General features: G+C 36.8%; 1 protein-coding gene across 1 annotated transcript; it reads left to right on the top strand.

Moving 5' to 3' along the window:
* Positions 1 to 7,179: 7,179 nt before the first annotated feature.
* Positions 7,180 to 32,722, top strand: PPARG (peroxisome proliferator activated receptor gamma). Its single transcript, XM_074914023.1, has 6 exons — positions 7,180 to 7,399; positions 9,238 to 9,407; positions 11,149 to 11,287; positions 20,391 to 20,590; positions 24,818 to 25,268; positions 32,301 to 32,722. The coding sequence occupies exons 1-6, from the start codon at positions 7,180 to 7,182 to the stop codon at positions 32,546 to 32,548; spliced, it is 1,428 nt and encodes a 475-aa protein (XP_074770124.1). The 3' UTR covers positions 32,549 to 32,722.
* Positions 32,723 to 68,897: the final 36,175 nt, after the last annotated feature.

Consider the following 68,897-nt stretch of genomic DNA (forward strand, 5'->3'; position numbering starts at 1 on the left):
AGCTTTTTGCTGTTACATTGTTTTTCTTGCTGCAGCATACTGATTTTGTCAAACACTGAATTGGGGGTATCAGCCAACAAGTCTCTTTTTATGTACTTTTTTGCTTGTTTGTTTGTTTAAGAGCATCACGGATTGTGTCAGCAGAGTTCTTGGAAAGAGGTTTTTTTAGTTATGTTGTGCTCCCTCTGCTGACTCCGCAGCAACAGAACACGAAGTAGTACAGGTCCTACGTTATGGAGTGGTTGTTAGATTTAAGAACCTGCAGGCCATACAGCAGTTGTTTTAATGTATGAAATGGACTATGTCCAAAAGCTTTGAGTCATTGTCTGAAATACAGAAAAAGTGCACGTACATTGGTTTGTCCAAAACCAAATTACTTTTATTTTATGCAAATATTGCCTATTAGGTAAAGTCCGCTATAATGACAGATACTATGAATGAAAAATATATATTATTTTCAGGATTGAAGATGGTATCTCCTAAAAGCTTAAACTAAGCTTAAAGCCTCATTGTATTCAGACATAATCAGGAATATTAAAAATTTGTAGAGTTATACCATCCCTGCTGAAGAAGGTTGCTGTTTCAGTGGTAACACAGAGAATAGGCAGGGAGAGAAAGATAATATTCTTTCACTGGACAAGTGGAGAACTGAGACAAAAGTCTAACTAGCAGCATCTCTTCTCCCCCCCCCCCCCCCCCCCCGAAAAAGTAAATGCAGTAAGATGATGCTATTTTCTCTAAATAACCAGAAGAACAATGAATAGGACAAAGTGATACCATTTTCCCAAGTCTTACTAGAGCTGGTGACCATTTCCACCCTCCAGAGACATTAGTTATTCACTTTCCGAACACAGTGTATCACCAGACCCTATGCGTCACATTTAGGACCTGAAAGCAGCGCTGGTGAAAATGTTGGCTTGAACTACTTGTCCATTGCCACATAAAATTTCTGTGTCAGAGGCAACGAAAAAACTGAGTTATTGAAAGGGGAATGCAATTGTTCTATCACGAGACTGTCCTTTTGCAGCATTCTTTTCTAAAAGATCAATGAAGGTCTTCAATTCAGTGGATGTGGTGCCATCATTTAGGGTAGATATGTGTGCCTTGCAAATACACAAAACATTTCACTGTTCCTCTTAAGTAGAGAAATAAATTTAATATATGGGGATATCAATCTGACCTTCACCATCTCTAAAGCTAGGAATGGTTGTGTGATCTTAACCAACGTATATATGACATCATTTCAGAGATGGTCTGAACCTGCTTTAATTACATTATTTGGCAAAAGTCACATTAAGTTCTGCAGCACTTGCATATGAGTTTATCTGACAAACTCTGACACATTTACACATGAGATGAAATTCAAACTATTTCATGAAATATGCTTTAAGTAAAAAAAAAAAAAAAGTCAAAACCAAACCCAACAAAACCCAGTATTTATATCACAAATATATTTGTCCATATTTATGTTCATGTAGTATAATTATACCATTGCCTTGATTTTGATAATGTTTCAAAGCCGAGAGGCTTGAGCTATTTCTTTTTCCTTCTGATTTTCTGTAACTCATATGAGGCTAGGATGTTCTGGTTGCTTCATTAAATACCTCTAGGGTCATATTTTGGTAGTTTTGTCTGGAAATAGCGTGTCTAGAATGTAGTGCAACAGGCCTTTCAGGTTAACTGAGCACAGGTAGTGTTTATGGTAAAGAGTAGCTTGTGATCCAAGATGTTTTTCATACCATGGTAATCTCTTAATGTACTATTCTATGTTTTCCTAATATATAAAAGTTCACTGAATAACCTTCTCTGGAATTGGAAATCAATTCAGTTTGCAATGGCTACTGAATGGAGTAACTTGATGATTATGATAGTTTTCACAGTCAGCACCAGATTAGCTAACTGTAAGCTGCCACTACGGCTGACAGTTAACACAGACATGTATCAGATGAGTTCAGGTGCCTTCTTTTACTTTGTAGATAATAGCAGTTGGCTACATGAGATTAAATGCAAGGAAGTTAAAACAACTAATATCCTATCTCTGTGTTTAATGTTATCTCGACAGCACTCTCGCTTCTGGTCTTTTGCTGGCAAAGAATGATTTTTGCACATGAAAATCTTCTTAGCCAATTAGCTACGTTTTTATTACCATTACTCATGTGTGAGTTTTAAGAAAGAATCCTGGAGTAGTCTCTTGATTGGACTTATGCTTTGGATGTTTTAGTGGGTTTTTTAAAAAAAGCCATGAGAAGACTGCAGAGGTAAATGTTGGCATTAGTCTTTTATGGGGAAGAGAAAAGACAAAATACACAGCAGAAATCAAGTAAAGGTACATGCAAAATAGATCTGTAACTAATATACATAAGAACAGCTTTCATGTTTTAGTTTTCAATAATGCAACAGTAAAACTAGCACATAAAAGGTCTTCTTCATTCTAGTATTTGTAATATAAATTAAAAGTGAACAGTAAAATCCATTTTGTTTCCAGTGTAATAGCAAATTTTATTAAATTGAACGGGATATCCATAAATTGACTAAGACCTAGCAGTTGTTTGAAGATTCCAACTCTAAAACTGTAATGAAAGGCTTTGATTTTTATATCCAAAACCTGATCAAACATGAAAATCCTCAGAATTCAGAAATGTTTATGAATAATATTAATGTGAAATCATTGATGGCTAGCTGTTTTGTTGTATAAAAAAAAAGTACAAAACTGCTGTTTGTGATTGATCTGATCTTAGATACTCTTACATACAGAATTTATTACATTGACATCTTCAATATTCCTTTAGCAACTTTGAATTTACTGACATCTTTGAAAAATAGCTATCGATTGGTACATTTGTATACTGGGTCACACTGCTGCTCCTTTTTTTTTTTTTTTTTTTAACCAGAAAAATCAGAAATATGTGCATAGTGAGAGAAAGTAAAAAATTTTAGTCATTTTGTTGTCATAAAATACAGTAAAAAAGCAATCCTTTACCACTTCTGTTCACAGACATCACAGTAAGTAGCAGAAATATAGTCCCTACAGCTGGGAGAGCACAGACTTTGCTTTATACAGCAATGAGGAAAGCCAAGATTAGGTAGAAGCCACACATTCTCCATTTCTCCTCACATAGACATGCATGTGTATAAACACACATCTTGTCCTGTCTTGTGATGTTGTTGTCAGAGAATGTTACATCCCTCAGAAGAGATGTATTTCCTTAACTGTGAGGCCTGAGAAGCAAAACATTTCTCAGCTGTGGTCAGATTAAATGTTCTATGTTCATGAGCCCTCCTAGGTACATGCTAGACTGGGGGTTGAAATTAAAATCCGTGTATATGGTACAAAGCTAAGAGCTTGTCAATTTAGATTTACAATATAGCCAAACTTAAATGTTTTCAACGGAAGGAAAGCAGTTAAGAATGTACATGAAAACCTTTTTTTTTTGTATTCAGCAAATCCTATCTACTTAAGGCATTTTACCATGCTAGAACCTGTTATTTTAACAGAAAACAACAGATACACACACAGATATGTGTATGTATATATGTGTAGTATCGTTGCTAGGTACCTTTCTGGACATCTTAGACTAAATTATAGACAACATAACAATTTTTCAAAATTTACAGGTGACATTTTTTTGTAGTGGAATGATTGAACAAAGCCTTTTTAGTTACCTGAAGATCAGAAGAACTGATATTGCTAGTCATGGCATATTAACCTCTGGAAGGGGTGGAGTTTATAGGCTTTTGCTCAAAGAATTGTAAATGGTTGCTGATTCCTGATTTTTATTACCTTAGAGCAGAAATATGAGTAGCATAAAATGGAATTACTTTGTGACCCATAGTAGCTGATAGGTGCACCCACAATTCTCTGTTCTTCTCTTTGGTGTAATCTTGGCATTTTTATTTCCTCTATTCACAGCATAGAGAATTCATGTGATGTGAACAGGTGCACAGAAAAAACCCCAAACTATTAGTATGGAAAAAACAGCACACATGAAAGACAGTCCCTCATATTAAGTGATTGTTAAAATAACAGATTGCTTTTATTTACTTATTTATTTTGTCTTTTCTACAACTTAATAAAAATATAAACCATCATAGTTCTAGGCTAGAAATACTTTTACAATGGAGGTGCTCTGGCATTATTGGTAGACTTGGCTGAAACAAGTTAGCTGTGCTGACTGTGAAAACAGAAAATTCCTGCGAAGGAATTGCTACTGTACCCTCTTAGCTTCTGGAGTTTGTCCCTGGCAAGCCAGACCTCTGGATTTACAGGCTTATCTGAGTCTTTCTAATCTGTACTATATCTGTACATAGTGAATTTCATGCACACACTGTGTTATAATGACTCAGGAATTTCGAAGAATTAATCATGTTCTATATAATCAAATACTCCAAAACATCACAGCCATTCACTCTTATAAAGTGAAGCATAGACTAGCTTTACCTTGCTGTTTAGCTCTCAGTGGTTTGCAAACTGGTCTTTTAAAGTGAAAATACAAAGTGATAACACCTCAAGATTGTGAGATATTTTTATAGAGTTTTTATGGATGATGTTGGAAAACTGTTTAATTTTAACATCTGCTTTGTATGTAATACACAAACTGAGATCAGTGGCAAGCGATTGTGTGTTTCTATTTAGCGAGTGACTTAAGCTTGCACTTCTCTTTAAGCATGTACTCAAACCTCTTCAGCCGCTTCTCTAGTGCAGGGGAGGTGTCTACGTGTGCGAGGGCAGCCATCAGTGAGTCCTCCTGCCTCCTGATGACAGGGTTTCCTGTAGTTGTTTCTTGGCCACGCAGTAACCTTACAGGCACACTTGTGCATCTCGAGTCCTGTGGATAGGGTGAACTTGTTCACAGGGTGAACTTGGGCTCTAAGGGGAACCATGCTTGGAGGCATCCCTCTCCTTCACCCCTGAGGCAGCCCACGGGATATGAAGTGGACATAACTCTCATTGTCGTTGATTAAAGGAGTATAAGCCAATGTTTAAATTTGAGGTAACTGTTGATTTTGTGTTTTTTAAAAAGTGTCTGGTTAATTACAAAAATGGACTCTTAAGAAGAAGTCTATTCTATTTTATTGATTTGTTTGGAAATCTGTTAAAGGAAGACAGTTCCCAATGTTGATGGCCAGGGATTTGCACTTCATGCTTACAGAAAAACTGACTAATGGAACTAATTGGACCGAGGGACTCTGACGATGTATAACGTACTTTCACCAGAAAACTTTCACTTGTGGCAGTTAGAAATTCTGCTGTTTACCCATAGGCAGATCTTACTTTCATTAAGGATAACATGAGACTGTACATCCCATCCAATGGCTGAAGCCTTTGGGAAGGCAGACAGCTGGCTGGCCATTAGGCTAACCTTGCCAACAGTTCACCCTTAAGCACTGTTTGCATTACAGAACTCTATCAGTCACGTAGTAACAGGAGTGGCAGTATGAAGGAGCTATGAGTTCCCCTTTTGCTCTACTAGGGGCAACATGTATGTTGTGCAGCACGAGATATGGTAGCATCTCTCTTGTTACCACTGAGTGAGAATTTCTTATCTGAAATTTAAGAAAGATATTTTACAACCTTTGTTGTTGATCTTCAAAGTAGAAGAACTAAAGGATTGTGCTGTGAGTTCTAGAAGGTGGAAGAATGATGGTGACATTCCTGAGGAAAGGTTAAGAGAACTGTAACCATTTCTATCCATTACTACCTTAGCACTTCAGCATAGTTGATGGGGTGGGTGGAGACAGTCTCTCTTTTACTTACTGTAGGTCTGTCAAGGCAAAGGATGATCTCAAAATTCAAGACCAGGTCTGTTCCATTATATTGATTTTTGCAACAACAGTTTTCTCAGTGTGACAGTAGTTTTGGTTCAAAATAGATCAAATCAAAGTTCCTGTTATCTAGAGGTTAAAGGCTACTTACTTGATTGGGTCTAAAGTTCAAATTAAACAGCCAAAGTGACCAAGTTATTTTAGTTTCATAACATCTATTTTTAGATTAGAATGTTCTTTTTATACATCATGGAAAACTAAAGACAGATCCTAGTTATATTAAGTGCTTTGCACTTGCTGTTACTTACAGACTTTGTCATAGTTGAAATATATCTAAATCAAGGATTTTGGTTCAGCTCCCAGAAGAGGACTTGGAGAAACATTTTATATCTCAATCTAAATTCACTTGATTTGATGAAGATTTTTGCAGATTGAAGCTTTTTAGTTGTTTACTACTTTCAAGATCTGCAGAAATACATATGGAATTTGGAAAGCCATAAATTAGATTTCCTTGAGCCTTGGGTTTAAGACTCTGGGGTAAAACTTCTAGCATACTTGAATGATTTGACTACAAATTTCAGATATTTTTTGTTATTTGGAGGGGAAACACCACTACTTAATACCAACTACTTTTTGTTTTTTTCCCTTAATATGAAAAAACTTAAGATTTTTAGGCATTTGGGAAGAATCATGATTAGAATTTGAAAAACTGAAAATTAATTGTGGAAGCCTTCTAATTCTATTCACATGCATGTTATTGAGAGATGCAGTTAAAGTCAGTGTTATCTGTCTGCTAAAAAAAAGTGAAATTTTTTTTCTAGTTATGCCTCTTTAATTTCACCTCATTGGGTTTTTTTAATGACTTGGTGCTTACTAGAGCACATAAACTTTCTATAAAATATACTATTAAAATGCAGTTGTATTTCATCAGGCCATTCATAATTATTTAGACTGTTATTTTTCCCATATATATTTTTGTCATTTGTCTAGCTGAACCATTGTTCTGTGAGCCCACTAGTTGTCTCAGCTGCCTTTTGAAGGACATTATCAGACCAGTTCAGTCGAGTAGCATACCTATGACAGCCATTCTGTTCTAAGGTTATCCTGAGCCTGGATGCGAGCAAATCTCATTTGCTCTTATGAGATGAGACATTAGAGATTTCCTAAGAACTTCAAAGCTGCATTAACTGCCCAGTGTTAGCCATGCAATGCTACTAATGCACTGTATGGTGATAAACTCAAGCCTGATGGTAGATGGGGCCTAAACATTCCCCTAAAACCTACACCTGATTCAGAGTTTGCATCTCAGCGTTTTGGACATGAGAGAATTGGACCTCAGCTGGGACTCAAACTCATTACAGAGATAACTAGCTTCTTTTAAAATGTCTGTTTCTTTTTTTGTTTCCAGGGTTTACAATGGTTGACACAGAAATGCCGTTTTGGCCCATTAATTTTGGAATTAGTCCAGTGGATCTGTCTGCGATGGATGATCATACACATTCCTTTGACATAAAGCCATTTACCACTGTTGATTTTTCGAGTATTTCTTCACCGCACTATGAAGATATTCCTTTTGCAAGAACTGATCAGACAAGCATTGATTATAAATATGATATCAAGCTCCAGGACTGCCAAAGTATGCTTTTAATTATTTTAGTATTTCCTTCATGTTCACATTTGCTTCATTCTCTGGAAAGCGTACTATCAGCAAAAGGATTTAGAAGTATTCACGTGCCTAAATGCCGGTATCCTGTCTCATTGGAGATGTTCACAAGATACTCTTGCGGGGCAGATAGAAAAGATAGAATACATATAGCAGACCTTCACCCTTCCAGAGCAGCAGATAGAGATTAAGCAATGTCCATAAAGTATCTAAAATGACATTAAGCACTTTTTACTAGACACATGAACCCCACTGTTTGTTTCTGAAACCTCCAGTCTCCTATTCATGTGTCTTGTGTATAAAGTGTTCTTTGAAGCTCTATGCACACAATGCAGAATAAATATAATGAATGTTAAAAAATGCCCCAGCATACATAGCGTATTAATTGTTAATATGTGTAGCTTTTAAATTACAAATGGACTAAGAAACTGATGGAGTAGAAATACTGGCTACATCTGAGTCAAAATCTTGGCGTAACTTTTATCAGTGTTCCTAATGCAGGCATAACCTTGGAGCTCCGTGTGCTAGTATTATTAATATACTATGAAAAATGCTGGGGTTTCACAAGTTACAGTAAAAAAAGAAATTACACGGAACTCTTCTTTTAAGAAAGGAAGTGACCTATTCTTAACAAGTTGTTACTGCATTCTTGCTCAAAGTAGGAATGTGAGGGTGCTGTACCTAAAACTTTTTTAAAGATCCAGTTAGTCTGTTAAGATCGGACATCACTTTTGTTTGTAGTAATCTGTACAGGAATTCTTGCTAGGAAAATTGTGGAATTTAATTTTGGTTGTACAGTGAAGCAGGTGCTGTGTATCTCTGGGTTATTTATCTAATAAATCAAAAGACATTTTTCCAGCTAATAACTTTTGTTTGTTTGTTTGTTTAATTAAAAATGTCCATAACACTTTAATAACAAGCTAAGGAGTGCAGTAGAGTGCAATCCTTTTCTTCTTTACTTAGAGAGTTTTCCACTTTTTTTTTCTTCCTATTTTACATAGGAAAGAAAACTTTCTAGTTTATATAAAGTAGCCAGTCTGGAAAAAAAAAAAAAAAATCACTTTATCGCAATGCTATGTCCGTTACATCACTCCTGCCATGTGATCTGATGTTATGTTATAGTGTATATGTCACAGCTTTCTTCTATGACCAGTAATGATTGCTTTAAAGGTATCGTCTTTGTTTCAGCTTGTTCAATATTACAAATTGCTCTCTTAATTAGAAACTTTCAGAAGAGAAAATTTATCTCTAAACTGCATCCAGAGTGGAACAGTGTTCCCTAGGAGAGAGTTAAATTTCTTTAAATATTCAATATTATATTATCAAATATATATATGATCCAATAATACACTATTCAATATATAAGTCTATTAGATACTTAAATATTTTTTTTAGACTAGATTAGAAAATCCCAGTCCATCTCCCTGCAGTAGTCCTGAACACCTGAAAGTAATACAACCAGATTAGGGACTGAGAAAAGTAAGGCCTTTCAAGTATGGGGTCTCCAACATGTAAATTTTTAATATCTCTATGTTCAAATCCTTCAATGTTACAGAGCCAAGAACTGAATCCGTAATACACTTTCTACACCAGAATCTGCTTCATCAAGGTTTTTCAGCCTATACACTGCCAGTAAAATAGCATCTTAAGCTTATATCCCTTTACATCCTTCGTTTACTACCTATTTAGTATTATGAAGCAAACCTTTGAATCTGTCTGTTTACTGTGATTGCTTGTGATTATTCCTTTCTGCTGCTTCTTTATATTTAATTATACCTCGAGTTTACTATTTAAATCTTCTTTATACACAGGTGCAATCAAAATGGAGCCTCCTTCCCCACCCTACTTTTCAGAAAAAGTTCAGTTGTACAATAAACCTCACGAGGAGTCTTCCAACTCCCTCATGGCTATTGAATGCCGTGTGTGTGGGGACAAGGCCTCGGGATTTCATTACGGTGTGCATGCATGTGAGGGTTGTAAGGTAAGTTGTCACAAATGTTTTTTTTCTGAAATAAGATTTGATACTATTTTCATCTGAATAATCACTTGGTAAAATCAGAGATCAGTGCTTTTTAAAAAAAGTTTTAGCTCTTTAAGTAAATTGTTTCACATATACTGTGTATATTTATGGCTTAATAAGTGGGAGTTTTTAAAAATATGTTTTGCTTTTTTTATGATGTTGCTGATCTATGTGAATTTTTTGTACAATTCTTCTACATTTGTCAATTATGCAATTAAATTTCATTCCTGCTGTCTTGGAGGTCACTTGTAGAATCTGAATTCATATAACTCAGCAAAAGCAGGCTCATGCCCAACTCCAAAGCTCAATACACTGAGACTCTGTTATTCTGACTGATTAGAGTTTCTTTACCCAGTTTACACATTTCCAGGTGACTACAGAAAAGTCTAATGGTATTGAAGAATGTGGCTTTCTGCTTTAAAACTCCACCAGCTTTTTTTTATATATTAATGGTATAAAAATTTACCGACCTCAAGAGCAAGAAAGGAAATGCCAGAGAAATAAATTAATAATAATTCATTGAGTTAAAAAAAATATAGACCTTAACGTGAAATTCTTATCTTCTCTATTTTCAATATCTTGAGGAAGATAACTACTAGTAAAGATCCAATGCAGAGCTTAAATAAAATTTGTAGCACTGAATTAGGAACACACATAAATCAGTAAGAATGCTGTTGATTACTTAAATTACAGTGAATTTTATAAATAAGACTTGGCATTATGCTTTCATTGTTAATGTTCACTATGAGGAAAAATTAATAGTTACAAAGAACAAATGGTGATAAATTTTGATAAAATTTATTTAATTGGTTATGAGTAATCTGAGAAAGTATCTTTAAACTGTAAAAAGACAGAATTGTGAATTTTCGTAATGATTTCTGTCTTCATAGAACTTCCGTGCAATAATTTCTGTGAGTTTGGCACCAAGTTTTTGGATTTTTCATGTGCCAAACTTGTAATACCCAAACAATGGAGATAAACTAGAAAATAAAACAACCTGGAAAACAGAACCCAGAAATAAATATTGCAAAATTAGTTCAGCACTGTGAAAAAACAAACAAACAAAAAAACCCAATAGGTGAAATAATATAAATTACCTTTAAGCTTTCAGGCTCAAAAGGGAAAAGAAATATTTGAAATAGAATTAAAAAAAAATACTTAGTTGGGCAAGAAAATCTAAACAAGCAGATAACCCATAACTTTTTTTAGTTATGGGTTTGAACTTTGAGATCAAACTGCTCTTGGCAGAATTTTTAGTTTGTTGTGATTTATTAAAAATTTTCTACATTGGTAGTGAACTTTAAATTTTGAAAATTTAATGTTCACTTTTAACAAATTTTCCCATGAGCAGTGGAACAAACGGAATTTCACTTCCTTTGGCAGAGCATTTCTCATGCTCAGCAAATCTGTAGAGCTCCCAACGTCCCTAAAGCCCACTGATTCTCATAAGCTTCCCCTGAAAGGCTTCCCCTCAAAAATTTGAGATTTTTTTCCCCCTCTGTCACACTAGTTTGGAAATGTCTAATAAGATCAGCACAGGGCCATGCTGACAGACAGACAGTGCGATTACATCAAGGAAATGTGCCTAAACCAAAGTTAGATTCAGTGTGTATACAGAAAGGTGCTTTGCATGTACAGAGAAGTGAGACAATGACACTGGCAATTTCTTGCATCCTTTTACATGCTTTTATGTTTACTCCAGGGCTTTTTTCGAAGAACAATCAGATTAAAGCTAATTTATGACAGGTGTGATCTTAATTGCCGCATCCATAAGAAAAGCAGAAATAAATGTCAATACTGCAGATTTCAGAAATGCCTTGCCGTTGGAATGTCACATAATGGTAAGTGTGCGTAGCATATTTTAAAACAATAATTTTCATCTGAAAAATAACATGAAACATTAATATGATTACCGAATTTGCTACTTTAACATCTAGAGTCTTCTGTCACTTTAGGCCGTTTAGAAATGTGTATCAGAGACATGGCCTCTGAGTTTAGGAGACTACGTGTGACTGGAGATTACTTTCAACATAAAAATCAGATAAGCGGAGATCAGCATTTATCAATGTAATACATAATATGAGTTTGTTTTACTCTCCATCATTCTTGCTCATTACACTGTTGGTTGGTCTTCCCGAACATACTCCTAGTGTGATTGTTATTTTTCAGTTCATTGTGGTCTTTTCTGGCAAGACTGTTTTGCATATTGTAGTTTAATATCACTTTCCTGGAAGTGGAAAATTTAATTATGAAAAATGGATTAGAGAATTCACTGAAAGTTTGTGAATAACAACAACTTGAATTTGATGCATAGAACACCTATTGAGGACTGTTAGCACCACTAAGTTAACATTTCCTCATGCTAGAACACAACATACTTGAAATGAATGGGTCAGACCCTGTACTGTTTTAAAAAAACCCTGTCCTCCTCCTTCCCAGCATACCCACATCTGGGCATAGATTCCTATGTGTGGTGAGTAGGAGTGCAGTGTTTCTTAGCATGCTCATTCAGGTGTCGGCCTCTCATCATATAGTGTGTATAGCTGTGATTCCTGCGTGATATGCTCTGTCTGACCTCTCCACCCCCCAGAGGTGAATATCCCCTTCCATCTGGGAACTGTAAGCAGTGTTTGCATTTCGAATGTTGTAGTCTTCAGTTTGGAAAGGTGTTTGCAATGTGTATGGTTCTGTGGTTGCCTTCTTTACAGTAAGTAAGCAGATAGAATTAGGCATATTGTGATACTGTTCTCTTGCACAGAATTTAGAAGACAGTTCCTCTGAACTTTAAAATTAACAAATCAATTCATGTGGAAATACTTATGAATGTTTGGACAGAAGGACATAATGAAGATTCTTTGCTGCCTTGCTTTGGCAAAGCTGAGTAAAAACAGGAATTAAATGTCATAACATAGAGACTTATGTAATTCTAAGGGTAAAGAATTGCAAACATGACTGGGAAAATAATTTCTCTGTGGTTTTTTTAGAACTTTCATTATTTTCAATATAAAAAAATGAGCGTACTGTCCCCAAGAGGAAAGCTTAACTGTGGTTTGTGAAGCTAATACATGCACTGAATGTAAATTGGTATGGGAAATGTTTTGCTAATAGAAAATAAGGTTTTCAAGTTCCTGGGATGCAACAGTAACACTTAAAAATAAATCTAATTTTGAAATGCTACTGTGGGTATTTTTATAGTAATTCAGGAGGTTTTATTATTAATTTCAAGGTGCATGCCAATTTCTCTCATAACCTAGCGACACAGCTTCCAATTATGTCAATGGGAACCATGTGCAGTTCTATCAAGAAGGGGAAGGCCAAGACCATTCTCTTTGACTTAGTAACATAAAGGGCTCAAGAAATATTTTTAAAATTAATATTTCACCTGCCATTTTTTCCTGTTCAGCCACTGCCAAGGCAGAAGCTGTAGCCCCAGCAGGGGCCATGGTTATGGGAGTCCAAGGAGGCACAGAGAGGAGGGGCAAAGGGCAAGGCCATTTGTCCCAGGGCTTGAAGGAACACTTTCATTTGTTCTCACCATGTGCTCAACTAATAGAGAGTTAGTAGTGTTTGTGTTCAAGCATTGGCTTCTACATTTGCCTTTTTTGCCCACTCTAGTTACATTACATTACATGAAACAATACCCTCGTTCCTCCATCATTTATAAACACACGAGAAAAATTAAAACCCAACTAAATTTCACCTTTGAAGACACAGGCCTATATGAATAAGCATGCAGAAATGCACACTGGATGTTGTCAATGACACTGAGACATATGTTGAATCTACAGATTAAAGTTCATTCACCTGGATAGTGAAATTATCTGAATTTTAATGCTTGGAGTCAGAATGTGGATTATTTGTGCCTGAGGGTTCCAATCTATGACTGTCTTTGCATAGATATATTATTGCAAAATGAATGGGGCACTTATGAAAACGGGGAATGCAAGGAGACACTCAGCAGCTACAGTCACATTTTTTCACGTATAAGCACTACATACCACTTGGCTGAAGGTTAAAAAAGACAGTAGTGTTCTCATGCTTTGAATATTGTTTTCCTTTCCTTCTCTAGCCACAGTGCTGCTCTGTGTTTAACCCTTAAGTGCTCAGATTGTGTTCTGAAGTACCACTAAACACAAGCTCACTTATTTTAGAAAATTCATTAATTTTTTTATCTTCTACTTAATGTAATATTTATATAAAACGAACTGCTGTAATGGAAAAAAAGGACCACACATGGCAATATGTCTTTATTATCAGCTCTGGGAGCAGTGAATTGCCCAATCTGGGCACATGCCTCCAGTAAACTCAGTCAGGTATCCACCCGGGCTCTGTCTTGTGTTTTCTAATGTAAGAAACTGTGTTTATGGTCTATCTGGGGACTCATTTATGCTCAAAAAAAAAATCTATAATCTAGACAATCAGAAGAGTAGAGTGTACTACAGAATAGCCTCTAAGCAATCATAGTGACTTCTCCAAGCCATAAAAAGTGGCATAAAGTTAAGTGTTGTAATTTTTCCACAGAAAGGAAAAGAATATAATGTAGCATGTAGTCTCCTACTATATGCACTATTGATTTTATATCACTGACTTTTGGAGAATACTGTAAATGAAAGTAAATAAAAAACTGCCAAAGGAAAGAGAGAGATATCATATATTCCAGCTGCAAGTTCATGCCCAAACTTTCACAGTCTTCAATTAGCGTGAACGAAATGGCCATGTGAACCCCTTCCACCCTTGCAGCATGGGCAGTGAGCCGTATTCCCAGATCTCTTATACCAGCTCGCTGTCTTGTCCCTGTCCTTCCCACCACTACAGATCCTGCCTTGGCCCACTGCCCAGGCTTTAGGGAGATGAGGAACCTGGGCCTGCTGTGAGAGTAGATGCAGGAGAGAGAAGATAGAGTAGCAAGGAGGATAAGTGGTCCAGGGAAACAGAGATGAGGCCAGGGTCATGGGAGGGAGGTGGAGAGAGAAGCAGAAAAGTGAGATCATGCCAGCCATCCTTTCAATTTCCTCAACCACCAGAAATACTGTGAACTCTTATCCACCCTGTGAACTCACCTCCTTCCACCCTAACCTCTGTAAGTATCACCAATACTTCCTACTTCTCCTCTCACCCAAAATACCACTTTCCAAATTCCTTCCATAAACCTCCTGGTGCCTGACTTCTTCCTGACTTTTGTCTGAGTCGCCTGAAAATGACAATGACTTCGCCAAAAGGAAACTACTAACTAGTACCACGAAATTGAATTTTGCCCCAAATTTTGCTTGCAATATGCTAATAAACATTAAACAGAATCTGCTGCAACTAATATAATATTTTTAAAATATATTCTAAACTTTAAAAAAAAAAATTTGAAAACTATCCTTTTGCCTACCAAATTATGATAGGAATATATTTTAGGGTCCTGCGCACCTTATGTTTAGGAAACTTTGTTCTCATAATTCATGAATTACATCAGAAATCTTCCAAGACATGTATTTTCATTAAATAAGGACAGCGTTTAAAAGTGGATCATCAAAAACCCACTGCTGTTAATAAATCCTAAACCCACACATTTAGAAAGAAATAAACACATGCAGAAATGATAGATGGTTAATAAATGTACAATCCATATAAAAATACAGATGCATAACAAAATTTTACCCCAAGCACAGTTTTCACACACTAAACACGAGAAAATATTATGAGATTCCCAAGAGATTTCATTATTGCCCAATGATTTTATACAAAAGTCTAATATCATGGTGGCAGGCAACAAGATGCACCCTAAGGATTTCTATAGTACAAAACCCAGTAAGAGCTCATTTCCATTCTTAGCGAAGTCGGTTTGTGTATTTAGAGGACTTGGTCCCATCATCTGCTACATGCAAACTCTACGAGTGTTGGTGGCTGTTCTGCTGAATTGATAGACATGTGATCTGGTAGCTGGCAGTCCTGATCAAGGGGGTTGTTAAATCAAGGATGGGTTTTAGGCCAGTAAGAGATAATCCCCGCTAAACCGCTTTGACTATCACCTAGTGCCATTCTTTGATAACAATGGGTAGTTTGGGCCGATTTGACATTGATGTAATAGCTTTTTGTGCTATGAGTAATCTTGGTTTGTTATATCTAACTGAATTCTGAATGCAGCCTGCAAGCATTCAAAAATGGAAATTAACACTTAGAACCTGGTTTACCGTATAACAACATACGTGTTAATTTTCTTTCAAAGTAATCTCATAATTTTAAACAGACTTGCTATATAATTCAGTGTTACCTTTGGCAGTAGTACTCATTTCTTTTGTTGTCTGTGGGGTTTTTTTTTTCCTTTTTCATTTGCACAGAAGGAATTTTAAATAATCTTTTTTTTAAAAGAAACCAGGAATTTGATCTTGTATAAAAATTATCATCATAAGGCCACATGCCAACCTATGCCAAGTACTCCTTAAAAATATATAGCAAATTGCTATGCAGCTTTAATCATGTATCGTTTGATATAGTCTTCTTCCCTGTCTTTGGACTTTAACTCCGAAATAGATTATACATAAGGATGCTTGTATTCATAAGATTTAGCACAGTGAAGACAATGCTCTGATTTAACATTAATGCTCACAAGGTTTTTTGATTGTATATATAAAAATTATACAAATTCTCCAACACATGGAAGCAAAAAATTAGATATGACTCGAACAAGGAAGAGTGCTGAAACCAATAGCAAAGTAATAAATAATATTTGGGTTTTATAGCACTTTTCATGCAGAGATCTCAAAGCACTTTTCAGGAAAATAAGTAACATCTTTACAAGTAAAATAAAAATAAATTGTAAGTGAAAGAAGGCATCTACTCTAGAACTATTAACAGTAAATGAAATAGTAATTGTATGATGAACTCCAATGCAATCTGTGAATTAATGGAAATAATTTTATATTAGAAGCACTGGAGCTTGTTACACATGCCTACTTTGCAAAGGTAATTTGGTATCCTTTGTCGGGTATAGATAAGCACACCAGGAACGTGATTCTGGAACACCCTTACTCAATCTCATTTTCCATTAAAAAAATAAATACAATGTAAGTTGTCATTTATTATAAATTCTACACCAGTGCTATTGTAAACTTTTAACAGAGAACTATCAACAATATGTTGTTTAGCAATACCAAATTGCTAGCACAGATATTATCATTTACTTTCAAGAGACTCTTGTATAGGAAAGAAGAGAGACTGCACAGAAATCAGGGTATAGGATAAGGGGCATACTCAGAAAATACAGTCTACATACTATGCTGTCATTTTATACTCAAACCTCAAAGTAAGCCTATTTTATACTGACAGTATCAGTGCAGCAGCAGATAGATACAGTTATGTGGAAAACAGCCATAAGTTTTTTATGAAAAGAAATAATCCCCCTCAACTCTGTCAAACTTACTTGAAAAAAACAGGCACTAGTCTATTCGCCCATGTACGAATTTCTAGCAAGATGTTTGCTCCCAGTCTAGTTTCTCTTCTTCAAAAAATACAATAATACAGCTTAGTTGTTCCCTAGTGACAAAACAATGTCCGTTTTGAAGATCCCCGATCTTTTCAATAAAATCTCTAGATTAAATGATTCTATTTCGATAATCAGTGTCACTGCTAGTATATACGTTGTGGTATATCATTAAGAATGTTCTAGTAGATACTTGATTGAGGGGGCAGGGAAGGGAGGGAAAGGTGGAGAAAAGAAAACAAATTCCTATTGTTTTTAATGCATTGGAGAAGCGTATAAACTATTTTAAAGCTAAGTTAATATTAAAGCATAGGAAGGGGAAGCAATAGCGATATACTGTCCCTCTTTTTAATCTCTAGATTGTAAAAATAACCTTGATGAAAGCGAGTCTTATGCCAGTGAGATTCCAGATTATAAACTTGCTTTTGCAAACCTCAACTCTCAAGAACAGGCCCACAACAGAATCACGTCTCATACTGGTGTTCAGTCAGGCTCCATTTTCATAATACTTAGTATGCTAACATCAGGCTGTTAGGGATGCATAATTTATTGTAAACATATTATAAAGATATTATAATGTTATGAATGTATTCCATTTAAAATGTCAAAATAATTTACAAATAGGATTTATCATAACAAAATATTTTCTGGCCCAAAGCACCTAGATCCTGATACGATTGTGAAAGCTCTCAAAGGACATGTTCCTTAGCTTTCCTAAGTATTTCTTACTATGTGTTAAGAAGTCTTCAGGTCATCATAAATTGCGCTTCATAGATTTCTGGAAGTGATCAGCATTTTACAGACATGGGCAACCCTGATCTCTATTTTTTATTAACAACCCTTTATATGAGGCTAATATTTGCCTTGCCTACTATCCAGATTAAAAGGTTCACTGCAATAGACTAAGAAGTCTTGCTAGACTTCACTTAGCTCTTCATTTGCAAATTCTTCCTCAAAAAAAGATGGTGAGAAGTTGAATTTGTTGGCAAGAACCCAATCAGAAGCATCAATGTATCACGACTTTTTTTCCATTGATGAAGCTACTGCAAAGTGCACATTTGAAAATTGAACAAATTAATCATAAAACATAGCCCTATGAATGTCACAGATTTAATACTGAATTAATATTAAATCTGAAACCAGGTTTAGTGAAGAACATAATATCTTTTAATGAATATATGAAAAGTCTCGGCACACTGTTCAGTATGCACTTTTATTTAACCTTTTTTTTTTAAATTTTTATTTTATTCAACACTTTTATTAGCTATATTATTAACACTTTCTTGACCCCACATTTTTGTCATATGTGCTGTCCCTACTTAGAATATGTGTGTAATAATATATTTTAGCTTTATTATGTTGATGACAGTTTGATTCTTTTTATTGAATCAGTCCTTAAGTATCAGAAAAAGAAAATCTGTAAATGCTATGAAATACCTTCAGTGAGTTTTCACTCTATTTACTGCATTAATACTTCATTAATTTCACATCTTCAAGAATTTCTATAATGCAGATATTTTGGGTTTAATGTTATCAACATAACTATAAATTTAAAAAAAAATCTCAAAGGATTTTTGTTAACTACAAATAAGAATTTTTGAATAATGAGACAATCCATTTTAACTGCAAAATGAAAATACTAAAATAATCTTGATTCACAGTGTTCATGGAAGCATATGTAGCTGAACTAATTCCTGTCTAATTATGCTGAATTTTTTCATCTTTTTATTTAGGTTACACTAAGTAGAAATATGAAATCTCCTTTAGTTTCATATCAACTTTTTATACATCACTAACTTTACCATATGTTCATCTATTGACATTATTTCTTTACAGAATGGTGTCAGTCTCTTTGAGCCATTATAGTATGTCACATAAACTAATACGAAGTTGATAATTTTTCAAGAATTTTGCTCTCAGAAGAAAGGAGGGCAGTGATATCTCCCTGAAAACTATTATTAGTAGCTGATTAAGAATACTTAGTGTTTCCCATGAGAGAGAAAAAAAACTACATATGCCATGGTATATATGATCCAAACCAAATATCAGTTGGCAATTATTCAAAATTTTCCGTAGGAAAAAATGATTAGCAACAGACGTTTTCTGGGGGGCAAAAAATAGAATATGTTAATTTGTACCTATTGAACTAAGTTTCCTTTCATGGTGATTTTTATTCTTGCATGTTAACTCTAGGAATACCCAAGCAAATATGAAATACATGACATGCATCACTCAGACTGTTTGCTGAAAGAGAAATGTAGTACAGTTGTAAAAATAAACAACCTTGTTCCTACAACCATGAAATAAGACAACTAATCAATAAATATAATATGTAATTTTTTTTTTTTTGCACAATTATTTATTCTTGAAAAAATGTGTCATTTTTGTTCATCAGCACACTGCAAGCCAACTTACAAAAGGAAAGTGGCTGGTCATTTCCAAAATAAATGTCCCTGGTATAATAATTCATATGTATGATCTTAACAGCACTTTTACTTTATCCACGGAAGACACTAATCGCTGAAAAAATATTTATGATATTTCTATTTCCTCCTAAAGGCCAAAATGCAAACCTTTATTTCTTCCTTCCATAATTTGTTTTGATGCTCTTTTGTTCTGTTTTGCTTTTGTAAAATAAAATAAATACTGTTTACTGAAATATTGTATGGTAAATCAGTCTTATTCTTGATGGCTCATTTGGAATATTTTCCAAGTCGGTCCCCATATGAATAAATAGTGTCTTGGATAGTAAGTACGTAGGTGTAACAGGGGGTTCACAGCCTGCCTTAAGTTGGTATTGAGTAATTGTGAGATCATATGACTAGGTAGAACCATCTCCTGTTCTTTCAATACTGTGTGCACATAGAATTACCATGAAGAACTGAACCTTTTCTGGCTTTTTTATTCCCTGCACAACCTTCTTTCTCGTTCCTTAATTCTTTTGGTAACATTTTATAGCACTTGCTACATTAAGTTCTGCTGAACTATTTGGGAATTTATTTCTGCAAGCCATGTGAGTGTTTTGTTTCTAAACAAATGAAGAATCTGAGATCCATATGGTGATTTTCCCTCAACAATACAAGGCTGAAAGGTGGTTCCTACCCTAAGCCAGCAGAATTTTAATATCTTAAAGATTCTTTACATTTTCTTTAGGTTGGAGGTAGAATCGGTGATTTTCACCAACTTTGTCAGGTGAGCTGACAACAGGTTTACATTTCCAAGCAAGATATTGTAATCTTACTGTTTGGGCACAGAGTATTTCCTCTCTGAGAGTTGTTTGTTTACATTTCTTTAAGGCACTTGAGCTGTTTTGCCTGTATTACTGGAGAAAATAATCTTTTTTTTTTTTTACTTGCCTAAGTACTGTTTTAAGAAAAACTTCAAGGGCTCATAACAAAAGGTGACATAACAAGCTACACAGATATGCTTTTTTAGGTGTAACTATAGCCATAGTAATTTCTTGTCATCTTCTTCAGCCATCAGGTTTGGGCGAATGCCACAAGCGGAGAAGGAGAAGCTCTTGGCAGAGATTTCAAGCGACATCGACCAGTTAAACCCTGAATCTGCTGATCTACGAGCGCTTGCCAAGCATTTGTATGACTCATACATAAAGTCCTTCCCTCTGACCAAAGCCAAGGCGAGGGCGATCTTGACAGGAAAGACGACAGACAAATCAGTTAGTTCCCTCTGTTTTGTTTTGTTTTTTTTTTTCTTTCTTTTGAGTAAATGATTTACTACATCGACAACACATCTTTTTTAAAAAAAACTTCGCTGTTGGCAGTTACATATTTCAAGCTGTGTCTGAAACACAGGAAATGTTTTTAGATAGGATAAGTAAACATTATTTGAAAAAACTCCAAGTTCACCTAATAAAATACTTGAAACCAGGACAAGAATTTGAAGGTCATCTTAACCTTTTTGTACTCTCTGATCCACTCTTCCCGTTTTCATTCTCCTTCACCAAAGGTTATCTTCCACACTATCTGTTTAAGGTGGCTATCTAGCTGTCAGGAATTGGTTGCTATACTATTCGGGCATCCGTATCATAGCATATTATCAGTACTAGCAGTACTCAAAGGAATATTCTTTTTCGTAAGTGTCAAATGATTCCCAGTACCAACACCATCACTAGCCTTAACTATGGTGCTTATTCTTATGATGATCTGAGGACTTCCTGCATTTAACTGGGTTATCTTGGATCAGATCAGTACCCTGTGTTGGTGCAATTTGAATTTTAGGAGAATGTAGAACAAAATCTTTGAAAAGTAAGGAATAGAGATATGTGTATTTGTGGGTTGCTTTGGAAATTTCACTGACAATACATAACAATCTTCTTATTAGTCTTCTTCGTATTAGTGAGAAGGAGGATAAATAAGATCTGATAATTATGGTAGGTTTTAAATTTTGTCATTATTTTAATAGCTAAAGAGCAAAACAGTTTTCCAAAACTTGTAACTCTTAGTTTGATATATTTTCTAGAATCATCGGCAGAAATTTTGTCTGGATTACAACAGAGTCTGTATTTTATTTTCTTTAATAATTTCAAAGACAGGAAAGAATTTGGAGGTATTTTATGCTTTCTTTCTTTCTTTAAAGGCAGTTAAAAATCCTGATTTAAATATTGTCTCTAATTTGGTTGTACCCCTCGCATCAAAACTTCAGATGTGGTGGTCACTTACAATTTGAGTAACTTTTCATCATGGAGCATATAAAGTTTGAACGAGCATAATTTTATTTATTCTGGAGAAAGCTGATATGCTAAGTCCACTTGAGGGTCATTGCTTTTTCCAAATCTTTCCACAGTTCCCTCTCTATATCAGGAACATACGTTACTGGGAAGGAATTAATAGAGCAATTTAGGTTTTTAAGTGTGTTCTTAATAACTATGTACTTGCATAGGGAAACACAAGTGGGGTGTTTAATTCTATGTTCTAAATTCTGATTTCTTTACCCCTCTCATCCTAAAAATATCACCAGGAGGCCCGCTCCTTTTTTCTGCAGCTGCCCACTGTGCCTACTCTGGAAGGTGACAGAAGTTTGGGCAGGGTTACCCAAAGTGCTCTCATCTTCTGTTTTTCTAGACGTGTGTTTAGAAATCTGGGAAGTTTGTTTCTGAGGTCTCAAGTGCATCCACAAATCCTACTTTTGCTCTGTAACGTTCTATGAAGTTGTCCTAGAAATCTGCTGGTGTGTGGTTTGCGGTGCTGGGTACTCAACAAACTTCTGGGCTTATGCAACTTGGTCATGTCTAAAAGTTACACTAATGCAATACTCATGCAGTAAATATATAGTATGTCATCAATTACGTTCTCCTTTTTATTGAAAGTTTTAAAACTTTGACAGATTAGAATATAGCAATAAAACAATAAAATTTAGCTTTTCATTGCTGCAAATTTTCACACCATTTAAAAAAAAAGAAAAAGAACACTAGAAGAGTGACACGCAATATTTAATTGTTACAACTTGTATCATATTTGCACTGTAATGGACTTTGTGCTCTGGAACATCAAACTGTTTACAATGGGCATAATGTAAATTTAGGTTGTTTTTTAATTGCTATATCATGTGCCTTAACTGAAAGTGGTTGGATACGCTAAATGAGTGTGTCAGAACTAAAATGTCTAACTCATCCTCTTCTGGGACATACAGTGCTCATCTGGCATAAGATTCTACTCACAGAGTTCATCTGAATCTTTATATTAAAAATTTCTGTAGCTATTTTGAACTCTTTCTTGATTTTCAATTTTCTAAAGTCAGTAGGCCAGCGGCATAGCATAGTCTTTCTAAAGCACATGTACATGCACAGAATAGATTACTTTTTCCTGTACTTGGTGCTCTCACTTAGGATTTTCTAGAAAGAAAAGAATCACCTACTAGTACTAAAACATGCATTTTAAAAGCCTCCTCTACAGTATTGTTATTCCACGGTTTCACATGTGCGTGCGTATGCATATGTACAGATATGTATAAGATGTTTTTTCTGCTGCCAAAATAGCATTACATCTTAAAAAAAATACCTTACCCTTCAGGCTTTTCTCAGTGCGGTGTGTTTATTTTTTCAGTTTCACACTGAAATTCTAGAGCAATTGGAAAAATAGCATCATACCTCACACTCTATTTAAGTGAATCTCATGGTCTGGAGCTCAGTTTGCCTGTGGTTACTGTGGAAGTGAGAGCACTAGTTTCATTGGTCTTGTAAGCAGCAGAATATTGATTTAACTAAGCCGTTTTGAAAGCTGAATTCCTTTTGTGTGGATACTGTTGCTTCAGTTCACAGATAGACCCCTGTTTTCCAAGCAGCTGTATCAGTTAAAACTGTCAGCTGTCTCCTCTCCCTCCCTTCCTAGTGAAAGGGTCAGAGCTTTGTGTTTGACTTAGCCTGAAACAGATGACCCAACATTTTCACAGTCTCCATCTGCAGAACTATGGGAGGTGGGAGTAGTAACCTCTAGCTGGTGGGTACTGGTGGGATCTGTGGGCAATATCCTCTTCAGAAAGCACCACCACCCTCCAAAGAAAGTGGCTATCTTCATTTGTTAAAATTCCATAATAATTTGGCACTGAATAGACTCCAAAACTGGTTTAATCAAATAGGAATAGAATTTTAGGAGTTTCCAGAAGCTGATTCTGTGGGAGAGGACTGCTGACTACTATAGGAAGGCTTTGGTTATTTTTGTATCTGTTTTGCAGCATATAGTGAATATAAAACCATGAGAGTGAACTCCCATATGAATAAGGATTTAGAATCTGTATTCATAAGGGATCCTAAATTAAAAAATGCATTTCTCTAGTCTGATTGTCGGTATATAATTCCTTATATTTTCATTATTTAATTAAATATATTAATAAACCTATTAATATCAGTATATATTTGTTCAGTGTAGCAGTGAACTATTTAGCCATTCATCCTCTAAGGAAAAGATTCTTCAGATAAATTCAAGAAACCCTCACTTAACCACTTCTATAAAACTGGGAGCTTCTTCTGCATATTCTGCAGCAGATTGTTTCCAGTCCCTAATGAAAGTTTTACTGGCACTACTTTTTCTAATCTGCTTTCAAAATTGATTTATTCCAGTTGAGTTTATTTCACAGTCAGATGCGTTCTTGTGTTCTGAATTGTATTGCTGTAGTTCGTGTCATGCTATCTGTGTTTTCTTGCCCATTGACAAGGTATTTAAGTTTAAATATACCTCAATCTGTTATTTTTAAAGGAATTAAGAGCAAAAGGTTAAATTCATCAGATAATCAACACCAGAAAGTTGATATTACTTGCAGTATTTTCTAGAAGGACAGAACTTGGAAGGAACATGATAGTATATGAAATAATCAAACCATTAATATACTCTGTCTTTCTACAAAAAAGAAGTTATATCATCAGACGTGCAAACATGTCACTGTACACTTGCTAGATTATGTTTTATAGAAGCCATCAAACTTCAGGTAATGTGAGTAACATTTTAATCTTTTGTTAATAAGCATTTCAAACTTCAAATTCAGGTATTACAGAACTTCTGTAAAATAAACGAACAAAAATACCAAACAAAATCACAGGTAAAAGTCATGGATATTTGAAAGTAGTGTCCGTTATCCCCCTTCCCCAATTATTACAAAAAGTATCAGCCAAAGTCCTATCTTTAGAATGTGGATTCACAGAACATATGAGAAGTCCTTAAGAACTGCTTGTCCTTTCTGTAAATCATTTTAACATTGTGGGGATGTTTTCTTTAATAGGTTTATGAAGATTTAACCTTTTTGAGTCAACTGCCCTTGATATATTCCTCATAGATTTTGAAGTGTTTTCTGATGAGTTATTCCTCTGTAGTATGCTACTTCAGTTGCTCAGGAGTTAAATGTTCATAGAAAGGGTATTTGAAAATAAATTGTCTTTTCCTCTCCTCTTTAGCCATTTGTTATTTATGACATGAACTCTTTAATGATGGGAGAAGATCAGATCAAGTGCAAGCACGTGTCACCGCTGCAGGAGGAGAACAAAGAGGTAGCGATTCGCATTTTCCAGCGATGCCAGTTTCGCTCAGTGGAGGCAGTGCAGGAGATTACAGAATTCGCCAAGAACATTCCAGGGTTTGTGAATCTTGACCTGAATGATCAAGTAACTCTCCTGAAATATGGGGTCCATGAGATCATATATACTCTCCTGGCTTCTCTGATGAATAAAGATGGAGTTCTTATATCTGATGGACAAGGATTCATGACACGGGAGTTTCTGAAGAGCCTGAGAAAACCTTTTTGTGACTTTATGGAACCCAAGTTTGAGTTTGCTGTGAAGTTCAATGCACTGGAATTAGATGACAGCGACCTGGCAATATTTATAGCTGTCATTATACTAAGTGGAGGTAAGTGCTCTCTTATTTAATACACTATTTTCTATAACAGAATTTACACTTTTAATTCCTGTCCAAATAGGAAAGTGCTCAGCACTACATGATGGGTGTGAGTTTATTTACACATAGTTTTTTTATTAATTTTCAGCTTACTTGGTGTTGTTTGCCCTTTTTTTCAGTTTCAGGCAGAAACTGAAAATGTAAATGTCCTGATATTAATGATGGAGCTGGAAATGCCTGCTGAATCAGCAGTTCATTTAGTTAGAAAACAAAATCAGGACCATCTTTCTGAAAACAGGAAGGGTGGAATTTCACTGGCAAGAGCTTCTAAAAGTTAAAATTCTGCATGAGGGTTTTTTAAACCTGCAATTAGATTGTGTGGCTTGCTAATTGTACACAAATAGCTTTGACTCCATAACAGTTTCAAAATATATGTGGCATTTGGCTTGCAGGATTGTTACGGTGTTTTTTTATTGTTGTTGTTTTCTTCATTTGTGCAAGGTTTTGTTTACCTTTGGGGGAGGGAAGAATGCATTTCTCAAGAAAACGATGGTGTCCCAATGCCTGAGAAAAATAGGCAATGTGTGTCTGCTCTGTTCAGATTTTCTGAGATGCTCTGTTTGTATTAATCTCTGTGCATTATGCTTTGAGGAAAGCATGTATCTGAAAGCCCAGGTAGCAGTCTACATACATTCTAAAACTTCATTAAAAAACCCACTGAATTTTCAGCTTCTTTGAAGACAGTGTGTTCTATCTGATTCTGAGGTGATGTAGCTATTCAATTTTGTGAATTAGTGGCTGCTACCCAGATTATAGTTCACTTGGAAACATTTCCACAGGAATCTGAGACATCAGATATACATTTCAGGCTAAAGATCTTTTACTTTGGCCGATACTATCAAGTTAGTGATGTTGCACAAAGAAAATTTTACCCTACTGATTTGTGTGTGTTTTGGCTTAGAATGGTACTGCAGATATCAATGGGAGGAATGTGCTGAATGCTCTGAATTTGGATCCTCCACAGAGCAACGCAGAGTATTTTGTTATTAAATTATGTTGGAGCAATCAAACACAACAACCACATGCTATTGTTCTAAAAACATTCTGTTGAGAGTGCATTGTTATGTATAGCTTCATTTAAAATCACTTACTATTACTTCTGGCATTGTGTTTCATTCAGTAAAAATGTGGTATCACAATATGGTTTATTAGACTAACTAAATCCACTTCAAACAAGTACAATACCCAGAAGACATTTTCTTGTGCAAACCTTTGAACACAATGATCCCTGAGGACTCTGAATTAATTCAGAAAGGGAAAATACGTTACTGGTATATTTTTGGTTGGCTTTGATGGGGGAGGAAAAATTATACAAGCCTATTAGAGCAGTACAAAAAACATGCCAATATTTTGCATTTTCTAATATAATGAAATTTGACAGATGAGAAACAGGCCTCTCGCAATCCACTCCTAATTGAAAAAAGGAAACTTGCTATCTGCAAAGCTAGGTCTGCTATGCTTCAGTGAGGTTTGGGTTACGTTAGAGGAAATAGGTATGATGTAACTAATCTTACATTTTAGGTCTCAGGAGGACAGAAAAAACCTGACCATGTTGAACCAGATTTATCAACAAGGTTGTTTTTTTTTTTAAGAATAATTTGTAAACATAGATCTGTAAATTACTACTGAATTTTAATAGTTCTTAAATAACTCTGAAGCAAATCCATATAAATATATAAATCCATATAAATATAAATCTGTCCTATCTAGGAAAATACATTCATTTCTTGATAACAAAGGTCTCTCACTATCTTTATTGAGAACTTTTTTTTTGTTTCAAAAAAGCATGATAGTTTTTTGTAAAAACTGAGTTTATATCTGGAAAACAATTAAGCTTTGCTGCCAATTAGAGAATACTGTCATGTTTAAGTCACTTCAAGAAATCCTGCCTGCAAATGTCTTAAAAAGAAAAACAGTTTGTGAAAGAAAAGAAGATCCTAGCCAAACACTTTAATTCTAAGTGAATCTGTCACTGCCTAGAGAAGTTATGCTAGTTCTGCTGGCTCCACGGGTGCTATCTCTCATGCAGCTCTAAAAAGAAGAGAGAAGGGAAAGAGAAAGATAATTCCAGCTGGAACATTACTTGTAGAAAGCTTTTCATTGTGAAGTAACTGTTTGGAATTTGCCACAGATCCTATAAAATGGTTCATTTGATATCGAAACGGTTGCTTTTGCATTATATGTAAGAAACCAAAATGCCCATATAACAATAATGAGAAGCTGACAAATTAATAGCAACAAAATGAAAGTACTCCCACTTCCACAGTCAATCATTTTACTGTTTCTGAACTGCTCAGTGCAGCCTCACTCTGTCTCGGTGATTCAAAATGTTACTCTGAACTCATTATTACAAAGCTGAAGAGTTGTTCTTAATGTTGCTATATTGTGCTTTAAAACAATATTGTAAGGGGCAAATGAATTCTAGTATTCTGGATTTAATGCTGACGAGACAGAGACTGTGTGTGTGAGCAGTAGGACATTACCTTGTTTTTACAAAAGAAATGCTTTATGCCATTAACAGCAATGCCAGGCTCTCATTACAACATTCTTTTACTTATGGTAACTTTGAAAAATACACCTCGGTAAAATGAGATTTTGAAAACTTTTTTCAGTGAGATATTATTCCTCCCTGTTGTATTCCTCTGTGCCTCTCAGCCAGTAGTAAGTGCCATGGTATACGTGCTAAAGAACTTGAAACATCTTTAAAAATATTATATATACCTGAGCTGAAGATGTAATCTATTGTAAGAAGAAGGTTTAGGGAGAACGAGTTGAATGTCTGTATTTGGGCAGGAAAGCTAATAGCCCAAGACTTATTGGGATAATCCGCATTTATAAACAGAGCAAGCTCACTCAACGAGTTGTTAAATACAGACAAAGCTCAAAAGATAATTTTGTAACATGTTTACGTATCATGGATGGACTGGAACATTTGCATATTATCTTCTGCAGTGTTTGGATACGGTGGTGTTTGGGAAGCGCAGCAGGGTACACCTGTGAAGAGCCAGACTCTGCTAGTCAACATGCAGCCAAACTAGTATTTGAATTCAGAAATGTTTCTACATTCACTTTTTCTGTTTTCTGAGTGCATTCTTTACAGTAAATTTTGAGCTGTGAATAACTGCTGCTTGTTTAAACACTTCAATAATTTTGCTACAATCTGAGGGATTTGTGAATTTGAGTTATCACCAAATTTTTGAAGTTTTATCACCAAATAGTACCAAGAAATAGTTCATATTTGACTGCTACACAAATCCTGCTCTAGCATACCTGTTAGAACAAAGAAATGCTTCGTGATCAGACCAAGAACTGCAGAAAATCACTGTGGGCTTTGAACCAAAATCCTGGTGACTACAATACATGTGACAGTCTCAGAAGAAAAACCTCAAACTGCTGAATCATATCTGCTTCAGCAAAAGAAGTAGCACAGTTGCTCAGTCAGCCATTTTGCCTGATTTATCATATTATTATTTTAGAATGTGTATTTAAATGCAAAATGCACTTAATCAAAGATATTAAAATATAAAGGTGTATGTAAAGGCATGCAGAGGGCAATGTCATATGTGAGGAACAGACGAAAATTATAATTACTGTTAGGAACATGAATGAATCCAAATCCGTAAGTAAATAAGCAGACAAACTATTTTTCCCTGAGATACTGTAGGACATCAATTTACACAAAGTACACCCTGCTGATTCTCAAAACTAAGTGGCTATGAGCCTGTAAACATTTTCTTACTTAGAAGAGCTTCCTGCAGAATTTTCAAACCCAATGAATCAGCCATATGACAATGAATGAAAACCTAAAGAAAAACTGAATAAAGAAAAGTAATAGTAAAAAGAGAAATGTAGTACTCTCTTGGCATAGTCTGAATGGATAAAAGACAGGCCACAAATAGCACATAAAAACCCTGAACTTCAATCAACAATCTTCAGTATCTGTATCGGAGAGGTTTAAAAGTGGTGTCCAATTCACTTTGAGTCATCTCTCACCTTAATCATTTCACCTCTTTCCTCTGGCCTTCTGCAACCTAATTTCATTGTACCATAATAATGTCCTGCTCCAACCATTTGTTTTTGTCTGTCAGTTCCCTCATCAGTTCTCTTTGCAGTTTTCTCTGTGAGCTATCAAACAGCAATTCTGGTTTACTTACCCTCTTCAAAGGCCACCACCACAGTGTCACACCTAGTTTAATCCCATTTCTGCTTCTTTGTATTCTCTATCTAAATTTTCCTCAAGATTTACTGTTAATCTTTTCCTTTGTATTTTTTTCTACAAGCCACATCTATCTGCAGCTTTTTACTGCACAAAATACACCTTTTGGTACGGTAAACCAATGAGTCTGCATCTTAACTTGAAACATACCATAATACCTGTATGTTAAACTTTTGCCTCTTATTTCCTTTTTTTTTCTGAATTAGATAAGTTTCTTGGAACAGAAACAGTATTTTTTGCTGTAAGAAATTTTTACTGAGAAAGTATAGCAAACTGTCAACACCCAAAAAATAATGTCCCTATCCTGAAGTTCTCATTCATGAAAAATCTCTCTTGCCTTCAATGGGAATTTTCCTTCCTCTTGAATTGGCTTATTTAAAAATAACATCTCATGATCTCCTAGGCTTTTGTCATAGTCATCTTTTCTGACTCTAGTTCCACTGGGTCATTATAAAACCATTAGACTGGGTTTTTCAAAGGAGCTTAAGGATTTTAGGCGCTTAAGTCTCACTGAACTTCAGTTGACCTCGGGCACCCGAATTCAGGGGGTCCTTGGTAGGTTGCGGACTCAGTACTGCTCTCCTGGGTTTGCCTCCTGGACTCCGAAGTTGCGCTGGGGAGCACAATGTTTGAATTCTGTTTCACTTCTGAAAAACTCACACCCTAAAAATTCCCACCATAAAAGAAGCAGGGGGCAAAAGGAGATTAATCTCAGAGGAAATCAAGGCCACAGTCTTTGTGCTTTTTGATTTTTTATATCACTGTACACTGAGTCATACCCAGCTAGTTCAGAGTTCATCTGCAAGACAGAAGTAAAATTTAAAGCTATCGCAACCCAAAGACAAAATTATTAACAGTTTTTTGATGTACTGAAATTTGGGAACTTTCTGAAAACTGTAAATAAGGTAACTAGATTTTGCGACACGTGCAATACATTTAGGTAGTCTAAAATTTATTTAAAAATCTCCATCTTAAAAAATTTACTTGATAATATTGCCAAATGAAATTAATAAAAAGGAGCTGTTTGTTTAGAGACAATTTTCTGCCTGCAGATACTTACAGACTTTCTGAACCATATTTTATGGTATTATCAGTTGAATGGTATAAGTAAGCAATCACTGCAAGACAAGCACAGCTTATGAGTGTGAAATATGGAATGGAAAGAGTGGCCAAATAGGTCACCGAGTCCAGTCACCTACAACAGAAAGCAGTCACTTCATAAAGCCACCATCAAATATCAAGCTCCGTATTCAAACTTGCCATTACTCCTTTTCCTGAAAAACTATCTCCAAACCTCACCTCTTTGAGAGTTAACTATATTTTCCTAATCAGTGACCTACATGTAATCATGGCTTGTGTATACTCATTTGTTTTCATGCCAACTTTGCCTTTTAGTTTACACTGCAATTTTTAGTCCGTGAAGTAAAACCCCAATGTATTTATAAGAGCTTTGTTTCCTCTCAGCCTTTTTTTCTAGTACACAACACAAGCCAAGCTGAGTTAGTAAAGTGGATGCACAGAAAGGTTACTAAGGTCACAGGAAATAACAGCCTATTTTTTAAATTTTTAATATAGATCAACCTCTTGTCCTTTCTGAAATGGAAATATTGCCTTAGAGAAGTAGTTTAAGGCTAGCTATAGGCACTGCTTTTTATTGATCAACCTATGAAATTACTTTCATACATACACAGCAAATATTATTTAAATTATTGACTGTTTTTTCATGGAGTATTCTGATAATCAGGATGCGTTACCCAGTATAAAGCAGTTTAGCAGTAACAAATTACTGGTGGTGATTGTCATATGTGAGTATTTAATAATGTTAAGCAATCTTATTATCTTTCATGGCTGTAGAAATAAATACTTTATTACCTCAAGTTAGAAAACAAACGTTACAAATTATGTTAAATAATAATTGCAACCACTTAAGAAGGTAGTTGAGGACAGTTAGAAATAATGTAACAGCTATTAGTAAGAAAGATAATAATGGTTAAAAAAGAAAGATTTTCATTCTTGCTGAAGAATAAGATATGCCAAAGATAATCCTGGACTCTCGCAGCTGTGGCAGTGCAAGTAGCTGACTTTGGTTGTAAACATCCATCCCAGATTCCTCCATATGGAGGAGAACTCCCTGTTGGCATGAGCCCAGAAAAGGCATTTTCTGCACAAGACACATCTATCAGTCCTCCACTGCCATAAGCATCTGTGGCTAAACTGATGAGCTGATGCTAAAAGCTATCATGAGACTTCTTAATAGCAACTGGAACTTCAGTGTGGAAAAGAACTGAACCTGTGATTTTTAAATCTCCTAGGTTAGTATGAGTGCAGAAGTTTAATTTATGGCTTTTTTTGGATAAGGTTAGCATCCACCTTAGCAGGAAACTACATGCAAATCCATCTGAGTATATGCTGATTTTCCGGAAGTGAATTACCTGATACAGATTGTTTTCTTCCAACTATATCTCACTCTCCCTTCCATAGTCACTCCCAGTTTATTGTGGAAAATGCACTGTAGTACTGTATAAGCCTGTCTCTGTATCTGCACTACACAAAAATGCTTGAACTGTTTCTTACACTAGTTCTAAAACTTCACTGAGCAAATTCTAGTAAAATCTTACAAATAAATACAATCAGAAATTGTCAAACAGTTCTCAGGAAATTCCATATGTAAATGCTTAATATACTAAGAAATCTTTAAGAAATTAATTCATGAGACCGACGTTTCCATATTCTTCATAAACTTACAACTCCCACTTTTTTTTCCCCAGATCGCCCAGGTTTGTTAAATGTGAAGCCCATTGAAGATATACAAGACAATCTGTTGCAAGCTTTGGAGCTCCAGCTAAAGCTGAATCATCCAGAATCATCACAGCTGTTTGCAAAGTTGCTTCAGAAAATGACGGACCTCAGACAGATTGTAACGGAACATGTGCAGCTGTTGCAAATAATAAAGAAAACGGAGACAGATATGAGTCTTCATCCACTCCTACAAGAAATCTATAAAGACTTATATTAATGACCATAGTAGTTCTAATCCGCTGACATGATGTATGTTCTTCAGATTGCACTATTTCTTTGAGGGAAAACTTTGCATACCTAAGAAATTACTGTGAAACAGCATTTAAAAAGAGAGAGCTTAGTATAGTAGATCTATTTTATGCATATTGTTTATAAAGACACATTTACAATTTACTTTTAATATTAAAAATATCTATATCATGAAATTGTTGGCAGTATTTTCAGAATTAATTTTTTAAAATATCTTATTTCTTAAAATTGCTTGTCCAGTGTGATTGATGCTTCACTGAAGTTGGTTATACATGCAGTTAAATTTTCAACTTAAAAATAAAAATCTTTCTCCTTAAACATTTCTAGGGAAATGTTTTAAGTATTATGTTTGATTTTGTGCTCCCAAGGCAGCAGCAAAATAACAATAAAATTCAATCACAGATTTGTGTTGCTTCCTATGAGAGCTTAAATGGCAAAAGTTAGAAATGTCAGGTCTGACAATATTTGTGCCTACTGTAACACAATTTTACGCCGACAGAGCTCTATAAAGAGGCCTTAGTGTAAGTAAGAATTAGGCCCACAATTCGTGGGTAAACCAAAACCTAGATGCCATTTCAAGAATTAACTAAGGAAGGAACATGCACTGCTCATCACCCTTGGGCAGCAGAGTCCTTCCAATCGCCCTGCGAGCGCGAGGCCGGTGGAGCAGCTGCCCCCACCACAGCCCCTGAGGCGAGTGCTAGTGCACCCTGCAGCCCCTCTGCTGAGTCTGTGCTTGGAGTCGGTTCCTACAAACCACTTGGCCTGAGACCTTCCCAAATTATTGGATGAACTATCACTGAACAGCATATTCAGTTAAAAATGTCATGGAAAATTGGAATAGCGTGACTCCTCCTAAACGAAAGTAAGGTTTGAATTCATTCTTTGAAACATAAACCTGTAACAGAAACCCTACTATGTTAGTTTGACTTGAGCTATCATTGTTTATCACTGGGAACAAGAATGCTTTGAGGTGTTCACTGCTGTTAAGATTTTTAATTTTCTTATATATGTTGCCCTGTAATGTCACCTAAGATTTCCACTGGGAGCAAAGCATAGGAAAGTAAATAATTTTCACAGAAGGTAAATTTACTTACACTATCTTCTTTCAGTATTCTCAGTAGTGATGTGAGATTCCCTTAGATTCACATTTAGCCTGCCCACATTTACTGGTTGGGAATGAGACCCCAACAAAGTCAAGCAGGTGTGATACACACTGGTGGACCAGAAGAGGGAATGTTAGAAAAAAAAGCCACTAGCTGTCACATATATAGTGAAGTAAGGAGCAGTCCTCAGTGAATATCTTTGGTTTCCTCACCATGTCCATCTTTTATCTATGTAGCAAAAAGTGTGCCTTAAACTTAGTGAGACAAGTTTGGTGGACCAAGGAGGTAACATAAGTGAGTAGACTGGATTTTCAGGGAGTATAAATTGGCCTTACTCCTGAGGTAGACCTTGAAAATCCAAGTTGCTGCAAATTATGCAGTAAAGGTGCTGACGGAGGCAAATATTAAAATAAATCCTTAAGGTCATGCCTTCCACACGTGAAAATGTTTCCTACTACTTATTTCAGATAACCTCTGGGCCTATGGTCAGTAGTGAGCATTATGCCCACCATGAAGTTTGGAGAATTGGATCATTCAGCCTCAAGGTTTAAAACCCACAGGTGAAATTGCACTGAGGTGAAGTCAGTATGAGGCTAAATTCAACAGCTTTGATCTTCACTAAGTTCACAGTCAGATCATTTCACGTAACTTAGAAACGACTGCCCTAAAGCAAAGGGAATATTACACGTTAATGCTCAAGATCGCACGTTTCCTTTATATTTCAGGATTGACACACTGTGCTAGCTGAGCATCAGATTCTGACAGGGATTACATGCACACTGCTTTGTGGTTGTTACAGTTCAAAAGAAAATATTCTCCCTCTTCTTGTTTTAAGTTGTTTTCCACTGGATCCTGGCCATCTGAAATTTTGCCATCTGTCACTTAGTGGGAGAACCTCTATTTAATCGCAGAGTTCATCGCCTCCTGTAGGAGGATGTATCAAAGATTAACTGGCACTGAGATGGACCACAGCTCCAACACTGAATTCCTATAATAGTAACACACAGCAAAAACTATTAATCTGAGCCTGCATTTCTTATACAATCCAATTTCACATTGGCTTCACTAAAAAAGAGTTCAAAATTAGTTTTAAATAAAGAATTCTAGGGTATGTTCTTATGTAAGTAATATTAAAAAATATTTGAAAAAGACAGTGGAAGAGATGCACTGACAATGAAATTAAGTTCATTACTTTGTTACAGGAAAAAAACTTTGTGTAACCAAGAAGCACATTAACTCAAAGAGCTTAATTCTACTTTATTGCAAGTGGTAATATTTTTGAAAGTAGCAGTTTAACAGTGACAGTGTCTAAGTTATTCCATCCAATATGGATATATACAATCCATATATTTTGAGAATGGTAGCATAATCATAGTCATAAGGGTCTAAGGATAAAAGAGAAGACAGTTTTGCAGGAACAGGTGTTATCCTCTATTAGGATAAAGGGACTGAATGTCCCAAAGCCTATACTTTTCTTTCAACTGTATAAGCTGCTCTAATAAAATATATTGTTCTCCCTAAATCCTGTCTTCTCTTACATTTTGATAATTATTCATCATGTTTTCCTCAAGCCGTGGAAAATGTTAATTTTTATGTGAATTACTAATCACAGAAATGTTCTGATTTTAAATGGTTACATCATGGTTAGGAAGTTTTGCCTAAAATACTTTTCTACAAGAATAGGTCTTAAGGGAAAAATGTTCATTTAATGGACAATTGCTATGTACTTATTTAGAACAAATGACTGTTATGAGGATATGAAAACATTTTCTCAAAAAATAGCATTTTCTCTGGTGAATTATATTCAGAATTTTGATCTAATTGTAAATACTTTCTGTTTCTATGGGACTTTATTTATTAAAAACAAAAAACTTGCTAATGGGAGTGTATAAGTAGGTTGTAATATTTTCAGACTCTCTAGAGTTTCAGTTAGAATGGGCCATGCCATAAATGAAGAATTTGGTTTTTGATCTTCAGTGCTACTAAAAACATTTAACAACTCAAAAATAGAAACAGTTGGCGAGTATAAGCCTTCCTTTGAAGAACTTAATTTTGCTTGTGTCTTACTGTCCTTCCTTAATCATTACATCGTAACATCTTCAGAGGTGATGTGCTGGGTGGGATACTGGTACATTACCACAGGTTTTAAAACTTTCGAGCTGTTATTCTGCATTGTATTTTACACTGACCTGCTTTCTCAGTAGAAAAATGCTGGAGGTAAATCTTGTCCAGAGAAGGTAATTTGGTGTACCTGCACATATCCAGCAACTATCTGCCTATTTCCTCACTGTGTCAAGCATCAACTAGTTGTCGAAACATTTCTTGTAGAAGCTCAAAGTTCTCTGTTTTAACAGGAAAAATTGCCTTCTTCAGACAAAGTTCATTGGTGACCATTTCTATAGAAAATATTGCTGTGAGTGGCCTAAAATGAAATTTTAGGTGAGAGAAGAACACTTTCGGCATCACCATTACTATAGCAAAGGCAGCTGAGACCATTTCAATTGCTGGTTTCATAACAGCAATGAAAAATTATTTATCCTACTAATGCAGGTAACTGACTGCCTTTCAGCACTGCATGAAAGGAAGCAGTTGAGTTGTGAGTTCCTAACATTATCTTTTCCTAACATAGACAGTCCTTCAGTAGTCTAAAATACTAAAGCCTAGAAAATGGACTTCCTGACAGTTGTTGTCATGACTTGTGTTACAGAGCTTTAGAAGTGCCACAGGCCTGCCCTGCCCTGCCCTTTTTCTTTAGCATACACACTCTGGGTTTCAATTCACTGCTGGTACAGTTAAGCCCTGGGGGATCAGGATTTAATATTTGATTTGCAGTTGTAAACTATGTCTTGAAATTGAGTGCATTTTAATGGGACTTTTTCCTTTCAAATAAGAGGTAATGTCTCTCCCTTAAACAGAGGTGACATCAACTTTCTAAACATAAGCAATACAAAGCTGCAGCTAGAGATTTACGGAAGGAGGAAAACAAAAATTAGGAGAAACCCCCTCACAACAAATTAGCCTCCTGGATCAGCAGCTCAATCACACATCCATCAAATGCTTCAGGTTTTTATTCAAGCACTGGAAAAAATTATGTGCCTCGTCATAAATTCCATTCCAACTGCCTGGTTAAAAATCAGCTGCAGAGGTGTGTGTCTCCAACTACATGAATACAGCAGTACATTTTCACACTTGCCAGCACTAACTAGCCCCGAAAACAAATTAGTTAATTGTGGGAAAAACAATTTCTGAATTTCTCATTTTTTATGTTGATGCACAAGAGTATAGATCCACAAGAGTATAGATACAAATTAGACTGGAGAAGCAGCATATCTTAAATATTGTTCACTGCCTTTAAGAAAACAATCAGTAGCCAATGACTGACCCAGCAACAAAAGGAAGTAAGATTCCAAGAGTTCAGATGCAATGTAATATTATTGTATATGTGTCTGTGCACATAAGCAAGGACATACAGAACATTCATTTATAGTATAGCTCCTAACCAGAAACCATCACTAGTAATCTGTGGGTGAAAGAACTCCAGGCAGTAAAAAATTACTGCTACTTGTTACCTTTTTGCTTATACATTCTGAGAGTTGCCTCAAAGTATTTTCCAGTATAAAAAGAATATTTTGATATAAGTATTTTTGCCTCTGATCAACTTGCACTGCCATCTGGCCCTCTGTTTCATCAGTCCTCTTTTGTCACACCCCTACGTTCTAGCCGTACAAATTCAGCAGGGTTTCTTCTCAGTATGTGAGCTGTTGTTTGAGATATATTTCCTCATGTTTCAGTATTGGAAACGGGTACGAGCCACTGCAACTCAGGGTATGGAGATGGTGCAGTTTCACTATGTCTGCTCATTCATCAGACCTGGCAAATACATACTCTGTTTCAAGGACTGTACAGAGTAACCCTTTCACAGGGTTTGTCTCTGGACCTTCATGTTCTGTATAAAAGCTGCACACTTGTGAAGATATCAACTCTTCTTCCCAACATGTACTGTATGTAATCTTGGAAATGTACCCTAATCATACTTATTTGTGTGCAAGGCACCTGAAGTTCCTAAACGAGATTAGAGAGTCCTGCTATACTTGCCCTTATGGACACGGGCACTGTTCCAAGTAACTCTCACACCAAAACAAGCAGACAAATGCAGAAGCAGTAAGTGAATTTTACGCTGTCCTGTTCAGGAGCCACAGGCAAGAAAGAACACTCAGCTCAGTACCCAGGCCAATTGCTTAGGCTGCCTCTTACAGGTTTTTACATTTATACTTTGCAAGAGCCAATTGCCTTAAGAAACTTGGTGTTTGCAGGAAGTTTTAGTGGAACGAAGCCAGTAAACAGTGTCAATACATCGATAGGCTCCCAAAATATGAACGGTTAGTTCAATTCACAGTCTCTTTCATGACACAGGTCTTTTTTGTTTATGTATCAGATCCTGTGCTAAATGACTGCAGGAACATAGTCTCTACACCATAGCTTTTCTAGATCATATAGCACGAATTCTCTGGGCAAGCCTTACTCAAGGTAGTAACTCTTAGATCTTCAGGGTTGAATTCTTTGGGACATTTTAAATGTGAAATTGATTTACTTCAATAGATTTTTGCAGATGGCTTGAATCAGTTCTCAACTCTCAAATGGGACAAGTTTCTAATTATGATTTTGCTAACTGAATATAACTTTCAGCTCTGCTTTATAAACGGGCATGCATGGTAAAGCAGAAAAAGAGCCTTAGCTGCAAATGAAAATAGCCCTTCTATTGAGACACATATTGTTTAAGGACTTTCTTTTTAATTATTAAGCTTCCTTATTGTGCTGGAAATGGGCAGCATTTTCGTAACAGCATTGGCCAAGAGGAATATCCATTGCTCATTATATTATACGCTGTTACCCAACAAGGTTTTTTTAGTTCAGTGGAAACAACAAGGGAAAACTCTACTCTCTAGAGGCAGGGGAGGGAAGGAGAAATACGCAGCACCATTGGTTCTCACACTGGGAAGAGCTGGCAGTGCAGGAGAAGATCTTGTCCTGCTTGCTGCAATGATGATTAAAGCATTCTGTTGTGTCAGCATATCCTCAGTTTGTTAGTGCTAAACTCTCAGCTGGCCATATCCTGCCAGATTTGCAAGCAAAGCCTGCCAAGCCATCTCAACAAAAATGTAGCTTTAAATATTATAAATGATGCTGCATTTTGCTGTGGAAATGTTTCCTGAAAAGGCTGTTCCAAAACATCCTTTATTGTTGGGGGAGGGGAGCAAAAGGGGCCTGGGAGAGGGAGGAGGGAGGAAAAAGAGCTACTTTTAATAGACTTTTTTTTTTTTCTTTGGAGGCCAGAGATTCATTTCACATCATTCTGTAAGACCAAATGGATATTTTTTTTCCCAGTGACTATAAAACATCACAGTAATAATTTTGTATGTAAGTTTTGGCAACTAAGCTTGGGGTGGGAGGAAGGACAGAGGGCATTTTATTTTATAAACGATTGCAGTGAGGGATTTTGCAATTGATCAGTTAGTAAAATCTTTTTGGTGGACATCTGCTTGCTGGCAAAGGAGATCTCTCTTCTTCCTGTTATATTAAATGAAAAATCACATCAGAGCAAAGGAGGTGGTTCTCACAGCAAGGGCAAGGTTTGAGTTCTAGACCAAAAAAAAAGATTTGGGTCCTAATCTGATAACAGGATAGTATCATGAACTGTTCAATGAAATCTCTCCAAATCAGCTGTTGTTGTGAAAGTCTGGTTCCTAGGTTTCTTTCTTTTTATGTATATGACCCAGAACTGAAACCGTGGGGGCTTATCTACGTGTCGAGTTCCAAACTTTTGTGCAGAAACACACAGAAATTCAAAGCTGTTCAAATTTGAAATTCCAACTGTGGCCCATTTGTATGGGGAGGGCCTTTTAGAAAGAACAAGGTCTCACAAAATTCCTTCACAGTTCAGCCTCAAAACAGAGTAAATCGAAAGGAAGACATGATTCGAGTCATGCGGTCAAGGGGATTCTGCTTTGCCCAATCTAATCGTCCACCCTAACGTGCAAATAAGAGTTTCATTGCAGTGTGTCTGAATCCAGGTTACACTTGCTATCTCTTACTGAACTTTAATCAAAAGATCTAGCAGCTCTTTAGCTAAACATTTCTACACATCTTTCATACTTTCTTTTCCTTTCTCTTTTACATTTTTCTGCATTTTACAAGGGTGGTTTTTTTGCCAGATGAATTCTGGAGTGCTAGGCCATCAAACACATCATAACTGTGCTCTTACAGGCACGATACAATGTTATGCGGGCTCTTCCGCATCTGGACTCTGCACATATAGATTGAAGGTACAAACATTAGGTATTTTAGTCTATGCATTTTTACAATCTAATGTAAAGAAGTGTATTAAAGCCAGCTTCACAGAAAATTGGACTTTCAAGGTACTTTGCCTTTGCATGTTACAGTATAAAATTCCCTGAGTCTTATTATTAAGCTTGCACTTGAAGTCCAGTGGAAAAAGATATTGCAAATGACTATCAAAAACGGGGTGTGTGTGTGTGTGTGTGTGTGTGGTGTGTGTGTTAATTATTAGAAATAAAACATATTAAATGCTTAGTTAATTTATATCTCTTTTATTTTGCAGTTGTTATTGAGAAAAATTTAAATGTACAAAAATAATGGAAAATTAATTCACTGGGAGTTCTTTACCTTCATTTCCAGGTGAACTCCACTAGAAGTGATCATCACATTTACCATTGTGATGCGGAGGTCCAGAGTCTGCTTGCAAGTATAATTCAAATCTGGTATAATGTTGCTAAAGACAATGGCATTATACTAAAATGAAATCATAGTGGATGAAATCATACTGAAAAAAGTATTTTAAAAACACAACAGAGTTGTGAAGGTGGTATGTAGGAGCTATTTGGATAGTCTTAAGTTCTGAAGAGGGTACTTTGGCACCCAGCAATAAAAACCCTGTGCTCATAAAGTGGGTATTTTCTGATGTAAGTTATTTTTCAATCCCCATAAGCATAACCTTTAATTTGCTCTTTGTAGATGATTGTGAGGTGCTTACCTGCAAGGCACAATGTAAGTGCAGTGTATTTCTACCTTGTGCTACCAAAGTAAATTGTCATCACTGGAGATTATACAACTGAATACATATATTATGAGGGAGGGAACAGTGGGCTGTAAAGTATTCACTTACGATGATTAGAGATAATCTTTCATCGATGTTCGCTCTTCACTGCACTTCCATTTGTACGTAGTAAAGCTGTATACATTAACTGGTACCAAGCCTGGAATGTAACTAACCAGGTCATATAGAGTTTGACTGAAAACCTTCTGAATCCAAGGAAAAGTCTCCAAATCTGGGATCAAGCCTAGAATGTAGTAGCTGTTTGCATTCAAAGAAAAATCACATTTGTATTATATAAGACATGACCTAAGTGCTCATGGTTTGGACCCTGGTAGCTCTCAATCAGACAAGATTTCAAGTGTGGTGGAATGGATACGGGCTGTTCTATGCCAGTTGGCTTCAACGCTTCAGAGTTGGGCACTTTCAGTTCACTAGTATAATCACCGTGTCATTTGGATGTTTCCTTATGTCGCATCCCATTTTGCATTTCCATCTAGATCAGCTCTCCTGACTATTGGAAAGGGTCTGCTAGCAAAAGAGAAGAGACAATACAAAAGAACGCCAGGTATAACACTTTTTAAAATATTCCTGTCTCTACCCAGTTCTATGTTGCACAGTCCCAATGAAATTGCCTTTGAACTGGGACTACTTGTAGAATTGGCCTCCAGAGAATGAAATGTAATAATGAGTTTCAGGGCCTCGACTATTACCACTCACTCGTCAGTCATGTATAAAGAAATGCTTACTGTGCAAGCAGGACAGAGCAGGTTTTGAGAGCAAATCTCAACTCCACTTGTGTCAGAAGCATTCTTTAATATCCATGTTGCTTTCTGATATTATGTGCAAAGTTTCCCAAAGTGCTCCAGAGCCCATTGCAGGCAGTGAGATTGCTCACAAATGGTACTCCCCACTACACCGTTAGTGAGGTGTTTGCGTACTGTCTGGGTACTCTTAGTACCCAAAGTGAGCAGGATTCGATCCTAAATGGAAGACTGACGATACCTGTCCCAAATATGTACAAAAGACCTTTGAAAAGAGGAGTGAATAGAAAGTATTTTTTAAAATAAGTTAGACATTAAAGACAGTGAAAATGAGTTTTCAGTGCCATTACCACCCACTTAGGAGCAATACATCCATGCTCAGTAATAAGCACCATGTGAATCTCTTGCCAGCACTCTCTGGGCTAGGCTGAAACCTGGCTGATTTTCAGTGGCTGAGAAGTTTCCTTCTATAACAGCAAGAATCCTCTAACTTCCACTTGCAGGAACATTAATATTCAGCTGTGGGCATTATTCAAACAAGAGGGAGAGAGGAGACTTTGTTGTACAAAGGAGTGTGCCTGACTGGTTTTCCGAGTTCACAGCTTTCCATAAAGAAGTAGCTGCACGAGGACCTGACTCTCAGTGCAAACTAGAGGACAGCTTGTGGCTGCTGCTGCGCCCCAGATTCTTCCCATTGTCCCCAGTTCCTGTTCGCTGCATCCGGCCTGTGCCCTTGCTGGGTGTGAGTGTCTGTCTTGCTCAGAGTTATGATAGTTTGGTTAGCAGCCAAGGGGTTGAGGATACAAATTATAATAGCATTTCCTTCCCCAGAAACCATTGTGCCAGGGGATGGGAGCTATGCAGACCCAGCTGTTCCTGCCTTCTGCAGCTATCCTGAGGTCAATGGCAACCTTAAAGCATCTCGGGAAGGACCATCTTGCCAGTTCCATAAGGCAGCAAACCTTCTCCCCAGCAGTTCTGATTGTGAGAGAACTAAGGGAGAACTTACAGGCAGTTTTCCTGCTGAGCATGAATGCATGATCTCGATTTTTCAAAATGATTGCAGTGGGGCTGAAAACAGGAGTGCACTTCTGCAAAAGCAAATGCAAATGTAATCCACAAAATGAGTTCCTAGTCTGCACTGAGACTAAAATAAGACAGTTCAAAACTTCCATGACTGTATCAAGAAAAGCCCTTGCAAAAACCCAGGTTCAGACTCCCATTCTTGAGTCACAGGACTGGAATCTAGCTTTCCTCAGCTCTGGCAGGTATCTTAGGCATTGCAGTCAGTCTCTCTTCCAGTTTGGTGGTTTGGGTTTTTTTTTTGATGGACCCCTTCTGCTTTGCAGAAATAAAAGCACGGAAAGTTACAGTACTCACCTGGAGGGCAGTGAAGGGACTTGAAACCTTTGTCCCTCACATTAGAGGTGAGTGCTTTAACTCATTGGCCTTTCCTTGTCCCTTGTTTGGTCTTTCTCTGATCTGCATTTAGTCAGATGAATACAAGGTCTGGGATTCAGAAGTGTGGACTCTGAATACCTAAATATAGATTGAAGAGCCCAACTTTAGGCACTAGTTTTGAAATTCTTCTGCAATTCACATTGTGAGATAGAAACATTCTCCTTTACATTACAAACAAGCCTTAAATAAGTAGTAGGTGGGGCCATTACCCAATCTGTTATGGTCTTTGTTTTTTTTTTAAAAAAAAAAAGACATTCCAAGGTACCCTACAGATTTTTGGAAAAATGTCTTGTGCACATTTTTTTTCTTTTCAGTAAACTGACAACAACAACAAAATGAATGAGTCCCATGTTACAGATCAGACAATGTTTCTTAACAGGGTTTTAAAGCTTGTTGTTACACAAATGCAATTCCCACTGCCAAGAGTAAGCTAATATATTCTTGGCATGCCTGGTAAGTCTTAAATCACAGACAGTGGGTACATTCTGCTTGACATCCAGAGGAACAAAATTTCACTTTGATAGCTGCATAGTAAAGAACTTCTTATTCAAAATAAGGCCTATTTCACTGAGCTTAGACCTCCTCAAGCTCAGCAGGCATTTTGCATATGTTAGGACTGCAGGGCACAAGAATGTTGTCATATGATTATATCTTCTGATTTTCTTAGAAATTACCCCAGCTGCGTTTTAATGCTGCTGCTATAATTTCAAATTAGTAATTGCTCAATGGATTAAGAATCCAACATGTTTTATTGGGCGTTTTAATATGTCTTTCAAATGTGGTTTCAAAGATAAAAATCTCAGCCTCCAAATTGCACCTTTACTGAAGAAAACACGTTGCTCTATTCAGACCATTCTCAGCTCTCTGGTTTTACAGCACTACGCATGACCAATCCGATGGAGAAGGTTAGTTCAGGAGTGGTCTTTCAGCAAATAGCCCAGAATACTTTGTAATAATCAGTATCAGCTAGATTCATTTTACTGATGGGGGAAGCTGGAGCACTGGGGTTGCAGGTAAGGGATTAGCCTGAGATCATTCAGAAAGCCAGCTGCATACTAAGCCTCATTCTTAATCTCCCTGTTTCGGTATCTTCTGCAGTACTCCTAAAAAGGTTTCTTTTTTCCAAGGAAAAATACACTAGTTATATTATAAAACATGACCAGAAATATTTTAACCTACAAACAAGAAAGCTAATCTAGGACTGTTCCTTTAAAATTTCATTTCCCCAATTGTGTGTTTGCTTTCAAGTGAGCAGCTCTTTTTTTCCTCCTAGTGGGTTTGTGTGCTGCTTTCTCATGTCTCATAGAAGAGCAGGGTGCCTGGATAACGTGAGAAGAAGCACTACTCTAGACCACATCAGGTCAGTGTAGATGTTTAATAAAAAATAAACCAAAATGAAACTATCAAATGATGGTCTCAAACCAACGTAACACATCTGGACACGGAGCTAGAGCATTTCACTGGAGCTGGCTTTGACAGGACAGCCTTTTCCCTACTGTACACATGCTCTAAAATTGTTTCTTTTTTGTTGGTGCAGAATTATTAAAGCCACCCATGATGGTAAATACCCATTGGTGTTATAATATTAGAGTAGAAAACTACAGTTTGCAAGAGGCATTAAAGGAGATAAGAAAAAATTCTGTATATTGAAATAAAAATAACAGAAAGATAGAAATTGCAGGGGTCCAGTACTACCAAGGGAAGATGAGGAAATAACAGAAGACAAAGTAAAGATTAATTGTTTAATGTCTTCTTTGCTTAAGACTTCACAGTAAAAGGTTAAGTCCTACCAGATGCTTAGAATAATTAAAATTAGCAACAAACTAAGCACAGGGAGTAGGAAAATAATAGGTTAAATATGTTCAGCTGGGTTAGATATATTCAAATTAGCAAGCTGTAAGGAAATTTACCCTGGAGTATTTAAGGAAATAGCTGAAACAATCTGAACCATTACATGATTATCTTTAAGAACTCATGGATCATGGAGAAGTGAGGTCCCAAAGGACTTAAGAAGGACAAATTTCTTTCTTCTTTTCCTTCTTAAAAGAAAAAGAAAGGTCCGGGAGAATTACAGATTAGTCTAGCTTCAAATATCCAACTGGTTACTGATTTGTTCAAGTAACTATCCATGTTAGAATATCCAGCCAATAGCAAGATAATAAGCAGTCTGCATATTTTTGTCAAGAGTAAAGTCATGCCATGTTAATTTAATTTCCTTTTTTGACAGAATTATTGGCCTTGTGAGTAAGAGGGAAGCAGTAGCTATGCTGTGACATGACTTTGTACAATTGAACATAACATTCATATATGCAAGCTGGTGAAGCATTGAAAGGTGAAGCTATTATAGGTGCAAAAAACAATTTAAAATATTTCTCAGTAGTTTATTGTCAAACTGAGGAACCATACCAGCTGGGATGGCCAAGAAATTTTCTGGGTACTATCCGCTTTGAAGTTTTGCTTAATGGTTAGGATAACAAAATATATAGTGCACTTAGAATATTTCTAAATCACATCACAGAGACTTAAGCATTCTGGAGCAAAAGATTTTAATACAACCCGATCTGGACATATTGGAATAATTGTCTGGAACCAACTCAGTAAGGTTCAGCAAACATAGTTGTGAAGCTTTACCTGTACAAAAAGACCTCTAGTATGCCATTACAAACTGTGGAATAATTGGCAGTGTAACAGTGCTGCATGACATGAGTGTCTGGATAAAGCAAATCATCATCCCAATACACAACAGTATTATGTTGCTGTTGCTAAAAAAGGCAGGCACTACTTGGTAGCCAAAACATCTGTTTGGCTGACAAAGGACTCTTACCACCACTATCCATGATTGTTATGTCCTTGCCTTGAGTTTGATGGCACAGTCCTACGATGCCTGAAAAGGAGACAGGGAAGGACAACCAAAAAAAAAAAAACCCACTTTATTTCATTTCTCATGTAGGATGTGAATCTCTTTCCATAGGAAGACCCTGTTTCTTGGTGAGGAAAGCCATCCTCCCAAGCCAGTAGTAAACCAGCCCCTAATACATTCGCTCTAGTCCTTTCTTGATGGCATTTCAAACATGTCTATGTCAACACTGGCTGACAATGCATGCTTTAAATCCAGGGTATACTTTAGAGACAGCAGCACTCTTTCGAAAGACATTTTGAAACCAGACGATTGTATTAATCTGTCTCTCCCTCTCTAATAGACTTACACTAACCAGTCTCTCGTGCATAGTCTACTGTTCCCACGAATTGCTGGAGAGTGAGGACTTGATGTTCCCCAGTTCAAGAAAAAGCCTCAGGAAATTGCAAAAAGTCCTAAAAACCCGCAGTTTGTTTTCATAACATTCTTTTCCTTTTAGAGAAGTAATAGATTTTTTTTTTAACATTCTCTCTGATATTTCAGGAGTTAATGGACAGTAATGATCTAAAAACTGCAGAAAAAGCTGTGGCACAAAACTCTAGAAAGACAGTTTGGCTAATTAACCGGGCTTCATTTATGCAGGAGAAAAGGATATGTAAGTTACACCAGATTTTTATTCTTCCTTTTTGTCAGCATCTGTCTCTGAATGGATTTCTGGGTTCCCTCTAGATCCTCGCCTCTAGCTATTTTACTATTTACAAGGCAAAATTGTGTATGTATACTATTGCTCGATTTCATATTACTTGATTTAAGAGTGTCTAAAAGCCAAGCATCCAAGAAGTCACATTCTACAAAGCAGGGAGATCAGCATGGCATTAACCTCCTGCTAAGGTTGATGTTTCAGGCTGTGATATGGCTTGCACTCTAGAGATGCTGCTCCTTCTACAGGCTACGGCTGTGAATTTTAGATGACTAAGTAAAAATGAGACAAATCATGGCCTATAATATGCTCCACAATAATGTTGACACCCTATATCTTCTTTCCAGTTGTATACAGAAGGCTTCTTTCTCTCACATAATATATAACATTTTAAAGGAGCCTTCTACTATAACTAAATGATATCATATATCCATGGAACCTGGCAAAGTTGATGTCATTAGTTCACTCTTCTGTTTCTCTTCCTCTCCTTCCTCTGGTCTCCTCTCTTCCTTCTCACCTTCACATTCATGAGACTTATAAAATAACCAGGACACACTTTGTGTCAGGCAAAGGAAACCTGAGGCACAAGAAATGTTGGGTCTGTCAGAAAAAATCTAAAATGTTACTCTATTATACATCCCCTCCACTTGATGTGATTGTATATACTTCTCCCCATACTGGGATGTGGTTGACAAGATCATTTCCAAGTCTTCAGGGTGCCTGCCAAGTGCTGCAGGGATTTCACTTCGCTGAAGACAGTTGTCACTGGCTTTTCCTAGGGACCTTGACACAGCCTTGCTGAAAGTGTTGAGAGATTTGCTTCACCCAATATACACTCAGTCCTGCACACTGCTGAGCTTCATTGAGGAGGATCTGTGTCATTCATTTGCACTATATGCACAAGAAGATGTTAAAGGGCATTCAGTATTTTCAGAAAAAAAAAAAAAAACGAATGATAATTGCAGGATCAAGTTCTCAGAGACCATCCTAACTTTGAATTTAGAGCCCTTGTTATGAATCCACTCACGTGGAAATCTTTGTAAGAAGATCAAATTGAATTTGTAATACAGGTGTGATCTGATGATAATATTTCTCTTAATATTCAAGAAAAAAGGCTCAAATTTGCCTTTCCAAAAACATGGTCCAGTCTTGCCTGGGAGCCCATTTCAAAATACACCATGCATGTTACTGGAGCCCCTGCCAAAATGTTGGGTGCTTAGAACTGGCTGTTCCGGGTGACAGTTCTCCTCTTTGTTTTCAGCTGTTGCATTTATTATTAGAGGACAAGCAACAATACATTAAAAGCTTTCTTAATGTTTGTTGCTGTTAGGCAATTGTATTTGCCATGGGGATAATATGCAATCAGGGCTGGAAGAGGCATCAATGTTTGCAAACTATGGGTGGGTGAGACAAAAATTTTTTAGTGGGTGCATCCAAGAACAGGAGAAGGGTATACAAGGCAGATTTTCCATTTAAGTGTGGTCCAAGCATTCAGATGTAGGGAACTGCTCCTTCAGCAGAAAGTATAAAATACCTTTAACAGGTTGGATTGAGCAACAGATATCACATGATCGGCTGCTGCTGCTAATGCAACTAGGGCTACTATGCTTGTCCCTATAAATGAGCTAGTTAGTTGTTACTTCCAAAGAGAGAATTGCTTATTCTATACGTATGTCCATACTGTTCTCATTAGCAAAGGTTTATCCACTGAGAGAAACAGCTTACTATGTAAATGCCCTCAGCAATGTCCTCTGGTAACAGGAGCTGAGAGTTAATTGTGTTTCATCAAAGCGTTTCTTTTATTTAACTTAAATGTGTTGGGTTTTTTCCATTTCACTGGCAACAGCATTTTCAGATCTAGAGCTGCCAACAAAGCCTGCAAAACCCCACCTTTGAGACAACAAACTGCCTAACTGTATGTTTAACTACCTGTGTGAATGTGCAATTCACAGGTTTGCTCATAAAAGCAAGAGATTTTGCAGGAGCACAGACTACACCTGCTATTGTACAACAGCATCTTGTCGCACAGTTTTGTACATTTGACCTCAAACAAACCTCATTCAGAAAAAGGGAAGCTATACACAAGTGCTTGTCTACAGCAGTCACTTTCAGATACTTCTGCCACCAACTTCTATTTTTTCCCTTCACTCTATCAGGAGTAGTTCAAGACACTCAGCTCCTGCCTTGCAACAGGAGAATGGATCAGATGATCTCTTGGCCCCTTCTAGAAGTATTCTTCTCTTTCTCCATTTGAAACTGCGGTATTCAGGTCCTTCTCCAACCCCTCCACCTTGCTTTCCTTAAATGCCCACATCTAACTTTGAGATCCCAGGTGCTCTTTGAATTTCTGTCCCTCTGAATTTCTGTTCTTCAGAGCTGAGAACAACTTGATTATTCATTTTATCTGGAGTAAAAGTGGACAAGGTGTAAAATACAGTCTTACCTCAAATCCTTTATTTTACTGAGTTTTCTATGTAATTTCTGCTTTAAAGTAACAGAAAATATAACAAAAATGCACAGTGGACTCATTTAGCAGAGGCTGAAGGTTTCAGCCTACTAATCACCGTAGATTTGCTTTGATTTAGCTGACAGATTTCAACACTTGAGGGAAGAAAATACAACTATAAGAAAGAAATCATTCTTCTGACTAGATACTCTTAGAAAACTGTTCCTGAACTAAATCAAAGAAATCAGTTCTTACCTATTTTTCAGCATAGCTATTTTGCCTGTTATCAGCTGGCTGAAATATGTGTACAATAACTTATAGCTGAAGTGAGCCCCCAGTCTTACTACCAGCTTTTGCAGTTGCTCCCAGAAAATATAATGATCTTTCATTATTACTCCCACATTGCCCTGAGGTCTGTTACGGAATGTACTAACACTACACACCATTGGCCAAGGTATAATAGAAAGAAGCAGGTGGAAAAATAAAATACAATTTCAATTTCCTGCCATATACTAATCTTTTACTATACCCAAAGCAAAGGATTATAAATAAGATCTGACTTTTTGTTTGTCACTTGATTGATGAACTGTTTAAGTAATTCTCACTAAATGTATTTGAAACATATTTTTCCCTGCCACAATGTGCTCTTGGATTTCTTCTCTGGGAACTTGTGTTTACAGAGCTTTGCAAAGCCTAAGTGCTGTAGCTGAGTTAGCAAAATTCCTTGGCTTGCTTATGTAGGATTGGGCATATAGACAAAATACTGGAGTGACAATCTGTAAGCAGAATACCACTGCTTCAATTTCTGCCAAATTGATAGCAGTGGTTCACTGCCAGATGATAAAGAAATGACGAATTTATCGGCCAGAGAACTTTGTGACTTACAGACTGTACTGATGTCTGATTATTACTCCAGTTGAGGAATACACAATTGGGTAAATGTGTAACTACAGCAGAATCAAACCAAACCACTTGGCGCTAGCCTGGAGAAGCTGGTCATCTAGAAGGAGTCGGTGACTGATTAACTGGGGAGCAAATGCTGTGCTAAAGCAGATAGCACAGAGTGAATAGAACGGCCTCTTTCTGTGTTTTTGACTGCACTGTGCAGCTCTGTATTTACTAAGGTAAGTCATATCCCAATGTCTATTCTGAAATAAGCAATGCAGAAATGGGCATTACAAAAAAAAAAAAATGCCCAAACAAAAACAAAGCAAAGAAACCCCACAAAACACAACAACCAAACAAAACAAAAACAACCGAAACAAAACAAACCCAAAAAACGCCAACGTGATGGCTGTTTCCGATAGATGATCCACAGTGTGCACACTCCCGTCACCTACATGGCAACACACCTTCCTTCATCAGTAACTCTACAGAAAACAAGGTGAACACTCAGAGAAAAATACTGCTTGGACCTTGTATCCACACACGAGCATTTCATCTCTGGTTAACTGACTGACAATTAACTCAAAGTAGATAATCCCCTTATAAAACCTAGCTTGGACACGCCCCAAACATTTGTTCCAGATGACAGATGGGTAAACTTTTCTCCTTGTTCTGACCCTGTTTGGGAGTAGTATATCAACCCTACACATATCTACTGTAAAGGATCTCAATCAAATTGCTTTTTTTACTTTGTTCAGAAGTGCAAGGTGCAGGCAGCTTTTCACAGGCACAGCAATATCTCTTCCCAGCCTGAGAAAGAAAGTATATTCTATTGTTTCACAAACTGCTTCCCTAGGCCAAAGTCATGAGGGAGAATTTCTCTCCACCAAAATATGAGTGTTCTTACAGTCAGGAAAAACTAGTGAAACACAAGAACTTTTCATAAAAATAAATGCTGCTTTTATTCCCTGTTAGAAAATTTTCTGCTCCTTGAAGGATGGAGTATTCTGTGACAAATGTTCTCATCTCTCTTTTAATCCAAACCCCCAGCTGTAATTGGCCTCAGGTCACATACTATTTGCGCTGCCTGAACATCCTCAGATGATAGCAGAAGTCACTGTGAGTCATTTTCTCACAAAGAGAGGCTACATTGCATATTCTGTCTGTAAGCCAGTCAGAGTGTGGAAAAATGCTCTCAAACGTGGCAACAGAAGATAATTCACTTTATGCTTTCTGTGCACAGAGAGGTAATTCATCCACCTCCTCTCCCCACAAATTAGTCAGTGAAGATTAATGGGGCAGTGGCCTTGCCTGGTTGCTGACAATGAGAGAAAAGCCTGTCCTGACATCAGAGGAAGGGATCTCAGAGCCTGCCTGAGCTCACACACAGGAGAGGCAACATGCCAGCCATCAGTGAGAAGGAGCTGGAATAAGCAGAATGACAGTGTGAAGAGTTATTGCCATCCTTCTGAAATCTCAGCAGTATTCGGATACACTGGCTTTGAAAATACCAGTCAAATAAGTGTTTGGACTCACATTTCTGAACAACTCTCTGCAGCTACCTGTCCTGACTTTTGACCGTTCATTTTCACTCTCAGTTATTTCAGCAAGCAGCTAGATGATATCTAAACATCTTAAATGGGCTATGCAGCTCTGTTCCCTGGATTTCTACTCCCGCCTCCATGTCTTGGAGGCCTGTGAATTTTTGGTGACTGATCATTAAGTCTCACCTTGGTTTACGGCTGCCTCCAAACAGGAAAAGCCTCTCCAGATATTGAAAAGTAAGTACCATTGAATTGATGGCTATACGTCACTGTTCTGTTAATGAAGATGAGAACAGTATAACTTATTTAATTAAATACTTGCTATTTTTCTTAATTTGACAAAATTATGACTCATTTTAAACTTCTTGTGTCATCCATGCTGCCTCTGAGCCAGCACCCTTTCCTGCAATCCGTGCTCCAAGGTAGGAAATTACAGGGTCCTTCATGTTAAAGAATTTGTCTTTTGACCCTTAGTCTGAGCCCGCACTGACAACATTCTTTCACAGGGTAGATTTTCAGCCTAGTCCTGGAAATGGCTACACATGCACCACCACAACATATACACAGAGTTCTCTTGTTTTCCTTTTGTGACTGGCAGCCGCATCTTTGACAGAGAGATTCTAGATATCTAATATACCACATGTAACACCCTGACTCTACCTCACAACCACCCAGTAGTTTGGGATATTAGACAGAAAGAATTTTTATTTTATTTTCACAAGTAGTAGCTCTATGAAGTGTAATAGGTAGGATCAACAGCCTGTGTCATCTGCTGCTTCTGTCACATTCCTCCAAGGTTTTAAAAAGAATGGCTGGATTTATGGAATCCTACTAGGGTTTTGTTTTACCCATTTATTTCCTCCTCTGTTGATACATATGAGATAAACTAAATCTCTGGAGAATTAAGTCTATTGACCTACAGAACAGTACCCTTCTGGTAGCAAGACAGTAAGTGCCTGTTTGTGAAGTCACTAATGTCTACAGACAGTAGCCTGGAAAGCCACTTCTAGGGGTGCATGGTAATTTAGCATTTGTAACCATTCACTCCTCATCTTTGCTGAGACAATCAACAACAGGGCTTACTAATTGACTGGGTCCTTCTTCTGTATGAACAGGACTAAACCCACTTTTTTTTTTTTTCTGTCAAGTGCTATGCAATACATGTAGCTTCTGTCCATATTTCATTACCTTTGCACTATTCAATAGTTTTGCTGATGTATACGGAAGTTCTTTTGGTTTGTGTTCAATACTCAAATATTTTTCAAGAAACATACCATTTGTATAAAGCAAAAATAACACCTGCTTCATGATGCAAGGTTCAACAGTGCTAGCATTAGCATATTTTTTAACATCAGGATTAAGTTCTGGAATTGTTGTAATTCAACACAGAACAATTTCAGAAATCTTTTTGTAAATGAACACAGCCAGTATTGCATTTACCAGTTTACCAGACTCTCATGGGAACCATAGACGTTTGCACCAGCACCGAATTTGGACCCTGAAATTTTGTATACTAGAAGCTGCAGATAATGCCATAGCTGAGCTGCTGATGATTATAGATAATTATATACTGGTCAGATAATTTCTATAGCAATTTTTAAGCTTTCACAGGAGAAGAAATGGAATAATTTCTTGTCTGAGCAAATGATATCTATTTGCATGCAACTGTGTTAAGGGTAGCTTTGCATTCAAATTAGTAACCTGAATACAGCCTGAACTATGAGGCAATGTGTGGGGATGGCAGGATATTAATGGAGGGAACAAAATGACAAATCTCCTTCCTTTACATTTTATCCAGCAGTTTAAATACAGAGAATGTAAGTCACCTTATTCTTCTGAACAGTACAAGCAAAGAAATTGCTGTATTCTGACTAGCCATAGAAGGGGATTATCTTTTGCAACTGGTCCATGTCAAGTAGTGTACCTAGAAATAAAAATTAACTTTTTACAAGCACTTATGTAAGCCAAGCCTGTTTACTAACAATATGCTGTGTCTTGTCACTACATGGGTGACTCAGCATGGCATCACCTCATAGCATCAGTATGTAAAAAGAGGAAGACACTGGGGCAAAAAAGATATACGTGTCAGATGACATACTTCTGTAAAAACATTTGCTTGTGGTCACACAAAATGTGTGGGTCAGCATTGCATAGACATTTATGACAGAAGAATGCTTCTGGTATGATAATTTTTTTCAGTGCCATAATTTATTCTGAAATATAGTATGGAGTCTGTATTAATGCAGAATCATCCTGGATGAAGCTGAAGAGTTTGCACAGAAAAATTTAAAATATCCAATACTGTTTTAAAAGATGACTAATTTTCAAAAAAGATTGTGCATGAAATAATACCCAGGTTACATCTTATCTGCTTATGCCAAAGCAGAAAAAGAGTTGTGGCAGAATGGTTTGTTCCTTTCTTTCTGTGCTTCTTTGGGAGAACAGGGCAAACACCAACAGAAGAGTGTTCTGGGAAGGAGCAGAGGTGAGCAGGGTATCATGTGCTTCTGATACATCTATTGTCAGAAGATCTGGGAGCCTCCGTTGTGTCTTTTAGCAAGCTTGCAGCCTTTAATTCAAATTTTTTGGTGAATCCTGATCTCAGTAGCCAAAAAAACTCTAGGGACACTCTTGGAATAATTCTCGAGCTGTAGAAAACTAAAGGATAATTCTTGGCAGCGTGCTACCGTGTTTTAAGAGAGCCTTTCCAATGTGCATGGTTTATTACAGACGCTGAATTTGCTATATATTCCTCTTCCTTCAAATATTATACCTCCACATGTCTTTATAACAACTCTTTTATTCACACAATGATGAGGCTGTCACATAAATCACACACATACAACAAGTAGGATTAATTATAGCTCCAGAAATATGCTTCCCACATTCCCACCCCTCCACAGCCCACAAGCCCTCATGGCAATTAAAATATGTGGATTATTGGTTGCTTCCCTAGGGTCACTGGAAAGCTAAGGACAGATGCTTGGAATCCTTCTGCTGTCAGTAATGCTGCTTCTCTCTTAGACATTAGTACCAAATAAATAAATAATCTAGGGCCAAGATGGTTTTACTATATTTTGAAACCTCATGTTGATGCAACAGGACCTTGCAGTGCTGCAATAGGCCTGTGTTTGAAAAGGGCAACAGAAGTTTCACCTCATGTCAGTACCAGACAAAGCCATATGAAGTTCATGGATAGCAGGCATTTGGTACGAGTCCAAACTGGGAAGACCTGCTTGTTGTACATTTGCCCCAGGTGCCCTTCACATGCCTTCAGAGCGATGGGAATGAAGTATCATGGCCAAATGTTCTATACTAACATGTTAGAGAGCATTCGTATAGGGAGGCAAACCAGGTTGTGTGCTTGCAAATGCAACTGGAAATATTAGAACACAGTTAAGAAAAAGAACTTTGGGTAAAAAAATTAACGAAAACTGAGAGACCATAATGGAAGAATATTTTTTCCATGGTAAGTTCTGTTTGTTGGGATCTTAAGAGCAAATGTACCCTAATATTTTGCGTCAAGCTTAAATTTACCTCTTTCTCACTTCAAGAGTTTCTCAGAACTAGGGAAGATCCTAGTGGAGGAGTAAGGACTATATTCTGTAAGAATGTGGTGAACTGCAGAGCAGTCCTGGCTTTTGTCCCTCTTCTTTCCCCCTTTTTTCTCTACCCATTTCTCTTCCCTCTGAAAATTCTCTCCTTTCTGGCAGCCACGTGAAGAGTGAATCAACGTGTCTGAGCCAGGAAGGGTAAAGGAGACCAAAGGCTGCACACTTAGACAGTACACAGCATAGCCGTGACTGTCTGCCTGCGTCACATTGTCACAGGAAAGAAGGGAACAAATTCTAAAAAGGTGGGGGAACACTGAATTGTTGATTGTCTCTTTATGACGAGGAGCTCTTCTAGGATTTATTTTACAGGTTATTGTTCTTGCTTTATGGGAAGTTCAGCAAATCAGACCCAAAAAAATATGCAGTTGCAGACTTTTTAGCCTTGAAAGAAGTTTAAAAGCATTGCATGAAGGCAGACTAGGAGATGATTCAGATAGGGTTTACTTTCAAACCCAAAGTTGTCTATGATTTTCTCAATTTTAACAGAATGGAGGAATTTACTTTAGGATCATCAGAATGTTTAGGTTAAGGACATACTTAATTTTAATGAACAGTACAGACCCAAATATAGGGTAAATAAAATGCTAGCAATTTCAGTGTATAAAACAATTCTCTGCGGGCTAACAGTATGTTTTACCCCTTTCATCCCTTTTTGTGGTTGTAAACATTGTAGCACTAGTTTCATAAAATTAAGGTTCTGGCCATTCGTGAAAAAAACTCTCCTAGAATTAATGATATTAACATTGTTCCTAGCCAGTTTTAAAATATCCATTCTATTGTATCTTATTTTGCATTGCAGTTGATGAAGTGAAGCTTCCCTTCTTCCTGGAAGACTTAGCTTTGTTTTACTGCCAATATGAGCTGACTGCTACTGGAAAATTTTCTCCCCAAAGTGGCTGCAAACAGGTAGTAAGTTATGACCTCCCCTTGGATTCCATAGAGTTACATATCCTGATAATGGCACCAAAATATTGTATACCACAGCCAGACCCAATGACATCGGATCGTTTTGTTCAATGGCATTAGACAGATAGCAGTGGAGTATCTCTGAAAAAAACTAGTACTTTGCCACCTCCTTTTTGTTTTGGCTATACAATGATAAGATATAGCAGACTCCTGTTTTTCTTATGAAGTAAGTTGATATCCCCTACCTCCTTTCTCCACTGATAATTAGAATCTGCTAATTCTGAATACATACTGCCTCACAAAAATGTAATATAGGTCACACCTCTTAACTGTTCTTTTCAAATAGCAGTTAGCAGCCTGAATCTAGGCATCCTGTGGTGTAAATAGAAGTTATTATATGTATCATAGGTAGTAAAGTACATGAATTTAAGTTATGTGTGCACATTGACATTATTTAACTTTGCAGCAATGTGGCAGAGACTAAACAGTTGAATTTGCCTTGAAATTCTGATATGTGGAAGAAACACTGGTGAGTCTATCTACACAGATGTTCTAGGCAGAAGTCTAAATTACAATGATGAGCTCCAGATGCTTCCTAATCCTAAACCTCTTATTTAAAAAATTAGAGGCAAAAAAATAACCTGAATGACATTTAGCCTTTCGGCAGTTGCCCTGCGTGTGGTTATTTTGCACATCTCTGAAAAGATTGCACATGTGCAAGCAGCAGAGAAGCAAGGGTGGCACTGGGGGTCTCAGACCACAGATCTAGACCCATCTCAGTTTGTGTGGCGCAGCCTGAATGGGAGCCACTGTACTGCTGCATCCACGGCTTCAGAGCTCGTATCCAGGGGAGGATTTCTTTCCTCTGAAACCTAATATAACCTGGCTATTTCAGTTGTGTGTTGAGAAAGGGGTTACCTCTTCAGAATGAGTCCAAACCCGTGAAGTTTAGGTCTTTACTCATCATACCACATGTATTTTTTCCACAACCGTGGTTATCATTTCAGCAAATACAGTAGCTTTTGCAGAAATGCAAGATTTTACATTCTTTTTTCACATCTTCCTTTGAAGCAGGAGGAAAGGTCACACTGAAATACATGCTACCAGGCTAGAAAGTCTTGGGGTCTGATACAGTTTAGTAAGTCCTAACTTTTTCTGGCACATTAGGCAATACTTACATTTGCTATCCATAAAAATACATATGGAGTTGCATGGGAAGATTTTGATTAGCAGAGCATGGGTTAATTCACCTCTCTGTTCTGATTCAATGTCACTTGTAATGTAAAATCAGAAACAATAGAAGGCAGAACCAAGGAATTAATTTTGTGTGAATATCTGCCATGTTTTAACTGATACAATAATTCGTCAGTGATGTAAACAAATGATGGTCCTCAGACCCTCTAGATATGATGTTACATGAACAAATACAAGACTCCCATTTTATCAGATGCCATGGAGTGGACTTTTCTATGGTTTGGAATCTGAACTTCTGCCATTACTGCTGGTTTGGACTTGTAGAAGTGAATGAACAGTTAAATTCTGTCCTTAAAAGCAGTTTTACATTAATCCACATTTTCTGGGTCTTTCCAATTTGCTGCAACCTGCATACAGACCATGAGTGTGCATTAGAAAGCCTTTTCAGATTCCTGCTGCTTACCTATGAGACCAGAATATTCCTTATGGAGTAAGGAGGTTTATGGAGATTTTAAATATGCATTATAGATACTTAATAGGATGAAGGAGTAAATTTGCATTTAGATAGATGCTACCATTCCCATGAATACATAATCACTTTTAAATGAATTTTTGTAAAAGAATTGCTTTTAAAGGAATTATAAGAAATAATAAGTCTTAAATAACAGTACCATTCTCTATTAATATCAAAGTAAGGGGTATGTAAGTGGCTTCACTCCATTTTGCAAATAAGGGTATTGAGTAACTGAGGTGTTATTTGTCAAGTGCGTGTCAGAATAGGGAATAGGACCCAGTATTCATATTTGTACTCTTATCATCCTGTCTGCCTAGACCATGGTGCCTCTAAATAGCCTGCTGGAAAGGTGTCAGAAATGTGGCATTTTTGTGAAAGTCTATGGGGAAAGTATATTGAGCTTGCATAATAGTCAGTTGCTGGTTTATTTATTCCAAGTATTCAAATCCAACCACGAGTCATTTTTTAATCAGACAGTGTTGACTCCAGGGATTCATACACCCATTGCAAGAATTGATGCAATCGGGCTACAGTCTTGCAAAGAGTTGTGTTAATAGTTTGTAGTCCCAAGACTTTTCGTTAATATATATTACTGACATTGGGTTGTCACTGGATAGCCATATCATTAGTATATATAGTATCCACCAGCGCTCTCAGAGATCCTAAGATTTTTGCAAGCATCCATGGGTATTTACTCTGTATGATTTCTGTAGCAAGTAACAAGGACCGATACATGCGTATGACTATCGTGTGTTTGAGGACAATAGGCAGGTAGATTTAAGTGTGTAAGAAGTTATGCTGACTACAGACATTGCAGAAACATTTTTTTGTCAACTACAGGCCGGCAAATTTAGCTTCAGTTCTGGAATACAAGATAAGAATCTTTCAGGTTCCCTGCATGTGTACAAAAGCATAAAGTTCTAGAGGTCAGATTAGGCCCTCAAATTCATCCATGTTATTCCCCATATCAGCAAACTACGCCCTCAGTGACCCACCTGCCACTTACTATGACTTTGTACAGGTGTAATTGATTGTAACTCAGTAAACAACTCTGTTTGAATTTTCAGGAGATGAACTGTAATCAGCAGTTCACTCGCTCGGAGTTGTGTTAACTCCACAGTATGACGATGAGTGACATAACCAGATTTTTTTAACTGGTCAGCTGATATGAACAAAGGACAACTCTACTGAAGAAGCAGCACTGTATGCAGCCTAATTTTCAGAGTAGAGTCACGCTTAATTTAAAACAGACATCATATTTACCAGAGATTATGTATGGATCTCAGAGAGCTCCTCAAACACTAACTGACTTAGTCTTTCAACACTTCTGAAAGCTAGATGACATGACAGAGAATGTTCTGTTCTTTAATAAGGTAATGAGCACTTCATGCTGACGGTATCAGAATTATTTTCTCTGTTGATGTGTTGATTCAACAAGATGGAAGCAAAAGGGAGAAGTGGTAGCTCAGCATAAACTATAGTTTGGTAAACAGCATTGGTGGACACAAACACCTTCAGGAGCAAAGGAAAAACATTCATTTAAAAGCTGGATGTCTTGAATCCCTCAATTTAGAATAAGGTGATAACATGCTCAGAAAAACTGCACAAACAGCCCAGCAGGCATCTAAAATTCAATTCTGTCTTTACTGGTTACCAGGTTGTCATCTGGTGATGTTAAACATTTGGTGGAAGACTTGTTTTGAACTATGTTATATATCACACATCAAGACCGATATTTTTGTTTTAAAAGGGCGGTGTGGTTATAGTGCCCACCACTCATCAGACTTTCAAAGGGAATACTACTAGTTGCCAAGCAGTTCTGCTGTTAGATTGACAGGCAAGTTTATAGACAAGAATACAGCAAAATTCAGCCTGAGTATATCAAAGGCACGAAGCTTGAAAACTGAAAAATGCTTTCAGAAAGATAAGAAAAAGGACTCAGATTTAAGGCAGGTTTATAGCCTTGGCAGGTGGCTACTGAAAAGTTGTTTCTGACAGAAAGTTAAGCTGAGGCACAGCGAGATGAATGAGTTGACACCAAGAGTTCAAGTGTGTGGCAGTTTATTTAGCATAAGACGCCTTGATTTTCAGCCTGCTGTCTTAGTCTATACTGTTCTTGTGACTAAAAATAAACCTCCACCCATAGTAAAGAAAGGCATTTACTGGCAGTTGGGCCCAATTTAAGAATTAAAAAAGAAGGAAACATTAGTTGCATTTCTGTAGAAAGCACTTAATCAGCAAACTAGAGTTCCTTTAAAACCTCAGTATGTTTAATTCTCCTTCCTTTTACTAAGCAGTCTTCCCCTTCAAGCCTCAATAATTTGTTTCCCAACAGAAGACAGAAATAGTTTTAGAACAGCTTTTACTTATGTTTACTGTGGCAGATCATGCTTATAAAATCTTTTTAATATGTAACCATTTAACTTCTCCTGGCAAGATAAATTCATGGTGATAGATATTTTGTAAATACCATACTAATTTAGCATCTGAGTCAGAGCAGATTATAAAACAAAATGGCATTTGAAATAGACCTGGGTTTGCAATGCAGTAAGGTATCTATATTAAGGAAAAATTTTAGGATGAACTGGAGTTGGGAGTTCAGTATGTTCTTTATGGTACAGATGGCAACTCTGTGCCCTCAATTTCTGTGAGGGTATTGCTGAGGTCATCAGCTATCCCATGGGGGAAATGAATCAGCAAAAGCGTAAGTGATTTCAACACCTTTGTTATAAATTCCATAGATTAGTAATATGAACTTTACAAAAGTTTTGCTAATCTAGGACCTGTGAGACTTTCCACTGAGTAAGTTTAGCTTTAAAAAATTATACACGCTGCCGCAGTATTTGCATTAAAGCAGTGTTTAGGATTCAAGCAGGAACAAGATCTTACTTTGCTGCTCTATGGCTGCATTTGAAAACAGTCCTTGCCCCAGAAAAGGTTAAGGCAAGACACAAACAGCTATTATAAGCTAAGCGAATGAAGAACATTAAGAATGAGAATACTTACATTATTGAGACAGAAATACATAGCTATCTATACCACAATTCAAAAGTTATAGAAAAACAATTTTTACAAAGGTAGATACAAAATGCTTGTATCAGTAAACAATACCAACTGGAAAATGCATACCTCAAGGTGAAAACAAAGCTAAAGAAGCAGTTTTCAGGGAAAAGGTATCACAGACCTCTAGGATCTGGTAAAAGAGTAAGGAAAGCCTGTGTGGTTTAAACTGTAACATTCCTCAGAAGTCAGCAAAGAAATTTATATCTGAAGACTAAAGAGAATTGTGTTTTCAGCCATCAGTAATAAAAGTAGTGAAGTTCAGATGTCATTACATGACTATGGTCTGTTAAACGCAATGAATGGCTCTTTATATGACTGCAGAATTAGGCTCCAGAATTGCAGCAACCCCCTGACAGCAACTTGCATGTCATATGAAGATATGCAAAATGCAGATATGAAATACGTGTGTCTTGGAGACTGTCTGTTGACAATATTATTCTATTATCATTCTCCAGATGATTCTTTGTATCAGCACACCATATGGACAATGGTATGACAGACCAGGAGGTTTTATCCCATTGTTCTAGCCAGCCTATATTTTAAAATCATACAATTATATCTAAAACAAATTGAGTATGTGTAATTTGTTCCAGACCTTAAACACTTTAAAGAGCATACATGTGAGCCTTCTCAGAGGTGTATTCATCAGGGTGCTCTCTAGTTACATCCTAATCCAAAATCCAAGTACATAATCCAGTGCCCTAAAGGCATTTCACAGAATTGTGATTCTCCTGAAGGATTTGTGGGTATAATACAACGAATGGAACATATTAATCTATAGATGAGACAGGTTGAAGGTGTTAAACAATTCATATATCCCTCATTTTTCTCTAAAGTTTCAAGACAAAACAGAATGGAAATCACTTATATGAAATATGATAAATGTTGAAAGCCAGTACATTTTAGATTGGTAAACTATGTGGTAATTTCTATCTGCTATTGTCAGGGAAAGGATATGAGAAATGGGGTGTTTATGTATAGTTTTGCTGTGACATTTAATTATAAGTCCATGATTTGCATGTTTGTATCTATTGTTTTACAAATCGGAATACCAATATCTACTAGTCATTTGACTGTTAATCAGCTTCTTCCCTTGTGATATGAAACCCAATCATGTCATAAATTGCACAGTAGGTTTCATAACATGCTGCAATGCAATGACAGGATTGTTCATATTCAAATACAGCCACCCATATTGCTTGGCCACATGCCTCTCTTCTGGATTTATATACGAAGTAAAAGAATTGTAGCTTGTTGTAAATTTTATCATGTGTGAAAATAACCTTGCAGAAACACAGAGTAAGGACTCAACATGGCTGCTCAAAAAGCTATGATTTTCACTTTGCAGCAACTAACGTGCAGAAGCAATGCTGAGGTAAAAGCACAGTGAAGACCAAGCAGTTCAGCTTAGCCTTGAGTTAAACACACCAAGGTCAGCTTCAAGTGTGGGTCTGGATAATAGCACAGTTACATCGTGGTAAAAATAAAGTGCTTAGTCTTCTCTTTTTACTTCAGAACATTCCAACAGTTTTTTTATCCAAGGTGTAAAAGCCTGCGTTTTGAGCAACGAAAACAAAACCTTCTGTAACATGAGAGCTTCTGTATTAGTTCATGCATTTCCGAGTCAAGTGCAATGTAAAACGCCCCCCTTTTGACAGGTTAGCAGAGGTCGTTGTCAACCTGCAATGGATCCTCAGAGATCTGAAGCACTGTTGACTAGCTGTACTACTCAGAAAAGTCCTGACTAACCAGTTCTGTCCTGTGCCAACCTCTTTAATTCGCTCATGTTGTTAATATGATCTTGTTAGTATGTTCATTCTAACACAGTCGCTTCTTTCAGTGACCATGCTCATGATCAGGGATAATATGCTCATATTTTTCAATACTTAGCATAATGTAGAAAGTTTTTCTGGGCCATCACCTTCTTTTTTGCCCCCAGATTTCTGAATCATGTCTTGCTTACAGAGCTCTCACTACTAAATAATGTTTAAATTCCATTCCTATAAAGACTACTCTAGATGAAGTAGCATGCCCATATCAGCATGCAGTTTTAAAAGGCCATGCTTGATCCACCCTTTCTAGTGATAAGTGGTCACAGTCATCTGAGTTATGAAAGGTGTTTCCTAGATAAACTAACTATTGGTAAACTATCTCAGATCAATAGCATGGCTTTTTTATTCAATGGCTGTGAGACCAGTCATTTTTAAAGGAGCAGTAATGATCCTAGTTTTCTGCTGAAACTCATTTTAATGACAATAATCAGGAGATCGATATGATCAATCCTGGATCTCTGAGCCAGATGTTTACCTCTGAAACCTTGGTGTCTGTGCCAGAGATCTGTTGTGTAGCTAAGTTAGTGAAGATGTTATCTTCAACTGTGTGAAGATCACACACCCTCCCCCAACTATTACAAGTGTATAAAATGTCCTCAAAGCCCAAACCCCAGTAGCCTCCATAAAGCTAACCATTCTTTACAGTATTACTGTCCTTTACACAGCTTGACAGATGGAAACAAGATTTCCCTACTGTTTGCACTTCCTTTTATGAGTTATTTACTTTTTTTTTATCTGAAGCCTGGATTTCAAACACTACTGTGCCCACAGTTATAATCCTAGGGAATCCAGTCACTAGCTGTTTGTAGCTTACTCATTGTTTAAACAAGCCCACATCATGTTATAACTATGTGAAGAGAACTAGTCTATTTGATATAGTTTGGTCTATCCTACAGCAGCAGAACTATCCTACTTTTTAAACATGATTAGGCCCAAATTTGCTGTAGTTACTGCAGTTGCCACAATCGAACAGGCAAGGCCAAAATAGGTTAAAGTACTTCTGTAAGAAGTCTCATGATCTTTGAAACTATTTGTCATACTTTCTTTCAGAGTCTAGTCAAAGGGCTATGTACTTAAAAGACTGCCCTTCAGTTTTAGGATTCAGTTCTCCATGCTAGTGGCAATCCTTATCCTATGGATCCAGTACCAGATGTATGACAAACCTTTAGCCCAATGTTCATGAAGGCTGAGACATCAAAAGAAGCAGAGCCCAGCAGGTAATGGGGAAATGAAAAAAAGGATTTAATCTACACTTGAGTTCAAAAGGTACAGAGAGAGGTAATGAACAGAACACAGGAAGGGCAGGGACAAATGAGCCAAGGAACTATATAAAGAAGTAGAAATGAGACACCAAGCCATTATAATTTGCTCCCTTGGTTTATGATAGGTAATTGTTTGCCTTTGTGTGCTCATAAATGCATTTAAAATAAACAGAACATTTCCTAGTATAGGCCATGGCACTGTTTTTTTCCTGGTAGAAGTTTTAAGGATGCCATAGGAATATTAAGATGCTGACATGTAAAACTCAACAAAAGAGCTGCAAACCTTTTCCTGTTATTAAACAAACGGAAAGTAAATATTCAAGATTGGGATATATTCCATAAGAGGATGTTCTGGTTGGGTTTTTTTTGTATTTAAAAACATATATACTTTTGGCAACAAATTGATTTATTTGGTTTATTTCAGTTTTTAGAATGTGATGATTTAGGGATTTATCTTGATATGCTTGTTATTTTGTCCTTTTGTCAGTTATGACACATGAACCTAGACAGCATTTAGGATGAGCTTTGAGACACATTTCAGATAATGTCTGAATCCAGCAGGATTGTTTATGTGCTTAAAGGCAGACAGCCATGTAAAAGCAAATTCCTGGATCAGGCATGGCTTAGATTAAATGGAGTGACACCAAATTTTCATTTTGTTATACAATAAAAATAAAACCTATTCTGTTCCCTTAGTACTATAACTGAGGTAAAAGTGTTGGAGACAAATTCAATTCGAGATGTTATACTCACATCTATGGGAATTATAAATCACTAGTGCCTAGTTTGCATCTGGTCCTGGAAGCTGCCTTAAAATGGTCTGGTACATAGTATTCTCTAAAATCTGTTCCATCCTTACATTTGACAAAACTGAAAATGCCTGGGAAACCAGAAGATAAACAGTGAAAAAAGTCTCTCTTCTAGGTTATTCCTAGAATGGAATTCAGTAATCTTCATTTCAGATCCTTGGAATTCCCTAGTATTGGCACTAAACCACAGGCCTATTATTAATGACCTATTATTAATCTCTGGCCTGTTATTAATGAATGGGCATGCAAATCATAAAAACATCACAGAGAACATGAACTGATGATACCTCTGTAGTCTTACAGGTAATCAAGGAAATATACAAGAATGTCACCAATGTGGCAAGATAAAGGTGACTCTAGATTTGCTGAGAAAATGAGCAGAGTGATGACAGAGACCCTCTTCTGCCAGTGCACACGAATAGATATTTGGAGTTGTAGCCTGGCGCTTCCCATGCCTCCACACTCACCGCTTCGGCAGAAGATGAGCACACACTTAAAATGGAGTGCAAACCTCACTCTTCACAGTTGCCATGAGGTTCCCTTGCCCAGCCAAAGCAGTGAAAAGCATCTTCAGTAAATGAATACCAAGGCCAAAAGGCTGTCTACATATGGTTTGTTTAAAATTGCAAGTATAAAAGAGAACATGTGCTCAGTTATCGTACTTACGTGCACGCGAGCATAACTATGCCTTCCAACACCCATTAGATACCCAGAAAAAGTAGGTAAATATTAGACATCAATATTTGAAGAAAAAGTAATGAGCAAAGCAATTATTTTACAATTATGCAGGCATATCGAAAAATCTGAGCCATGGTTTTGGAATCTGCATACATCTGAATACAAAAAAACCCCCTCTGCATAGAAAAACCAGAAGCCAAACTAAAAAAAAAAAAAAAAAACCACACTAAAAATCTGAAAGCTGTTTCCAAATATTTATTCCTACGAGTTAATACAAAGCACATAATAATTTGAAAAATAATAAGAGAGGCAAGGTTGTAAACATCCAGAGATCATATTCAATATCTGAAAAGTCTGACAGGTTTACAGGACCTTTTTCTGAGAGAATATGATGTACAAAGCGAAAGGTGGTTTTTGAGTGCTTTGTACTATTCACTGCCTTTTTAGATAAAGAGCCAGGTGCATAACTTCACTAATGTGAAAATCTATCTTGTATTTACATCTTTTAGTGGAGCATAGCATTTTTATGTGTTCTGCAGCTACCGTCATGGAATTTATAATTGAAAATTGCTGAAATATGGCCATCTAGTGGAGACATCTAATTATTACAGTTTTCTTTCCAATGAAAACGCAACAAAAATGAAATGGACTTTTACCGATTATCTTGCTGGAGCCTGGAGTTCTGTGCTTGCTTTTGACTGCCTGGCTCATTGCTTAGTTGCATGACGTGAAGGTGACAGAGTCAGAATCTGGCAAAACAGAAGCTGTGCGTCATTTAACAACTTACCTAGGTGATTGATGAAGCAGAAAAACTAATGACCTATGAAGGAACAAATGTTTCTTCAGCAAAAGGTAAATAAAGCTGATATGGGAGCTCAAGGGATGGGCAAAAACCAGAGGTTGTAAGTGCCCCTAATTTCCCCTGAAATTGCAAGCTCATAACTTTTACCTTAGTTTTGATGGGGAGAAGGAAAGCGATAATTTCAGGGGTGTTGAAAGGGTTGATGCACTGAAAATTAAAGTTTATATTTTTAAACACATATAGTTTGTAGAGCTAGCTGTGAGGACAAAAATATGACACTGCACTGCAATGTCTGCAGAGACCCTGATGTGATGGGATGTCAGCTGGATCACAAGGTTTTATAAGAATTCCTCATCAAAGTGTTTAATCTCCAAGAACACAAAATCATTTTCCATGTCTGAAGTAAGTATGCTAACTACATACTCATTTTTAATGTTCTCTTTTCTCATGCTATTCACTTTATTGCTGTCCACCTCGGGATTTCTGCTATTGTGGGATTTCTGACTGGGTTGATGCTTGGCCAATATTTGTCTGACTTCTCTTTTTTTGTCTCCTGTGAAAACCATCTGAAACTAAGCAGAAACTAACCTTGATTTATTTCTTTAATAAACAAAATTAAGATACTGCATATTAATAAAAATGAAAACTATTCCCCAGTTGTTTTTTTTTTAAGTTTCCAAAAACAGTCCCGTATCTCTGTCAAAGTTAATGTAACCAGAATTTCCATGGGAATTTCTGTCATTCTGGGGAAACGGGAACCAGCTAATGTAAATAACTACATCCCATCCTCCTACTACTGTTCAAATCACCTTGTGAGAAAGGAAAGAGCTTTAGTGAAAAGAAAGGGTCATAATCTTTCTTTTGTGGACTACAACTAATATGGGGTAAGAAAACTTTACAGGAACATTCTGTGCAAAACAGAGACAGAAATTAATCTAATGACAAATCATGACTTGAATTTCATGGGATTCTATGCAAAAATATTTTTTTTCATATGCAATCCAAAATTACCTAAAGAATAGGTCATTGTTTTAGGATTTTATGACTATTTCTTTGAGAGTGCTACATAGGCAAATAGTTTTGCAGGCTGACATTTCTGTTTCTTTTAATAAGCTTAAGAATGTAAAATATGTATTTAAAGAGTACCTGGCCTGTATGTTTTGGCTGAGATAGGACTGGGAATTAACTTCCCAACTCCCTGTAAAAGTCCCCAAATATCCAGAACACAACCACCTTGGATAACAAAACTCCCTAGCACTTTCCTGCATATGGCAACTTAATTTTACTGGCAGTAGAATCGTCATGGCATGAAAATTAGTTAATATTAGCTGTTAAATATTAGTTAATACAGTATTAAATGAGCTCTGATTGCATAAACGGAATGTTTCCTCTCAATTATTCCAGATGAACTTTGTAATGTAACAGTTACAGTGGAAGGACACAATAAACCACACAAAGGCTGAGGGTACATGATTGCAAATGCTTATGCAGATTTTGAAGTATATTACCACATATGTGGTCACAGAAAGAGTTTAATAAGCCCGATGGTGGGTGCATGTCTTTCCACTGTAAATATTCTTCAGTTCTACTTCTCTACCACCGACTGAGAAATCCTGTAACGACACGGAGCAGAAGCTAGCAAATTCCCCCTGGGTTAGTTCAGAGGGACTACTGTGCATGCACTAGTGTCCCCAGATGGGACAGTGCTATAGGAAACTCTGGGTATGGCAATGTAAACAACAGGACACTGAGAGTCAGGCAATGGACAACTGAAAATCATGCAGCAAAGGCAACTGTGTCAAAGTTTAAGGCAAAGCATTTCTAGAATTGAAGGGTTACAACCAAGCTGTTCTCATCATGATTTGGAAAAGAGAGTCATATGAGTCTTTTCAGAAAGCTGACATTAGTTTGGACCTTAATTTAATAAGGAACAATGGAATAATTCAGCAGAGTATCAAGAAATAGTAAGCAATCGAGTACTCTGCGTTAGAAGCCATGAATTGACCAGAGCCAACATGAAACAGTCTGTTCTCATAATGACATTCCTGAACCAAAAGACTGTGAAACAGAACTGGAAAGCTGAAAGATGATTTAACAAAAGCTGCAGGCTTTCGGCCTCTGTAGGACAGTACAGAGTATTGCATTTTCTGCCGCACTGCAGAGAGATCAGAAAAGCTCCTGGAAGGATAAATCCTGGAAACTCCCATGAAAGGGATCTTCGGTGCTTTTAGTGTGGTCCTTTCTCTGACGGCGGGATTAACTTTATTTGAACTGTTCCTGAAAGATGTTTGTCTAACCTGCTCTTAAAATTTCCAGTGGTGGACATAATACAATCCTCCTAGGTAATGACAGTGTTGTCCTCACCTCACTGGTGCCATATTATTTTGCAATATAATCTCCTTGCTCCTCCTATTATTTTCCAGTGGTCATGCAGAACAATGTATGTCTCCCTCTTTGAAATGGTCTACTTTGCCCATTTTACATTTTCTAGATTTGAGTTATTTCAGTCTTTTCTCAGAGGTCACTCTTGTCACTTTCTTCTTGACTCTTGACAGAAGTATGACATTTCTGATTCATTCCCAGTTTGTGATTCACTATAATCTTGAGGATTTGCTTTTCAGAGCTACAGCCTAGTCATTTAACTGCCGTCTTGTCATTTGCTGCCTCATCATAAAATAGATCCAGATATTTGTGAAAGTGTCTGTACAATTATTGATATTCTAAAAAAAAAAAGGGCATGACTCATCTTAAAGACAGCTTGTCCTTCAG

This window comes from Athene noctua, chromosome 10 (genome assembly GCF_965140245.1).
Source record: "Athene noctua chromosome 10, bAthNoc1.hap1.1, whole genome shotgun sequence".
Classification (NCBI taxonomy): Eukaryota; Metazoa; Chordata; class Aves; order Strigiformes; family Strigidae; genus Athene; species Athene noctua.

What these genes read in the sequence shown, in the direction of transcription:
- PPARG (XM_074914023.1), top strand. Translation starts at nt 7,180, where the DNA reads ATGGTTGACACAGAAATGCCGTTTTGGCCCATTAATTTTGGAATTAGT. An exon ending in CAAGCTCCAGGACTGCCAAA is followed by an intron (nt 7,400 to 9,237) that starts GTATGCTTTTAA and finishes CTTTATACACAG; the next exon opens with GTGCAATCAAAATGGAGCCT. An exon ending in ATGCATGTGAGGGTTGTAAG is followed by an intron (nt 9,408 to 11,148) that starts GTAAGTTGTCAC and finishes TGTTTACTCCAG; the next exon opens with GGCTTTTTTCGAAGAACAAT.